We start from the raw sequence: 57,998 nt of genomic DNA, 5'->3' as shown, positions 1-57,998 counted from the left end.
TTTGGGCAGGGCAGGTATAAATCCATAAGTCCAAGGCATTGTAACAGAATGAAAACATTGCCCAATGGAAGGAGATTTTGGAACTCTGACTACTTATTATTTTAAATTTTTTGGCTTGTTCTTAGTTTCTTCCTTTTCTAGTGTTTTCTATTAGCTGTGTAAATTACTGTCACTACCCTGGGCACTGCAACCAGCATTTCTACCAGTAATGTAGGCTCTGATGTCCAGTCCAGTGCATAATGCATATGTAGTCTCCATGCTTCAGCACCCTCCTGGCTAGAGCTAACCCTCCCTCCTGCTGCCAGCCAAGGAGAAGGGTGAAGGCAATAGCCTTAGGGATACCAGGCTTGTTTAAACTAAGCCTTCATTATCTGGCAGAAAGGAGAGGCAGCTTAAATCAAAGTCAAAGCTGTGACTGACTATGCAAAAAAATCATATGACTGCAGCTCCTCATGTGAATTTTGCATTTTTGTTGTTTTTCGATCAACTACATTCCCAGTTGAAATGTCAGGTTTCGAAGCCATTCACAATTATTTTTTAAACCATGTGGGACATTAACTTTAATTGCACTCCTTTGTTTCCAGGTTGTTGATCTTAGAAGTGAAAAGTGACCTTCAAACACTCTGCTTGAGCGCTGGGGGCCTGGATCCAAAGCCTGCTGGGGAGAAAGGAGGTTTGAACTCTCATTCCCAAGAGAGTTTTGAGACCCTCCAGAGGAAAACTGCTGACAACAAATGCCTGTTAATTAAAAACAAAAATTTATCAGCCTAAAAACAATAAAGTTGGTTAGGATGGAGTTTTTTGCCATGTTATTTGATACATGAAATTGTTACATAAATTTTGAGTGACAGTCTCAATAAGGACCAGCTGGTGGAAATTATTAAACATGTGGTAAATAGACTTCAGAGGCACTGAAGATCAAGGCCCATGGTTAGAGGAATCCAACACCACCAGGGCTGGGGTAATAACTAAAAGGTGGCTTTACTGTGACACTCCAGTCCTTCACAGTCTCCCTCCTCAGCCCTTGGGCCTTATAGTACACATTCCCACCAGGCTGACATAGAAAATGTTTGGGTCTGCTTGAGCTGTGGCTGCAGCCAGCAACATTCACAAGAAAAAAGAAGGGCAGAATGACATATAAGTAGGAAAAAAATAGCTAAAAGGAACAGAGGTGTAAAAGAAGTGAAAAGAAGAATAAAAAACCAAGGAAAAGTATGATAAGTGAAGACTGAAGAGACCATCTGAAAACTGAGATGACTTCTCCAAATGTTCCAGCCGTAGCTGACTGTGTCTGAAAATGAGTCTACATGAAACACTGAGGAGTTGCTTGAAACCAGTGGATCATTACCAAATCTTAAATTAACCTTATAGCTTTTACATTATTATTCTTGGTCTCTGAGTAACAGCTCTGCAATTTAAACACCTGAATTGAATTGTGCAGCTATAAAGGAGAAAAAGTTTAAAATACCCTAAACATTCTCCTAGCAAAGAAACACACATTCAGGGAGATTTAGAGCTTCACCTGACAAAGAAGTGCGTGGGCAGCAAGTGCTTGGTACTTCACAGCTTTATCACCTCCGTTATTAAATCTCATTGAGGAGATACATATCTCTGCTACCTGAAGGCCTGTCAGATGACAGGGTGTGAACACAACATGCATGTCTAGACTGACAGAGCTGGCATGCTCACACCGCTATCACACCACCATCTATACAACATGAATACAGGAATTGTTAATCACTGCTCACAGGAACTTCCAAAAAAAATGAAAAGTGAAAAAAAAAAGGTATTTGAAGAATGAACTTGGCTTTTAACCAAGACAGCAAAGGAAAATGAGACAATCTTGTTTTGGCAACCAGGTACATTTAGGTAAATGCTATCTGCCATAACCACTGATCTCCCAAGGGAACTCAGCTTAAGGCTGGACAAATTTCCTTTCTGGGAAAAAAATCATGTGTGTCTCACTTCACATGGGACAGTGACCATTGGCTGACTGAACCAAACATGTAAACAAAGCTGCCTTAGCAGTCTGCAGTTCTTCTTGCACCGAGAAGAAAAAATGCTCCTGAGCAGTTTCTGTTGTCACCCACCTCAGTTTGTCCCTGAAAAATTAATTAAACCTTGCAGGTTTTAGTAATTGCAGTGCCTTTATATTATTTATATTGCAGTGCCTATATAGTAGCTAAAGCTGTGCATTTTACTATTTTTTATGAGAAGGTGTTTCCTTGCGGTGATACATTTATTTGTCTGAATTCCTGTGTTGAGATTGATCATAGAATTGTTTAGGTTGGAAAAAACCTGTAACTTCATCGAGTCCAACCATTAACCCAGCACTGCCAAGTCCACCACTAAACCATGTCCCCAAGTGCTACATCTACATGTCTTTTAAATTTCTCCAGGAATGGTGACTCTACCACTTCCCTAAGCACCCTGTTGCAATGCTTGACAATTCTTTCTTGGAGAAATTTTTCCTAATATCCAATCTAAAATTGTTTGCAATCTAAAGATCTTTTCCAAACTTGGCATTTGACGACAGCATAGGAACCCAGAATGAGGACAGCATGAGGGCTGTCAGAGGGAGCTGGGGTTGTTTAGCCTGCAGAAAAGGAGGCCCAGCAGCGACCTTATCACTCTCTACAACTAGTTGAAAGGAGGTTGTAGTGAAGTTTGGTTTGGTCTCTTGTAGTTAACAACCGTCTGGATAAGAAAAAATGCACCACAGGAGGTTTAGATTTTTTAGTGATGCAAGTAATTTTTGGCCTGATTTTACCCTAAGGGAAGGCTCAAATAAGCATGCTAGCTCTCTCCACTTTTAGGGATCTCTCTCACTGGTCCCTCCCTAGAAATGCTAAACTCCCTACTCAGTCATAGCCATGTGTGTGACAGTGCCCCAAAATGTCTCATGAAAGCAGCTTGTGGGGAAGGTAGAACATAAGAAATTATCTGCAGCACTTTGATGTAAACAAATCCTCACAAGAGCTCAGCCTTAAAAACAGACCCACAGAGTGTCCCAGTCCACTCATCACCCACAAGTGGACTTGTCTTCCCTGCCTATGGAAGTGCTAATTTGTGTAGATGACCATCAGTGGAAGACAAAGCACAATACCATTGTATGGATACTGACCCTCCAGACTGCACCACACATCTCTTTTTAAAGGTGTGTACAGCAAAGCAAGTTTATTAAAATCTCTAGGTAGGTTTGTTAGGGTTTGTTTAACTATGATGACAGTGAAGGAGGAGGTGTAGCTATCCTGAGAGTCCCAGTGCTCTGCTGTGGTAGCCCACAGTCTTCCAAAGCCACTGTAAGGTTCTGGCTTGCTCTGGGTCTCAGCTGACCCACTTTCAGTTTCGCAGCTGCCACAGTTAAATTACAAATTCGCCATTGGTTTTACTGTACTACTTTTCTCATATTGACTTAATGAATTGTTAATGATGTGTTGCAGAGTCAGCATGATTCACCAAGGCACAGACCTCTTCCACTCAGGACAGTGGATAATTGCTGTGAAAGTGCTGGATTATGGTGGTGCGAGACCCATATTTTACATCATATTATAATTAAATCGATTTAGGCCTCCCCGTTGCCCAGAGAGGTGTTAAAGACAGATTTTTTTTCTCATTCAGCTCAAGAGAGCAGTCAAATTTTCACTGAGAAGTTCTGTGTTCTCCAAAGACATTAATGGATATTTTGGCTAGGAAAAGGAAAAAAAAATTCTTCCAGAAAAGTAATCCAGAAACAATCAAACCAGCAAACTCCAAACAAAAAGGTGAGCTATCAAAGAAAATATACTTAAGAAGAAATATCTGAACCTCTGCTATGTAGTCACCTTGGTGAGAGGACACCAATGGAGAAGTAGTCTCACAGGCAAAGCTCCTTTAAAACTTTCCTAAGAAAAAAGGTAAACTGAATGTATTCAATTTTACCTTATTTCCCTGCATATGGTATGTTTCTCTTCTTGTGGGCTAGGGCTATGAGTTCATCACGGAAGCTCAGTTGTTTTATGGTCCTGTGAAACTGCCTTAGCTGCCCAAGAAATAACCTCAGCACTTCCCTGTAATAGGAGTCAGAATAAATGAAAATGCTGGCAGCTGAACTTTAGCATACTTTTTAATGTGTTAACATCAAAAAAGTGGACAAAATGCTGCATTTTTGCACTGTATTTTCACTGACTCATGGCAGTAATTCAGAGAGTAACCTCTTCCATGGACTCAGCAGTGAATATACTAGCAATAGAGACAGAAGAAAAAAGATTACTATATTACATAGCCACCAGCTTTCTATCTAGAAGCCCCATTTAGATAGTAACATTTATGGCTTAAAAGTAAAGGCAGATTCTGGGCTAGTGGTGCTGTTGTACTCCTAGTGATGTGTTGCTGTCACCCTGGATCCACCATCTTTGGCTGACAGCATAGAGGAAGACTCATTTGGAGGCTTGGAGGGAAATAGAAAGGAAAAGGTCATATGGGGTTTGGTTTGGGCTTTTCCAAGTTTGCCTGGTGCCACTTGCACAGAGTGACCATGGCTTTACGGGATCATGGGTTAGCCAGTGAGGCACTGGAGGAACAGTCTGGCTGTGCTGGAACTTGCCCATTCCCACACAGCCATCACCACATCGACTCATCTTCAGCTGCTGCAAAGTAACAGGAGGTAGGATCTGGCTGTGATGTTGCAATACAGCTCTGGCAGGGCAGGGGAGGACACCGAGGCTGGTAATGCCGCTGTGCAGCCCCCTTATCAGCACAGGCTACTGCCCTGGCCCACATCTGGAGAGGCTTCTGCTTGCAGAAAGTGCAACAGGAACTGCTGTTTCACTGGAACAAAAGTATTTTTTTAATGCCCTGTTCCCAGATGCATTACATAATAATCTTTAACAGTTCTCATCACATGTGGGCAGGGAAATATATTAAATACATAAAAGTTAGTCTTCTGAGTTAATCCTAAACACCAATATCTTTTTTTTTTTTGTGATAGGAACCATAAATTTGCACTGATTCTTTTAAATCTGCATTGGAATATGGTTATTTTATTTCAGCTTTCTTTGCCAACACTAGAAAATCTAACATGGTTTTACTGTGGGAGAACCAAAAAATTGATTTAACACAGCAGCCTACTTGCAATCCCGGGGTTAAGTGAAATACTGAGGGTAAAATTTGTCTAGCATGTGTAATGCACTGATCACCAGACCTATCAGCTCAGCATGGGAAATACTATATAAGATGACAAAAATCATTACAGAAAATGTGTGCACATCATATAATACAAATATTTGTTTCTTAGATCTATAATTCAAACTGTCTCCCCTAAGAGAGCAAAACAGTTTAACGAATCTTCCCTTTGCCATGCTGCTTAATTGCAGCTGGTTGCTCAGAGCAGGACTGTACCCAGTAGTCTGGGAGGAAGAGAAAGCTCTTTCATGCCTAAGAAGTTTCACTGCAAATGTGTCAGACTGCAAAAGGTTCTGCTGCACGTGGAAAGAAGTTGAACAGTTATTCAAAAAATTCAGATCCAATGTATGATAGTTGCCATTCTTCTCAGTAAAGGGATATTATATCCAATCTGAACAGTCTGAATTTAATCCTGTACTGTGTCTGACACCAAAGTATAAAAAATGGAATAGTCCTGAAGAAAAAGTAAAGAAATTAGAAGTGTAGGTGAAGAAGAGAAAAATAGATTTTACATTTAGACTTCCATAAATTTATATTGATTTTTCATGCTGCAGTTGTCATGAGTGGTGTTTGAATTAAAGCAAAAAAAAAGTATTTATGAAATGAGAACCAAATTATAAAATGAAAATAGGTATAATTTGATCTTTATTACCAATTGTTTGCTACATTTCAGAGTACCTAATTCTTCTATTATTATACATTAGGAAAGAACTTTTGAATACAAAACTGGTTATCAAATGGTGTGTTGTAGAATGAAAAATAAAACCATAAGAAAAGCCAGTATTTATTAAGACATAGAGGCCAACAAAACTCAAGCTGCAAATAATTCTTCGGTGACCAATTTTCTTAACATGAGAATGTTTGCAGATATTCTGGTAACAAGTAAAAATTACAGATGGGTGCTGAGGGCAGACTAAGTACTAATAAGAGTCCATGTACTTGAACTTTATTCAAATCAAGAAGTTTCATCAAGATGTTGACAAAAGTACAGAAATGTAGTATATAGCCCAAACAGCTATATTTATTTTATTTAGAATATACTGGGAAGTCAGAGCTTATTGACCTTGTCATGCTGTTTGTTATCTAGGATGAAATTCAGAAAACTGGGAGCAAATGATGAAGCTGTTTACCTGTTTTGACAGCTGAATGACTGGATTTCACCCTGATACACATTAAAGTTCCTTCCTTTACTTACTTATACTTTGAATGTAAAAATGTTTACATTTTTAGGCAGAAATCATCTTCTGAGTAGCAAAGCTCAGCTGGAGGTCACTGCTCAGTGAAAATGAGCCTCAGGGTGAAAATGCCAATTGATGCCTTTTGCTGTGGTGGCGTTGCTGTTTGGCAGTGGGGTGAGAAGCAGTCCGGCAGTGCTGGGCTAAAAATTGGGCTTGATGATCTCAAAAGTCTTTTCCAAGCTATTTGATTCCATGGTTCTATGAGCAGAGAGCATTGCTGAGGCACCATGTCACTGATCTGGAACACTATCAGCAGCAGCCACTTTTTGGATCAGTATTTTGCACAGATATGGTTTTCACCAACTCCTCAGAAGAAATTCAGCTCTGGATTCTGGTAGATGTCTTCACCTGATAAGACATCTCAAAATTTTCTCATAAAACCACAGATGAACTATCAGAAAAGTGAGATCAGTTTGTTTGCTTTTATTTTTTGCCTGTCTTAACACTTAGCACAAAAGTGAGTTACAATGCATATCTCCTCATCTAACTGGAGCATGGCAGAAAGCTTCATAGTAAATGCTCAGGGTCAGGTGACTGAGGAGAGCAGGGGGAGAGAATTTTCAGAAAAATGTTAAAAACATCACTACTGTCTGGCTGCTTTGCAGAGAGCCTGTAAGGCAGTGTCTTCATCATCCTCTTCGTGTCAGCTGTGCAAACAGAGAGAGGGGAAAGACAATGAGCTGGAGTGTTCCAAATATCATGTGCAGCTGCAAAAAAGATACAAGAATATGAAGAAGGAGACTTCTTTGCCACTCTACTCTTGGGATAAATAGTTTACTTTGCTTTCTACAACTAAGGGAGGAAAATCAAGACAAGGGAGAGTTTGGAATACTTCAATCAAAATGAGCACTGCAAATATAACAATAAGGAAAACACTGTGCACTTGTATATGCAGTTATCAATAACTACCATCAGCACTCTGCCTACCGTGCTGAGAAATGGCAGCGTATTTCTGACCCCATATATTCCCTTCAATACTCTGTGAAAGACGTGCTTGCAGTGATTGGAAACATTTGAAGGCAACTTTGATTTATTTCTTTAATTCATATGAAATGGGAAGATTCTGAAAGAAGGCGAATGGAGGTGACATTTTGTTTTGGTGGAGCAGCCCACCAAAACATCATAACCCAGTTCCCCTTCCTCCTGGATAACCCAGCATGGTGTTCCCAGGAGCTAATACAGTCTCTTCCTGGGATAGACATGATGCTGACAACTTCTCCTTTGTTTAAGCAGCTAAAATGTTTCTTGCTATTTAAATTCAGTGGAAAAAGAAAACTGTATGAAAATCACAAAGTATTTAATTAAGAAATGTCTGCCAGGTCTTCAAGGCTTTTAGAACCACAGCAACTTTAAATAAAAAAGTAAGGAACAAACTGCATCACAAAATATTTGAAGTCAAAATATAGCAAGGCTTAAGGACGCCATTTGAGTATGCTGAAAGGCACAGGGAGGACATTCACACTGTTCCATGGGGATGTGCTTTGGGCTTTAGCATGCTGTGTTCAGGCAGACAGAAGTTCAAAGCTCTAGAAAATGCAATCTCTTTGAAATCTTCACTCACATTACAGAACCTGACTCTTCATCACAACTCTGTACTGAAAGTAGAGGGACATGCAAACTCTGTCTTTTATCAACATACAACATGTTTTACAGTTTTAGTCCTACCGTATTTGAATACTTTTCATGTGTTTTCAGATTATACAGAACTCTCTCACACAAGGTATTTGTATAGATACTATTTTGAAATTGAAAACAAAAAAAGTTTCAAGTTATTTACAAGAGAAGAAAACTGATTTCCTGTTAGATGGGGACCAACTAAGTCATCCAAAGCTTTGAGATGGCTTCTCCTTGAAACAAGCATCTGTGATACACAGAAAAAGACTTTGGCTCTTAAGACCTGTTTCTGGTTAGAACATAAATGAGAATATTCACTATTTAAATAAGAGCAAATATGGACTAAGGCAAAGCAGGAGATTTAAAAAAGACTCCATCCCTACTCATTGCATTCTCATTGGATGGGTTGTTCAGCTATGCCTCAGTTTAGGGCTGTTTCAGTGGCTTTAACAGCCATAGTAATGTCTGTAAGGGTCTGTTTCCCAGTAGTGACCTTTGGTTTAGTTCCTTTTTGAATCCCAACATCCCTTGGTGTTTGAGTCAGTCTTCTAATGCTTTTGCAGAAGGTCATGTGGAGAAAGAGTTGATGGACACAAGTCTTTTGCTAATATTAATTTACACAGGTAATGCTTAGAGCAGGCAGATATATCTTCAAGATACATCACAATCTTTAAGGAGTGCTTTTAAATTCAGTTAAAAAATTACTAGCCGGGGCGATTATAATGGACAATGTGGGAGACCAGAAGGGTATTTATTTCTTATGTACCCGCAAACCATTGAAAGGAAGCAGTTTTGTACAAGTATATGTAACCTTTCATTTACCTTTAAAGTCTCCAAATAAGAATGTATTTATTTAAATTCTAACAGCCTACAGCAGATTTTCAAATTGGGTAGGGTGAGAAATTTTAAAAGGTCGTAGGAATAAAGACAAGACTTATCTGGTTAGCTAAACAGATTCCTTTGATGTCTATATCTTCCCAAGTTTCACTGCAATTAAGAGTGGCAAAATGGACTTGCTAATAGAACCACTTAGTGTTAGTATCACAGCAGTATTTAGCAGGCATAATCAGCTATCACTGCTTTGTGCTAAGCATTTTGTGACCATATAATGATCAACCAGGCAGCCAAGCACCAGCATTGCAGGAGTGTTTTCATGTGCTCTTGTGGTTCTACAGCATGGCTTTGGCTCAGCCAGTCTTCTACCATGCCAGCTCTGGTGCCCTGGATAAACACAACCCTATTTAGTACTTGCCTATTATCTATTCAGTTCACTAAGCATAAGCAAAGATTGCTCTTGTATTACCTCAAGCTCTTGTGGTAACCATAGCACCAGCAGGTAATCTCTGGTGGTTTCCAATTTGGACAATACAGGTAACAACCCTTAAGAGGCAGGGAGAATGGGGCAACAGAGAAAGAGAATAAGTAGCATAATTACACCTGATTATCCTGTGATTGGGTAACACTTTGATGATCCAGGACACAAACCTCAGAAGAACCTACATACCCACAAAGAGGAGATGTGTAGAGATGCAACCCTCTCTCTGCTGGAGACCCAAGCAAACTTTTAGTGTCATCCTTTTCTCATTATCATTGTAAGGGACTTCTCAACACCTGCTTCCTTTCTTTCACCCTCTCAGGCTGTAATGGGCCACAGATGAAGCAAGTGAGAAACAGGCTCTGTCCCCTGGCAGTGCAGGTGTTCTAGGAATAATGCAACAGGGCTGAGGGCTTAGTCTGGGGTTTTTCTGCTTCTTACTTTCTTTTGTTTTACAGTTGAATGGAGGAAGTCCTGCCTGACTGTTTCAGAAGTTTTATCAAGCCTTGTATGATAACTAAGCAGTCCCCTCTGGAGATGATGGAACATGAGCAGGCAGAAGCTCTGTCAAGTTAGAGAACAAGTGGTTACTGTTCAGTGTTATTTCCTGTGGAAAACCCATCAGAGCCATGCCCTGGGGTCTGCTTGAGCTTCAGTTTACTGGTGAGTCTGAATGTTCTTACATAGACCTGGGTTGCCTTGAATGTTTTGGATCCTTTCTGGGGGGACATGGTTGCCCTGCAAAATAAAGGAGGCTGTGTATACTGATGCACAGACAACTCTCTCCAGTTTGAACAGAGGGAGCCAGTGGCTGTTTAGGCTTCTTCAGTTTGCTGTGTGTGATGGAAAACCATCTCAAATTGTCTGAATTTGCTCAGTCACATTCAGATTCTCCTGTATCTTAAGACTTTTGGAATCAGTTTTGTTAGATTTAAGGTTAGAAGATGAATGAACATACAAATTTCCTCAACTGATATCTATAATTAGCAGTTTCTTCAAAATAGTCAGAATATATGAAATGCCTTGAAAAATTTCATGTATTTTGGTAGAAATGGCATTCTCTGCCAAATGGAAAAGCAAACAAATTAATATAGTGTATTATATGGTAGGACAAAGGATTAGTGATATAGTAATAGGTTAGTGAACAATTATGGCTAGAAATTGATCAGAAGGTAAAGCTAATAGAAATTGTTTTATTTCAGTCAGATTGTCATTTCCAGTTTTAAGTGAAAGATCATTTATAAGTTCTGTTTCATTGTAGAAGCTCTTCTGCAATGACCCTCTTTTCCTCATAAGATATGAAAGGCTACCTGAGAGAGGGGACTTGCAAAGCTCTTGGATAAGAATAATTTCATTGATTTCTATTAAGCATGAAACTGGCAGCAAACTGGCAATTCGGGGTGGAGTTATGAGCCTTGATTCTTTCTTATATTTGAACTCACATAGTATTGCTCCTTGTTCCTGGGTTAATTCCATATTTGAACATGGAAAAATCTTGCTTTGATATTTGAAACAAGTTGGGTTTGACCTATAGAATGTGCATATGAAACTTAGTTTCCTGCAGTTTGGTGCCCTTTGTCCTGTTTTAATACCACCAATGAGGCAAATGTCTGGTAAACTGCTCTAGATACCACATCTGTGTGTGTGCTGATCAGCCAGCTGTTGCTGGCAGTATTCATAGTGGCTGCATTTTGCCTGGTTTTCTATTAATTGAAACACTAATTTTAGTCTAATTCTTCATCCAGCTGCCAATGCTTACTACAGCAATGAGATTATAATCTTTGAGACTCAAGCATCTGAAAACTGGCCATGGGGTTAAAAAAAAGTACTAGTGCATGAAGGTATCACAGGCAGATGATCCGATACTATAATCATAGGTTTTGTTTGTTGGTTTTTCTTTTTGGAAACCTACTAAAATTGAGTGATTTGAATACAAACCAGAAAACATCATGAATTGGACCTCAGGAGTTTTCTCACTCCTGTGCACTATGTCAGAAACTTAAATTGCTTTGATAGAGAAATTTTTAGATGGCTAACAGCCAGCATTACAGCCCTGGGGCATCTTTTCTAGAGATGGGTCCACACTGAGGGTCTGTGAGAGCTGAGCAGGGCACGAATGCACAGTGTGCACTGGGGCTTCGTGCTTTTGAGTCCTCTGGCTGACCTCCAAGGCTGCGTGAATCATCACAGGCCCAGCGTCAGAGGTGGGAATGCTGTGAAATGCAATTTCCCCTTCCTGTAGACCAAGTCCTGCAATATATACAGACTGCAAATTAAATGATTTCAGATGTATAGCTATGAACTACAGCCACATACACTCTAACAGTTTTAAAACAACAAAAAACACTACATATTGTTCTCATGTACTCTTTTTTTACTTTATAGTACTATCTCTGTTCATGACTGTTTGTTATTGTTGGAAGAATAAACCTTCTCAAAGTAGATCATCATAAGGATGGAATCTGTCCAGTGACCACTTAAGTCTAAGTTTGTTGCCATAACCAGTTTATTTCAGCTGTGATCACGAAGAGTCTTGTGTGCATTTATTTAATTATTTATTTATTTAATACTGTCTTTAATATTGAGACATTCTACTAATCTCTTTAATGTTATCCAATGTTTTTCCAAACCATAAGAAAAGGTCAGAGAGAGACCCCTATATTTTTCAGCACAGCCTTATATGTCATCAGGTGTCCAACATAACCTTTGTTACCTCAGTATGGACCTATTATTGGCACGAAGAAATATTTCTTTCTGCAAAAACTAACTTACATTGCTTGTGCTCTTTGCTAGTCATCAAAGCTGTAGCTTCACTATGAAAAGAAGGATGGACTTGTGCTTCAAACATATAAGCCAAAGTTGGGGTGTCCAGCAGTATCATGGATTTCAGCAAATTCTCAAGTATTTTGTGCCCATTTTGCCTCCTCTTTTCCTCATCCTCTGTACAGCAATGCTCAGAAGGGAAAAATAGGAGAAAGTTAATCTGGTTTTTAGCAGACAATTAGACACCTGTTAGCAGACAAACTACAGTCATTATTGTGTGGAGGCCCAGAGGTGTTTCCTCAGATGTACAACCTCCTTCAGGGTTGTACACCTGATGGGTGACAAAATGCTGGTGCTGCTTCTGCCCCCAGCAGCTCAGGACAGAGACCATCCCTGCTGAAGGGATGAGGGACTAGAGGACAACCCAAACAGGAAGGTACATCACTTGCATCAGTGTTCTTTAGGAGAAAAGAAACCTTCTGACATATTTCAGACAAGTGTCTAGAGAACCAGAAGCACTGTCTAGCTGGAGGCAGGAGGAGCTTTAGTACTTCTGAGTTTCTAGGTGTGGTCCTGAGAAGCACAGGCAGAGGCAGCTGTCTGGAAAGAACAGGCAGGAGGAGCTGACCAGTCCTTATAGAAGATGATTAAAGGTTAAGTGGGATTCATTTTGCCAGAAATGTCATGTGATACAGAGTTTGAATATGTGAGCAAAGGACACTGATGGGACAGAACGTTAAAACAGCACCAGCCGGAAAGACAGGTCATGCTGGAGCTGTATCAGTACCAACTTGTGATGTACAGCTCTGTTTGCATGCTCAGGCTGGCTTGGAGGTGTCAAATCATGAGTTCTGTGTCCCAACATCATGTGAATTCCCATGCTGGCTTCAGGTAGAGGCACAGACTTCTAGAGAGGAGGGATTTCTCATGGCTATTTTTATCTGCAATACCTGCACAGGGAGGCCAAAGGAGTCATGACTGCCTATATGCAAAAGCAGGGGAGCAGGGAACTTGTGGGGAGTGGGAAGCACATAGGACAGGGAGTAAAGAAATCAGTCTCCAAGAAGGTAGGATTAGATAGACAGAGGTGTCTGAAGCAGACTCCAAGCAGGAGGGTCTGCAGTAAAATTTGAGGCAGCCTTATCTCCAGGCAGGCAGATCTGCCTGCAGGCTGGGTCTCTGTTTCATGCTCTGCCAGCTCCTAGGGGGAAATTCGAGTAGCGCTTCACTTCGCAATGGGCTGTTTGTCCCCAGCCCCGTGGGAGCTCCTGAGCAAGCACACAGGCTATGGGTCTCTTCTGTCCCAAAGAGTTTATGAATACTGAATACAGAGGGCTCTTCTCCACCTCATCTACTGTTCATTTATCATACAGAAACAGTAAATGAAACCAGGGTTTGGGGGTTTTTTGTTTGGGTTTTTTTTTTTGTTTTTGTTTTTTGTAATGCAATCCATGGTTACAAACTATTTCAGCTTTATCTTATTTTAGTTCTGTTTCATCATTACAGATACTTAAGAGAAGCCCATACTTGCAAAAGTAAATTACAACAACAAAATCTCCTGAGTCCACAAGGAATGCTTTAATACCAGAGCACAATGCGAGCCAGGGCTGTACAGATGTTTGTGAGACTGAGAAAAACGGCAATAGAACCGGGCAGACAGAATAGCAAAGCTATCAGAGATCAAAACTGTACCTCATTACTCTCCTTTTAAAAGTGATGTGACATGGTTTCACATGCACACATGCAAATGTTGCTTGTTTGATTCACACAGAAGGGTGGATATATTTTGTATAATTAGAGCTAATCTAATTACTTTGTAGGGCATATGCAATGGGCATATTTCATGTGATTTGCAAAGATAAGGCTCCATGGAAGACTTGCAGAAGCCTTACTTGATGTTGTTGACTGAAAAGCATTTAGTTTGCTAAGAACCCACTGCTATAACAAAACAGAAATTCAGGTGCAACAGGATGTAAATGCTGCAGGTACTTTAAAACCACCAGATCACTTTTCCGATGACTAAGATGCAATTAGCAACATTAACAGATCTGCTTACTGGAAGAGGAAAGGTATAAAACTTGTTTCTTATGTCTCTCATGTGACACGGTAAGAACAAACTCTACTGGCTGTGGAGGAAAGACAAAGCAAATCGTATACTCAAACAAAAATGTTGATCAGCCTGCTGACATTTAAATCTTGTTGTTCTTGTTCTTCCCTCCATTTTAAGACCTGTTTTTGTTCTTTAGTGGGAGGGTAAGTCCCACCAAGGAGCCTGATGTATGATACCATGCTGTAAGAGAGTGTCTAGCTTTTTTCTGCACACCAAACTGAAAATTTGCAACAGCACTGCAGATTAAACAAGCATATTGCCTAAGGCTGAGCTGCTAAGAACAACTTTCCGGGTTTTTTAATTAGCTATTCTTAACAGAAAAACCAGGCAATTGCAAGTGAGAGTTTCAAGGCAAATGTGAGTTTCAAGGCCAAGAGGCATATTCACTCCCAGTATTAGTGAGCTAATCTGGTTCTTCAAACTCAGTGGAGAGAGGGTCCCTCTTTATGGCCAGCACCTTATGTCATTCCCAGGAAAGGTGGCAGGAACATCAAGCTGCCTGCCCCAAACCCTCAGCATTTCAGTCCTGTCACTCTCTTCAAAAGCATTGGTGTATTTTGGTTCAAAGGGTTCAGATCTACTTTAGCAGACTGCTGCATCTCTGAGGACACATACTGTTAGTTCTGACAGGCTTCTAGTGTTTTGGCTTGGCCAGAGTTTAAGAGGCAGAAAAGGACTTTCCCTGGTGGGAAACTTCCTGTCTAAGGCATCTGTGAAGTAGTGCAATATTCTGGTTACTAGAACACTTTAAAAAATCCTATTTCCTCCTTCCTGAGAGGGTACCCTTTCAATAAGACAGTCATTTCATGTTGCAGCCTCTGCTTTCACCAAGCAATAATTATTCAGCTCTTAAGTTCCCTCCTAAATTCTCATTTCCAGTGGGTTTGCTTGCTTTCTGAATCTCCTTCTACTCATCTTGCAGGTCACTGGGAATTGTGTGCTCAAAGCTAAGTGCAGCATTACTGCAGCTGTAGGAGATTCTTACAGCTCAAACTACATTTTACTGATCTGAACCACCATGGCTTCATATCTCACTGTCAGCACCTTTCAACTCTACAGTTTGCTCTGTCTCTCTGAATACTACTAGTCCAGATTTTTCCTTCATCTGCTGGCTTACTTTAGGTCAAATATAATTAGGTATCTACTTAAATTGCCTAAGTACAAACTGTGGCTTTCTTTCTCTACTATTACTCAAGTAAGTATCAAATTACAGTTTCTCTCCATCCTCGGCATTAGGATACAGGAGGTGGACTAGAAAAAAAAAGTGTTCACTCACTTGTCGATGTTTGTGATTAACTGCTAACCATAAATTAAACACAAACATAACATAAACATCTGACACCTCCGAAATGCTGTATCAAATGCCTTACTAAAAGACAGATCATCTGTCTTTATTATCTCCTTAAATTATTTGTAATCATCAACAAAATAAGAACCTTTGCTGGCTACGTTATTTTCTCAGTCTGCCAGCATATCCCTCGTGTTCTATCACTTGCCTGAGTAAGTGGTATCACTTACCAGAACTGTAGCAAGTCCATTAGCTGATTCCCTTACTGACCAGTACAGCAAATTGCCTGAACTCCCACTGTGCTGCAGTAAGCTCTCATTTCACAAATATTTTCTTACTTGCTTTTATCAGTTACTGCATTACATCCTCATTGATTTTCACCTCTCACTCATTTAAAATATTTTTAAATAGATTTTCACCGTCTGAGTTATCAATCTCCCTTCAGTGCTCCTGTATTAATAGGCTTTTTGTATTCCTTTCTCTCCCAGGCATATTTGTGAAAGCTCTTCTTTCCTTAGCCTTCTGTTAATTTATTGTTGTTGATGCCCTCAGCTTATCCTCTGAGGCTTAAATCTAGTCAGTTGGTTATTTGCAGTCCATCTTCCTTCATTCAGTGTTAAGGCTACCATGCCACTTGCTGCTGCACATTGTGAAACTACAGAGCACATGACTACTGTGATGCTTAATTTTTGAGACATGCTTGTAACGCTTCTCTGAAGTTCACTTTTTTTTTTCTTCTCAGCTGCTAAATCACATTTTGAGATCTGTCAGTGCAGCTAGGATCACTAGCAGAGGAAAAAGGGCAGAGAAAATTGCATTTGTTAGACGCTGGGTTGCTTCCTCAGCTGGGGCACTGGAGGGTTTTTCTCCTGTACACAGCAAGTCTCAAGTGCTACTCTCTGGGGATTAATCCATGAGCTCTTGAAAACTAAAACTTCAAATCATTCTTCAAATTAATTGTTTGTACCACACTCCAGGAATTTCAGTGACTCATAAATCCTGTTATTTAAAAGCAACTGAAGTACTTGAAAATATCACGTGGAGCTTAAATGTTCTAGCCTCTTTCACAGACCAAAGTTTTCCTGCTAATCAGGACCTTACCCATCTGCTTGGACAGTCATTCGTGTTTCCTGTTCTAAATCAAGGTACAGTAAGTGACATCTGTCAGTTTGCCGCCACCCTATATGTGGTTTTTATATGCCAGACCACAGCATTATGACTTTCCCAAGAGCAGCCGTATACCAAACAAAAACATCAGTTGCAAAAAGGAGAAGTTAAGAAAAATGAAAGGATTGTAGCCAAAAGAAAGGTATTATTTAGCCTCCTTTGTACTTGCAACCAACTTTGAAATCAAGTATACCAAAAGCAGAACAAGATAAACAGGGGGGGAAAAGAAAAAAAATACAAAGCAAATATTGGGATATATTGCTTTGGTCTAACAAATTGTTGCTTATTTTCTGCAGTTTGGTGACCCCCTTGGAGCAGTACTATTTCCTTCTATGCTATCCTATCCCTATTGCTGCTTCTGCAGCCAAATATATAGTTTTTGCTAGGTAAATCATATCACACTGATCTCTGCCAGCTTTTCAGAAGCCCATTTGTGGAAACACCAGATCTTAGTATCTTTGTGATTTTTTTTATTTTTCTTTTAAAGGTGAGATGATCTAAGAAATGCACTTGATTAAACCTTTTTAACTTTAATCTTTATAAACTTTAACTTGTCATATGCATTAGGAATACCTCATTCAATCTGTTTCCTAATGTCAAGGTGACCTAACACTTAAAAATTCCCTTCTTCCTTTAGGTCCCTGTAGCTTAGAATGACCTTTGAGAACATCTAGCCAATGTCCTTTGGTTATGTACAGGGGAATATTCAGGCTTCTTTATTGCCTTACTTTTTCTTTTTTTTTTTTGGTTAAAGCAAAAGCACTTACACTTTAAAAAGCCCTTGCACACTTTTAAGCCTGGTAAGCTGCTAGAGCAGCTAAGCAGGAACAGCTGGCTGACATCTGTAACACCTGTGAGTCTCTGAGTACATGGACTGAGGAACCTGGATTCCCATGAAGTCTGCAGACCGTCTACCCATGGTTTATCATCCTGGATGTTGTCCCAGTTGTTCCCACTGTTTTAGCAAGCCAGTATCTGATGGACCTGCAGTCAGATACATGACTTTAATCAAGTTTTATGTAGGACCCTGAAATCCATAGTGAAAATGGAAATGTGATCTTCCAGTGTTACAGAAACCATTGACTTGGTTATGTGTGTCCTGGAGGAAACTTTTGCTTTCCTCTTAAAGGTGAGGTTTGACAATTTTAGACCACTAAGGGGAGGGCCTGGTCAAGAGCAAATGTTCTCTTCCCCTGAGTCTAGGACATCCTCTGGAAGATTCCTGACTCCTGCTTTAGAGCATCTTGGCAGTAAAATGGGTAACTAAATATCATGACTGCAGAAAAGGCACTGCTGACATGTGCACCCATAAAGCTTTGAGAACCTGACAACAAATTTGATCAGTTCACAGAAAGGCAGTTTTGTAATTGCTTGCAAAATTTCATCCAAGAGGTGACAAAATAGCAACCCAAAAGCTCCTTTTCAGGATGAATGTTTTCAGGGCTGTCCTCCCCCAACTGTGTGACATTCATACGGGCAATGGTGACCTCAGGAACAACTACTAACAACATCTGAATCGCATCAACTGGCAGAGGGAACTTGCTCCTGGAGGACAGATTCATCTGGCACAGTACAGACCACACAGAACCCTTCCTCTCTCCAAACACCACTGTCCAAGGGCACAAACCCTCTGAAGAGGTGAAAGACAAGGCTGTCAAACAAGCAATCTTGCAGTGCATCTGGTTCATTCTAGCATGCCATTCACAGTAGGCTGTGAATACCTGACTGAACCATTCCTTTGAGACAGCTTTTTAAATACAGTGTTTGCCCAGAATTTCACAGGACAGCATATAGAAGGGAACATTCCATTTTAGTTCCAACAGTTCATTTCTTGGATGTCCATCCAAAATAACCAAGAAATAACAAAAAACCACAATGTTCAAATGTTTATACCTGTGGGTTTATTCCTGCATAAGAGACTTGAGAGAGGAAACAAAAATTAACAAAATGGAAGCATCTGATTTAATTTCAAAACATGTTACTTCTGAATAAACTTAAAAGGTCGTAAGCATTTAAAAGTTCCAATGGTGGTGGCTTAAGAGGAATCTTTCCAGTCGTGAACTCCTTTGCTTCAAACTGTTGCCACTCTGCAGCTGATAACTCACTCTTGGGTGTGAATAACTTCTCTGAGGCAGTGGTGCTGGTGACTGCAGAAGATGCTGAGGTGACATGTCCGGAGGCACTGGCAGTCTGTCCAGACAAAGCACTGCTTGAAGGTGAGGCAGAAGTGACTGCGGCTGCATTAAAGGCTCCGAAGGCTGGGACCGCAGTGGGGCTTGAAGAGTTTGCAGCAGCAGCAGCAACAGCATTGCCAAAGCCTGAAAACCCAGAAGGTCCAACCCCACCAGTTGTTGCAGCTGTTTTAAATGAGAAGGAGGCTGCAGATGGAGCTGCTGGGCTGCCAAACCCAACAGACTGTGGTGTGCTAGGAGAGGAGGTCACCCCAAATGCAGGAGGGTTACCAGCAGCCAAAGAGCCCCCAGCAGCTGGGCTATTTCCAGATGATGAGGAACTGATGAGGCTGGAACTGGCTTTAAAGGAGAAATTGCTGGCACTGGCACTGCTGCTGCTCACAGGAAAGCCTGCAAGTACAGAATTTATCAAAAATATTAGAATGGGTACCCCAGTGATACTAATCCACTGCTGTATTTCAAAAATGCAGGAGCAGAAAAGCCCCAGAAAATGTTTGTATCTGCTGCTTCTTAGGACAGGGACTTACTTGACAGCCCAAAGCTTGATGTTTGCTGTCCTCCCAGTCCAAAGGCAGGCAGTGGGTGAGTGCCCGTGTTCTTGAAAGCAGAGAGCTGAAAACATTCCAAAGACACAAATGAGAACTAGATTCCACAACAGGACACTATCGTTTGGTGAATACTTGGGAGCAAAAATAGAGTTGCCCAGTTCAATTGATGCAACTCAGACCATGTTAGACAAGGATCACTTTCATCAGGATCACATGCTCTTGCTCTTGCATGAACAAAGTGCTTTAAGTTGATACACACTCTTCTCTGTAAAACACTCCAGAAACACAAATCTGTTACAATTTATAGATTTTTACCTGTCAGTCAATGACCTGATCCCCTCTTGGAGCTCTCATTTTCATCTCTTACTATTTTAGGTTGTGCTTTGTGACCTTATTTAGGGCACTGCTTTCACTCACTCTCTTCTCTATCATCAGCACACCCATTCTCCTGCACTAAAGCCCAAATCCCGCTTCTCCATCTTCAGCACTGAACAGACCAAGCGCTGGGATCACATTACTTAACCTTTAATGCACTTAATGGAAACACCACTTAAATAAAGCCCCTTTCTCTGTCTCCCCAATTACTTCATATTGGCTTTAACTCAAGCAATTTCTTCTGAAAAAAAAAATCTCAGTTCATAAGTGTTTGTCACCTTCCCAGGATCAATGACTTTTTTTATCTTCAAATGTTATCCAAAGGGTTTCTCTCCCACCTGTCTCTCAATTCCTTGATCCAGCATTACCCAAATGCTCAATTTATCCTTAGATATACTGGAGGGCAATTCCAGTCCAGTGTGCTGATTCTGTCTTGGAAGAGTCAACATTAGCACAGAACAGAAACATTTTGCCTTTCCTTAACACTTACCAAAGCTGCTTTTGTTGATGCAGTTAAGGTTTTCAACTGAAGTAGCCGATCTTTCCATTGTGCCGCTAACTGTTGGACGGCATCTATCTAAAAAAGGGGAAAGAAAAGCATGTTTGTATTTCTGAAGACTTAAAAGAAGAGTGATCTCACAACTGAACTGAAAGTAGGTATCTAGAATTGGAATAGGAACTTCATTAAGCCAAGAAGACAGGATTTTTGCTTTCCTGAAACTTCAAGGTGAGGCCTTTTTAACAGAGAATTCCTTTAAACTCTCTGTTCCATAGGAGTAATATTAAAAAAATGTCATGAGGTTTTTTAAATCCAAGTTCTGTCTCTTTCTGAATTAGGTACTTGGGGAAAAAAGAAACAAATGTCACGAGATATTGAGAACAAATACTGAGAACAAATTCTTCGCTTCCTATTTTATTCCTGGCCTGTCCACTTATGTGCTCACTCAGTAAGCCCCAGTCCGAAGATTTCCCTTATCTTCTTCCACATTTTCAGAAAAAACATATCCACTTTCAAAATACTGTAATTCAAACACTTTATTAGTATCATCCTAAGATATTTTGTTCTGACTACATTAATTTCTTTAACTCAAATCAACCTCTTTAACATGATCCATCAGATAACTGCACAGAACAGTGTGGCAGTAAATTGTACCTGTGTCTTAATAACTGTGATTTAGGATTAAACAAGAATCTGAAAAGTCTTCAAATCACCCTTCAGGAACTTTAAACCTGAACTTCTTAGATTTATATTTAAATTTAGCAATACATCTAATTTAATGCCTAGTCTAATTGAATTTTCCTTAAAACCTAGTCAAGTAAAACACTTATTGTCACAAATGCTTGTATGAATGGAATGAGTAATCCTTTAGTGGACAAATTCCTTAATTTTTCAAATGAGTCTTACATCACAAACATCAATAATTCTTTTGTGTATAGTCATGTGTTGGAAGATCATGTTGCTTTGTATCTGCTCTTATACAACCGACTGGAAAATTCAGATTTCGACTCACTTTAAGAATAGAAACATGGAAATACATTTTGTACTTAAACACTTTGTGAGAGAACTGTATCATACAGTTATCATCTATACACTGAAGAGTTTCATGAACTTGCATTTACTGCTTTGGTGAGACCACAATTTTTTTTTAATAGCCAGGCATAGTATATTGTTTAAACATTTTGGTTTGTTATTACAGTTGAAGTTTTTAAAAAATTATGTATCTCTTGTCTTTGAAAATGCAGTTCTGGTAAACATATGAAGCAAGAGAGGTGACAACAGCAACGCCTTCTGGAACACAGAACCAAGAAGAAGAGGAAAGAGTGAAATGCAGCTTAATGCAGCTTAAATCAGTTTATACTCGTCACCAGCCTAATTTCCTTCTTGGCACATTATTAAACTCTGTTAGCTTCATTGATATTGACAGGGCTATGAGAAAGGAACAATATATATACATTGAGAGATGTTTTCTATAAAAACATATGTATTACTTCCAAAGGGGTATATATATTTTCTAGACAAGTATCTGCTATTTTCATCATGCAACAAAGGCATGTAAAAGAACAAGGTCAAATAAACTACCCTAGTCTTCTATTTAAGGCACTAGATAACCAGCTGTAACAAACTGACTAATAGCATATGAGATGTTAAATTTCTGAGACAGTATTCAAGTAACTTCTACAAATAACACACAAGATCAGGGACAAGATTAAGTCAAGGAGTGTCTAGCAACTATTTCTGCATTTTATTTGGTGCACAGCAATCAAACATTTTGGCATTCTCATAATTTCTAGAGCTAGGAGCTAAATGAGTCAAGAGCTGTCATCTAAGAACAGTAATAAGTCCTGTCCCAAAGAGTGTCCACACCAGTATTCTTTGAGTACTTACATAGTTCCCAATCATATTCTTTGCTCTGCTGTCATAATACTCCAGACGCAGCTCTTCTGGTGAGACATCTGAAAAGCCTGCAGGGACAGAAATAGTTAAAAACCTCCCAGAGAACAGATTCATACTTACAACACCCTTCACAGTTATGAAGAAATAAACCTTGGTCTGTCCAAATTAGTCACAGTCGGAGAGACAAAGATTCATTACAGAACTTCAGAGGTGTGAACATCCAAAATGAACTTGCCATAATCTCATACTCCCAAATCATCACCTTGCAAATGGTTCCACAGAGGTCCAACAGCACAAGCAAGTCACACAAGTATCCTAAATAGCAGCAATACACAACATCACCAAAAACATTACCCACCTGAGACATTCAGCTTTTCTTTCATCGGTGAGTAAGATGAAAATATCCATTGTCCTGAAGATTCCCAAACTTCCATGTCTTTCACTACACATTCTCTACAAAACAAAGCAAAACCACAGATGAAGGAGAAGTTACATAGCCAAAACAAAACCACCAGAAACAATTGCCTGGTTTGAATCCAAAGGAAGAGTCAAATACTTGCTACCATGAAAACCAAGTCTTTCCTTAAACACTTAAAATCTTAAAAAAGGTAATGGAAAGTGGTTCCAAAACCCTTTTTCTTTGGGGAGTCACACTGCCTGTTGCTTCTCAGTACCTGCCCTGCAATTGTCTTGAATCTGCTGGTCACTCTTAACTGACTGTAACACTTGTATGAAAACAGGTTTCATACAAGTTTTGCTGTTGGCAGAAAAATTTGTTTTCTTGTCTGGAAAACCAAGTCAAATCATTAATTTTCTCAAAGGGGTCTGACTCCTTATTTTCAAGCACTGAAATCTTTGTTTCATTCCTTATCCTCCTGCCCACAACTTAAGTACCATACCATCTTACGACTATCACAGTTGTCTACCTGCCCAGCTCAGGCCACAAACAAGGATCACTTCCCTACTATGCCAACAGCACTCCAGAGAACCAAATGAAGTCATGTGTTCTGTGGGTCTTCCTACATGATCCTGTCCTCTGCATCACCTCTAGGAAGTCAGCAAGCTTTTAAACTGCTCATTCTAAATGCTTTCAGTAAGAGAGGACTGCAACTTACAGAAGTCTTTCCTCTTCATCTTTAGAGCCATCAGCAACACTTTGACTGTTTGCTAACGCAGAGAACCTGTTCTGTGAAAAGTCTGCATTTCTGCTGCCGCTGCCGGATGATCCGAAATCAGAGGAGCCAAAGAATCCTCTTCCATGATCTCTGCTGCCACCCCATGTATCAGACTTGAAGGTAGATGGCTGGATAACATTACTGTATCTCTGGTTAGAGGTACCCCATCCTCCTCCTCTTCCGCTAGTAACTTCCAAATAAAAAACAAAGAAATCAAACAAGAAATTTTTAATCAAGGCATGAAACAATACAGCATCAACAGAAACCGTAAGTATAACTAGTTTTATGGTGGCAGTAAGAAGTTTGAAATGAAAATGTAGGATTTTCCTAATGAGTTAACCTCATTATTTAGTGAGCTTAACTTAGTGAGTTACCCATGGTAGTTCAGGAGTCAGAAGTAAATGGCAACTCCTCCTCACATGGAATCACTGAATAGTTTGGGTTGGAAAGCACTTTTAAAAGTCACATAGTCTGAACAGCCCCATGCCAAAATGAGCAGACATCTTCAACTAAATCACCGTGCCAACAACTCATGGAATCCCAGAAAGAGACCATTTCACTTTTGCTTAGGTCGTTTCACAAAGAAACTACCCCAGCAGAAAAAAAAATTAACTCACAGTATATTCACATTAGAGGCTCCTGCCTCCATAGCTACAGCAGGAGCTCTGCTGCAGCACAGATTGCTCTCAAATTTTATTTGAGACCTTGGACACATCTGTGCATGTGTGTTACAAACTCTGACCCTCCTTCAGCAAGAATGAGGACAAGTGACTGCAGCCGTGTTCCTGCCATGCCATCGCCGCAGCCCTCGGCTCCCTGCAATGTCACTGGCCTTCCCAAAGCTCCCAAACACCCAGAGCCAATGAGCATGGAAACAGCCTTCACTGGCCACAACATGAGACTGCTGGAAACTTAATCTGCTGCTCCTGGCAGGAAAGTTTCCTGAGCCACTTTCCTATTGCCTCGTGGCACATGCTGCAGTCACAGAATCAGAGAATTAATTAGGTTGGAAAAGAGCTCTGAGATCATCGAGTCCAACCTATGACTGAGCACGACCATGACAACTAGACCACGGCACCAAGTGCCATGGCCAGTCTTTCAGTAAGCACCTCCAGGGACGGTGACTCCACCACCTCCCTGGGCAGCCCCTTCCAATGTCTAATTACCCCTTCTGTTTAGAACTTCTTCCTAATGGCCAACCCACACCGTACACCGTCCCTGGCGCAGCTTAAGATTGTACCCTCTTGTCCCGTCGCTGGCTGCCATGCGGAAGAGGCCGACCCCCACCCGGCTACACCCACCCTCCCTTCCAGGTAGTTGTACAGAGCGATACGCTCATCACTGAGCCACTTTTTTTTTCCAGGCTGAACACCCCCAGCTCCCTCAGCCACTCCTGATAGGACCTGTGCTCCAGACCCTTCGCCAGAGCCCAACCCCGCGAGGGCCGAGCCAGCGGCTGCTGCCGACAGCCCCGCCGAGACCCGACCGGCCCGGCCTGCCCGGCTACGGAGCTCCTGCCGCCCAGGGGCCGCCTCCAGCCCTTCCGTCCCGCCGCGCTGGGGTACCTTGCGAGGGCGGCCCGGGGGTTGCGGGGAGGCCGCGGGGGTGCTCGTTCCAGCAGCGCTCCCCGAAGCGGCAGCGCCCGCGCAGGAAGTACTGGCACAACACCATGGCCGCGCCGGCGCAGTACTATGACGTCTCAGCCGCGCGCCGGCACGAGCGCCGCGGTGGAGCCCCACGCGCGGGTACCCGCGGGAAGGGGGGAGAGCGCGTGATACGGGCACTCCAGTGGGAGAGACACGTGACACGGGCACTCCATTGGGAGAGACACGTGACACCGGCACTCCAGTGGGAGAGACACGTGACACGGGCACTGCATTGGGAGAGACACGTGACACCGGCACTCCATTGGGAGAGACACGTGACACCGGCACTCCAGTGGGAGAGACACGTGACACCGGCACTCCAGTGGGAGAGACACGTGACACAGGCACTCTAGTGGAAGAGGGGAGTGCACGTGGCAGCGTCACTCCAGCAAAGCCAGAGGCTGCTGATACAGCCACCTTAGGGGTTAGTTGAGCCTCGTGGAAGCCTTTGGGCTTTGACAGTACCACACCCTCCCATCGGCTGTAACCGACCCTTGTTCACACAAGCCCTTTCCCCACAGAGCCTGCATGGTAAAATACTCGTGTGTTGTATCTTTACAGGGAGATGAAGGAATGTCTAGTGCATAGCTATGGAATCACAGAATCATCAAGATGGGAAGAGACTTTGGGGATCATCCAGCACTAGAGCTGTAACCCCTTCACTGTTGTTCCATTTTGGAATGGTATATGTTTACCAGTGCAACCAAGCAGTAGGACTGGGGTGGTGTAACTACTGAAGGTCTGGGATTAAGCGTAGACGATTTAGGTAAGTTGAATGTTACTAAATTTAATGATGGGAACATGCCAACCCACAGTTCTTTGCCCTAGCTCTCTAGGACATGTCCTACAAAACTGGAATAAGCTTAGAGGAGATTGAGTGACTAAATATAAAATTAAGAGATACTGTAATCAATGGTGGCCACTTTATAAATGGGAGAATGGGGAAAATATGTCATTGCATTTTTATATTATCTTACCCTCGTTGGTTTTTTACTGACTTTGTAAATGGGATGAGGTTTTATGTGCAAACATTAGTTCCCTCCATTCCACCCCCCTATAAATCAGGGCAGAGATGGATTAAGAGGATACAGATCAAAACAAAGAGTATATGGGAAGTGAAGATTTTAGCCCTCAGAGATATAACCCAGCCAGTGATACAGGCACCTTTAAGATAAACACTGTGGGGAGAGGTTCTGGCTTTTTGTTTTGTACATGTCCCTTTTACTACTTTGGATTTGTTGAACTGGTAATGGTCTATTCCTTGTACTGAGAGTCAGCTTTTGGAAACTATTGCACTGGCTCATAACCCTAACTGGGAAAAATGCAGGCTATACTGAACATCTTTTCATTGTGTGTCTGACATGGCCTCTCCTCTTGACCTGAATCCATGTGACAGTTGTAGACAGGAAGGTTAAACTAGAAGATTATGATCCTGTAGGACTTTGATAACAAGTGAAGGGAACTGGGGGAGAGCTTCAAGGCAGCCGCGCTGATCCCCTCGTTAAGTTGAATAATGAAACAATAAAGGTTTGATACAGAGCAGAGAAACATATTCAGTAATAACAATCTGTAAGGGCCCACTAAGTAAATACCAATTGTTAGGCAACAGGAAAAACAGCTTATACCTTGAACCCTTGGAGTGTAAAACTGGAGATAATACACTGACTGAAGAGAAGGCTATGCATACCCAACTGAAACATTCCTTCTTTTGAGACAGCTTTTTTCATACAGTGTCTGCCCATAATTTCACAGAACAGCATATAGAAGGGAACATTCCATTTTAGTTCCAACAGTTCATTTCTTAGACGTAAATGTCCATCCAAAATAACCTGTGGGTTTATTCCTGCATAAGAGACTTGAGAGAGGAAACAAAAATTAACAAAATGGAAGCATCTGATTTAATTTCAAAACATGTTACTTCTGAATAAACTTAAAAGGTTGTAAGCATTTAAAAGTTCCAATGGTGGTGGCTTAAGAGGAATCTTTCCAGTCGTGAACTCCTTTGCTTCAAACTGTTGCCACTCTGCAGCTGATAACTCACTCTTGGGTGTAAATAACTTCTCTGAGGCAGTGGTGCTGGTGACTGCAGAAGATGCTGAGGTGACATGTCCGGAGGCACTGGCAGTCTGTCCAGACAAAGCACTGCTTGAAGGTGAGGCAGAAGTGACTGCGGCTGCATTAAAGGCTCCGAAGGCTGGGACCGCAGTGGGGCTTGAAGAGTTTGCAGCAGCAGCAGCAACAGCATTGCCAAAGCCTGAAAACCCAGAAGGTCCAACCCCACCAGTTGTTGCAGCTGTTTTAAATGAGAAGGAGGCTGCAGATGGAGCTGCTGGGCTGCCAAACCCAACAGACTGTGGTGTGCTAGGAGAGGAGGTCACCCCAAATGCAGGAGGGTTACCAGCAGCCAAAGAGCCCCCAGCAGCTGGGCTATTTCCAGATGATGAGGAACTGATGAGGCTGGAACTGGCTTTAAAGGAGAAATTGCTGGCACTGGCACTGCTGCTGCTCACAGGAAAGCCTGCAAGTACAGAATTTATCAAAAATATTAGAATGGGTACCCCAGTGATACTAATCCACTGCTGTATTTCAAAAATGCAGGAGCAGAAAAGCCCCAGAAAATGTTTGTATCTGCTGCTTCTTAGGACAGGGACTTACTTGACAGCCCAAAGCTTGATGTTTGCTGTCCTCCCAGTCCAAAGGCAGGCAGTGGGTGAGTGCCCGTGTTCTTGAAAGCAGAGAGCTGAAAACATTCCAAAGACACAAATGAGAACTAGATTCCACAACAGGACACTATCGTTTGGTGAATACTTGGGAGCAAAAATAGAGTTGCCCAGTTCAATTGATGCAACTCAGACCATGTTAGACAAGGATCACTTTCATCAGGATCACATGCTCTTGCTCTTGCATGAACAAAGTGCTTTAAGTTGATACACACTCTTCTCTGTAAAACACTCCAGAAACACAAATCTGTTACAATTTATAGATTTTTACCTGTCAGTCAATGACCTGATCCCCTCTTGGAGCTCTCATTTTCATCTCTTACTATTTTAGGTTGTGCTTTGTGACCTTATTTAGGGCACTGCTTTCACTCACTCTCTTCTCTACCCTCGGCACACCCATTTTCCTTTGCTAAGCTCTGGTTACTTTCATGTGTCTTGCAATGAGAGTATTCCAAAGCTGGGATCCAGCTGCTGCCTTGCTAACATGGAATCATCCCAATTCACTCTTTTCCTCAGTTAACTATAGGAGTTCATAATACCTGTCTGCAGTTCACTGATCTGAAGATTCCAGAGGATATGCCCTGGTGGCACATCACAATTAGCTATGTTTCAGAAATATTTGTAAATTAAATTAACATCAGCGTAAATTAATTCATTTAAAGATAACATCAGAACAGAAATATTTTGCGTTTCCATAAAGCTTACAAAAATTGGTTTTGTAGGTGCATTTAAAGCATTCAAATGAAGCAGCAGATTTTTCCAGTGTACCACTAACAGCATTTATCTAAAAAGGGGGGAAAGAAAAGCATTTTTTTATTATTGAAGACTTAAGAGTGATCTGACAACTGAAGTGAAAAAAGGGATCTAGAATTAAAAACAAACTTCATTAAGCCTAGAAGACAGGATTTTTGCTTTCCTGAAACTTCAAGGTGAGAAATTGAGATTTTTTGTTATTAACAGAGAATCTCTGTAAATTCTCTCAGTATTGCCCTTAAATCAACTTTTTTGACTTTACATAAATAGCAAGACCTGATTGGACAGTTTGAGCCCTGCAGGGATCTCAGGCAGAAAGAGGACATTACAGCAGGGCATACAGACCAGCAGCAGTTTTGGCATTCCATCTGGCATACAGGAATTGAAGGATATTTTGGCATTCTAGTAATTCACTAAAGTTGATAGGTAAGTTAAGAGTTGTGACCTGAAGAACAGTGCCAAGTCCTATCTCACAGACTATCCACACTAATCAGCATTTTTTAAATACTCACATAATTCCCAACAACTTTCTTTGCTCTGCAGTTGTAGCACTCCAGCGCAGCTCTTCTGGCGAGACGTCTGAAGAGCCTGCAAGGACAGGAGCAGTCAAAAAACCCCAAGAAAAACATTCATATTTACAATCGCCATCCATATTTATGAAGAAATAGGCCTTTGTTACACTGTCTGTCGGAGACACACAAAGGATTCATCATAGAACTTCAGAGGTGTGAATGCCCAAAATGAACTGGCAATCCCCGACGTGCCTTCATTGGGAATAGCCACAGGATTGCACCGCGCTGCTGCCCGGGGCTCCCGCATCCAGCGCCGCTGAGAATGGAACACCTTGCACCAGCCACAGCACGCACCTGCGGGAAACTTGCTCGCTGCTCCTGGCAGGAAAGTTTCCCGGGCTGTTCTCCCGTGGCCTCGTAGGACTTTCTGCGGTCTCTTCGCCACACCCCCAGCCCGCGAGTGCCGAACCAGAGGGCGCTGCCGACAGCCCGGCGGGACCCCGCCCGGCCCCGCACTCCCTCCGGCAGCGGCCGCACGGAGCGCCCGGGGCGGGCACGGGGCAGCCTCCAGCCCCCCCGCCCTCGGGATACCCCGGGATGGCAGTGCGGGACCCGGAGCGCGGCGGGCTCGTCCTGCACCGGTAGCAGGTCCGCAGGGACCGAAGGACGAGCGTGGCCGCCCCGCGCAGCCGAGAGCCAAGGGCCACTGAACCCTCAGAAACAATGGAGCTCCTCAAGTTGAAAGCAGATACAAACCAGGCAAAACAACCTGTCAGGCCTAAAAAGGGCACAGTTCCCTCCAGGGTTCCAAGAGTTTAGGCTCAAGGACCAAAGACACCAGGGACACGTTTGTTTCCTGGCTCCGAGAAGGGAAAGGGAACAGGAAAAAGTCGTCGCACAGCCTTCACTTACTGCTGAATAAAGAACGGAGGTTCAGGAACTGCTATTGAGCCTGTAGGCACATCTACTCTGGTCTGTACAGACAGTTGTCAGGGGGAGGGAGAAAACCAGGAGAAAGTCTACAAAGAAGCACTAGCTTTGAAAACCTGGATTTAGATTACATAAGAGAATTTGAAAGACCTTCAGAATTAAAACAGACTAAACATCCACAGCACCAGTGAGGTACAAGGTACGGGTAGGCAAGCACCAACTTCTAAAGTTGACTCAATAGTCTCAGAAACAGACCTGAAAAAATTAGCAAGTTAGAAGAGAGGTGACAAAATTACAATGAAGCTATTAATAAACTTGCATGTGAGCAGGACAGATATACAGACATCATCTGTATAGTTTCCCAGTATTGGGAAGTGGCACAGTGTTGACGACATCAAGAGCTTGACAGGCTGCACTTCTATGCTGGATGAAGAAAATTTCCCATCATGGTGGCTGGAAGCGTTTACAGAACTCTGTGCTTCTAAACCAGAGATGAATAACATGCGCAACTTCTGAAGACTTCTGCAAAGTATCTTTAATGACTCGGATCATGCCATTTTAAAAACAGAATAAGAAAAATCAATATATCTGTTGTATTGACTTTGTTTTTCCCATTCCTGTTCCCATCTTTGCTAATGGTTTGCCATCGCAGTATGTAGTCTGATGCCTGGGAAGATAGATTGAAAATTCATTCCAAGTTTCCAGCTTGTTAATTATAGTGCACAATTCTTGTCAACTTCACCCACCATTCCCTACCTCAGTGTAATTTAAAAAAAAAAAATCAAACTCTTTCTGTGAAAGCTCCCAAAAATGCCAAAGAGACCATCAAAGTGTTTCTCTAATCTCTATATATGGCCTCTCTAAAAAATTGATAAGCAGTCATGCAAATGATGGAAGAAACTCACTGGAAGAGGGCAGCTATCATGATCTAGACAGCTGTAAAAACATTGGGAACCTTTATTAGACAGCAGTCCTTGGTCTTTCCTGAGAAAATATCTTCATTGCATCCTCATAAGATTTCTGCAGGTAGCTATGAATGAGAAAAATTTTTTGCTCATCTTTCTCATGACCCAAGCTGTATCTACTCACCTTTATTAAATGAAGTGTCTCTGCAACTGACCTTGGTAAAGTGTCATTTAACCAGAAATCTTTTCTTCACCAAATGCTTTAGAGGAGTTCTAAATACTTGGATTTGGTCTGTTTGACAAGACCACACCCATAGTCCTTTTAAAGAAAGATGCCATGTGATCTCACCTACGTAAGTGGATTCTCAAAACACATCCCCATCTCTTACAACAGACAAGAAAATGGGCATGACAAAATCCACATTACACAATATGCTGTATATACAAATTGAAAGACTGTATCTAATTTTTTCCTGTTAAGTTTAACAAGATTCAGTAAAATATGGAAGCAAAGCACCAATGGCCATCTTTCCACAAGTCCTTGAAGAATGTCTCAGCATCTCCTACAGGTCTTCAGATCTCTAAGGTTTCTTCATTTGCCCCACAAGTGTCTACAACACAGATTAAACAACTCGTCACGGGGAAAGCACGGACTTTGGAGTTGGCTATCCACTTGTCGGTTTCAGTGTTATATTCAAGAATGTGCCCTAAGCGAGCAACACCCTGAAAACCAGCTAGGACATAGACTATAGATCCCACAGCAGCACACTTCACTGTTACACCTTTCCATGGCATTGGAGACACCATCTTCCATTCATTCATCTTGATATCGTAATATTCTACATTATCAAGGCCACCTACAAAACAATGAAATAGACAGTTGCTTACTACATTATACTGTATGGACTGAACTACATCATGCGAATGTTTCATGAAACTGGAGTCTTTATTTTAAAGGTTTTATAAACCCTACAGCAAAAAAAAAAAAAAAAGAAACCAACCTGAAAAAACACCCCAGGTTTCTAAACTAGCAGTTCATTGTTGCATAAACACAGAAACAGAGAGAAGTAAAAAGGAAGTTGAAAGTAAGATGTGTTGTAACAAATTCACATTAGATGCTTTCTACAGATTCCAGCATGTTATTACTTCATGCTGAATTTTGGATGGATTTGTGGCCTCTGACTAAAACTCGGGAATCTACCTGAAACTTCCCTACAGTGAAGGCATTTTATTCTAGAGGGCTCACGGGTACCTTTACCAAAATGGGCTGTTTACTGATAGAGGATATCTCTCTTCATGATGATAGCCTTTGACATGTGAAAGCCTAAATCCCTTTGAAAAGGGCCAAAGAAACCAAAAGTTATTAAAAAGTAGATTTTGTGACTAAGATTTGCTTCTTCAGGAAATATGTTAGTAATTACACCTTACAATAGCTACAAACACCCTGTTATCCCTATTTAACAACTCTGAGTCAGTTTTCACTTCCAGTCCTGAATTATTAGATCTGAGAGATTAAGAAACCTTTCTATCATGTTAAGATATGAGTCTTTCACCTCAGATATAACTCTTCCTCATTCTATTCCAGTAAGAACAATTATTAATACTTCTTAAAGGGGTGTTCAGTGAATACACTAACATTTTGCAAGATGGCAGTTCTGGAGTGATAAAATGTTTGCACAATAAATACATCTACTATTTTTGCATTAGGAATCAATCACAATGGAATAGTTTTAGTAGGTAATTAAAAAGATGAAGGTATATTCTAAAAGAGCAGTCATCTGAAATTAAGTATTCCATTTACCATAAATAGTGATTTAAAAACCTCATAAATGAGAATTTTCCTTTTTGAAAAGCACTATAGAAAAGCACTTTAGAAACCAATTATTCATGTAAATAAACTATTATTCTTCTAGTTTTGAAGACAAGGAGACATGCAGATCATAAATGACCTGCCCATGACAGTATGCCTTATTTCAAAGCTGGGCAGTTAAAAGAGGTCTCACATTTTCACCACTTTACAACACCTATTTTGAAGTCTTTAGACTGAAGTTCTTAAAGTAGTGGCTACATCTTTACTGGTCTGTCAAACGAATGTTACAAGATCTCAAAACACATCATGACTAAAAACCAAACCACACCAAAACCCCCTCTTTTCCTAAATGCCTGGTGTAGCCATATTAACTACTTCAGAACTGGGCTACAGTAGGAGTGCATATCTGAACTTGACAGTACTGTCATCAGTACAGGAATTTGAAAAATAAGATATAGGGAAGTGGGGAGGTGAAAGGAGGAAGGTAACACTGAAACACTGATGTGACAACAACCAGACATGTTTGATGGTGCTGCTCAGAGTTTTCCAGCTGAACAGAGCAGAATTCATTGCAAAAGAGACCAGAACAGAATTAATTGCTCTGTGAACAGCAAGAGAATTAATAGAATTAAAGTACCTAAACCATTTTGTCCACCCACAGCAAATATTTTGTCCTTTACAAACACCAGCCCATGATTCTTCCTGGCTTCAATCATTGGACACAGCTCAGTCCATCTGGGGAAAAAGAAAGCCAAACAAAAGAGGAAAAGTCAACATCTAGTTTGCAGAAAATAAATACAAAATATGTAAATGAAACCTATAATTAAGAAAATTAAATATGGGAGAAAACTGCTTAAGAAAAACTGCCTTTCAGGTAAAACTACAAATAACAAAATTCTCCCTGCTGACTCAGGAAAATTCCTTACCACATACAGTTTTTCCTGTAGTCATCTCTACTTCAGTCATTCACAGAGCTAGCAAAGACACAAGTGACTAAAAATACCCTGAATTAATACAATACTTACGTTTCAGTGGCTGGATCATAGACTTCACATGAATTTAGGACTCTTCCAGAAACATTGTTTCCCAAGCTCCCTCCACACACATAAATGAGACCATTCGCCTCCACCATTCCGTGGCTGCATCGCTGAGTCAGCATGCTGGGCTTCGTGTGCCAGCTCTCTGTTCTTGTGTCATAGCATTCAAATAAATACAGTGCAGAGTTTCCTTAAAAAAATAGAAACCCACCAAAGTGGCATTAATTTTTATGGTTGCCTTTCAAGGGAAGAGTCTAACAGCAATTATCAAATCGATGCTTTGTTTGTTAGTTGAAAAGGGAAAGCTGCGTTCCCACCTTGAAAAGTAGACCTAACCAACTTGAAATTTGGGACTATTCAAAAGCACATACTTGTAATTTTTTTCACTCTTTTGTTCTAGTAACTAAGTTTATAAAATTGGTATTTTTGTTTAAAAACAAGAAAAACTTTTTTTTTGAGGGGAATAAATGCTGAACAGGGATACATATAAATTACTGATCCCATTTTCATCAGCTCTTGCTACTCTTACTACTTGGAAATACATTGAACTTTCAGATGTAAAGATGTAATCAGCTTTGTAAACTTACTACAAGTTCATGAGTCTTTTTTTCTCTTAGCAATGTGACTTGCCTTATTCCCAGAATACTCACTGCCTTTGGAATTTGATAGCTCAATTATGTCATAATATACTCCTGAATTATTGACAACCACAGAACAGCTACCCCTCCTCACTTTACTTTCCTTCTGAGAAATGGCAGATACTCTTTTTTTCTGGAAGTGTAGGGTCTCTGTAGTCCTCCCTCAGGGGCCAAGAAAACTATTACTGAAATCAAAAGCAATTTTTCTAATGAAGATAGATGGGAGCTCAGAGACTTGTGCTCAGGTAACTGAACCACAGGCAAGGCAGAGAATGCTGCATACAACTTTCTCAGAAAAGACCCGGGATCCTCCTCCTTTTTGTTTCAATAGATACATTCACCAAGAACAGTTATAGGTGCCTTTTCTTGTGCCTCTTTTTCCTTGGATTTCTACTTCCAAAAATTAAGTGTGTCATACTAGCAGCACTCACTACCAACTATGGGTTTGAACCTCAAAACAATGCTATGTTTCCAGACCCAAAATACAGAAAAAGACTCCTATAAACTGTGCATTTGATTACTCCTACTCTGTAATTCTCGGTATCACCAAAAATTGTATAGAGTGTGACGTATTTTTAATTCGATGTAAGTAGGCATTCTTATTGCTTTAAAGTTGTAGAAATTCCCATCCATGGAAAATAAGGCAGACTTGTCTTTAATGCCTTTTTTAAAAAAGGAAAACCAGTTAAAAGCTTCCATCTTCAGTGTAATGTTAACTATTCCTCCTGCACTGAAATAGAGTGGAAGAATCTAGTATATTCAGCTTCAAAACTCTGCTAGTTATTGCAAATAAAACAGGACTGCACCGTAATCCAATGTCTTCAATTGACACAAAAAACATGCAATTTTTTACATTTCTTTGCAACGAAACACACTGAAGCATTTTATCCGATTAATGCTTTCACATAATTGCCTGCTCCAAATCAGAAAATACTTGATTCAGGAGAGACAGACTTTCCCAAACTTTCAGTGTTCACTGCATTCCAAAAAAAAAAAAGTACAGGCAAAATAAACTCCATTATTAATTTTTGGCTTTTATTGTTCTGTCTTGAATAAGATTTATGGAAAGCAAAATTAAACTATGCAGTAATGTTGAGGGTAGTTTTCAAAGAAAACTGCTCAATTAAAATTTCCATTACAATTGTATTAACTATTTAACATGTATTAGAAAATAAACTATACAATCGAAAGTTTCTGTCATTATTCCCCGTGAACTGAAATGTAGGAAACTATGAAGGTTCACAAGATTTTTATACTGGTCCAAGTTCCCCAATGTAGCCTTATTTAAGTATTTCAAGTAAAGGGAAAGGTGCTATTTCAAATTTACCACACAAGGTGGCAGCTGAGAACTGCCTATTCTGCTGTTCATTAGACTTCTTAAAATATTTGGGGTCAGATTATATGACCTACATGTTGCAACCTCATGTTAAGTGACTTATCGATATTAAGCACCGATTCTGACCTTTTTTGCTCTGTTCACTTTCCTCTGCACCAAGGCAGAACCCAAAGGGACCTACTAGAAAATTTCTTCCTTCTAGGATTTTAACATTTTTTCCCCCTAAAATACCGCTCTTTTAAAGCTCTATTTTTAAGAACATAGCATGCCTACAGTACAGCATTTGGATTTTTGGTACCAGGTGTAGACAAAATGTTTCTAGAACACCATTGCACAAGTCAGCCTCTAGGGTTTTTGGAGAGAGAAAAAATCCCAATGGTTTTTTTTCTTTACTATTTTGAGTAATAACATCTAAAGAAAGTATTATTTCTCTATTTGCTGAAGCAAACCAACAGAATAACAAAACAACAGAGGATAATTTCTGTCATTTGATAGGAAAATTGGACAAATTCCTTTACAAGATCAGGTGTGATTTCACCACCAGAAGTAGTAGTTTTTAAAATTTCTATTTTACCTTTTTTTCTTTTTTGCCCTTTAAAAAAACCTCATTAGGCCTAGCCTATGCTGTGTACAAGGAAGCTGTTGTCAAAAATGTAGCTATTCTGGCCACACATTGCAGAAAATTTTGAAACACACAGTTTTGTAGATTTACTGAAGTTAAGAGTGGGACTCCCAAGATATGTGTTACAGAATCACAGAATGGTTTGGTTTGGAAGGGACCTTAAAGATCATCTATTTCCAACCTTCCTGCCATGGGCAGGACACCTTCCACTAGACCAGGGTTCTCAAAGCCCCATCCAACCTGGCCTTGTCCCTAGTTAACTCTTTAAAGCTGTAGTGTACTTTATGCTTTAGTTAATGTAAATATTAATCATTTCAATCAGTGAAACCATTTAAAAAACAGAACAAAAACAGGTTGGATTGGGGGGATAAAATCCTAAATATGGGAAAATAAACTCATTAGGCTAACATGGCAATGTGCAGTTTCTTGTCAAAAGTCATGCAAAAACCAGAAAAATTTCCAGCTATCTTTCTTTGTGCTTTTTGTTTGTTTTAAAGATTTTTAGTGTCTTACCCACTTCTGAACCACCAGATGTATAAATTTTGCCCTCAGCAGCACAGGCTGCAAGGCTATCTCGAGGTGTTGGAGGTCCTAGCTTGGAATACCAGCTATCCTTCACCACATTGTAGCAGTCCATTCGCTTTATAGGGAAGAGCTGGGAACCACCCAAAATATAAACTACGTTGTCCCAGAAGACACAAGCTGCATCCCTGCGCTTTTCAAAGGGACATCGGATGTCTGTCCAGCTGTAATCCTGCATTACAAAGAACAAGTAATGTCTAATAGATTATAACACTTACCTGCACAGTGAGTGTTTTTCAAACAGAGAGCTTTTCATAGAGATTTAGATATGGTCAGTTTTAAGTTCCTTTTCAAAATACACATGAACAGTTTATTGAAGGATACTCCTCAGGCGTACTCTTGAAAAGTTCCCTTAGACACAGACATAGTTAGCTGCAATGAACCATGACATTATGAACTTCTGTTTCCTTATTCCCTGTGTGCACCCAGTACAACTTTCCTGAAAAACAGCTGGGGTGTTTTTTCCAACAGAATTGACCTCCTGCTGGCATTATGTTAGAAACAATGCATGTGATCAATAAAGTAGGACTGGATTTTCTTTTATAGCAACGAAAAAAGACATCTTACATGTAGTAACAGATTATTTCTAAAAAACAATAAAATACAGAATGTACCAAACAAAGACAATGGAAAAAGGAGAATATCCAAATTGACAGGCAACTCAGTAAAAAAGCTCTGATACATACTTTATTACCGTGACAACTAGAAGCTTATTTACAGAATTTACAAAACACAAATGATCTATAGCTATCCACAGTTGATTGCATGAGAAATAGGGTAATGCTCCATCACAAATACTGGCAGTCATATTGCCTAGAAACTGATTTTGCACAGATTGGCAAAATCAGTGTGTATCAAATATAGGCAGTAATGCCCAAAGCCTTAAGAACACCAAACTCAGCAACTGATGGCAGACCAGAATAGCATGCAGCATGAGAAACACTTCTTGAGTAATAGCATCTCACATATTCCATGAGCATAGTTTGTATCCTATACCGAGCAGAAACGTATAGGACCATAACTGTTATCTGTGCCACCTCAAGACAGTCTACCTCAACCTGCTGAATGACCTTCACTGCAATGGTTCACACAAGACGTTACATCATTACATTTTCTTAGCAAGGACATACTTCAAACACCTTCAATGAGGAAGAACAGTGACTCCTACATGGGGGTTCAAAGAAAGAGAGGCAGAGCATGTTATAGTCCAAAACATCTTACAATCTTTTCTTGTAGCATCCCCCATATCAAGAAGAGCTGGCAGGTGCATGTGGCCCTTTATGGTGAGAAACAGGTCCTGGGGCATCCTAGAAAGGAAAGCCATACTACAGCATGGCAAAATAAATAGCTGCATAAATCTTAAGAAAATGTCTCAGTGCATTGTGCAAGATCAACATACTTTCTAGATCAAACTTCTCGCAATTTTACAAAAAATCCTGTTGTTTTCCTTTACTGTTATAAAGGGCTGTGATCTGACCCACTTTTACGGCTTCACTTCATGTATCCATTTCATCCATACCTTTATCAAACGAAAAGCCATAACTTGAGCATACTCAGCTGTATCCTCCTCTTTCAGCAGGAGGCAGTTTAGGTCATCCTCTTGCAATGCTCTTCAGTGTTAGTCTGTACTACATAGAATTAATTCAATTTTTGCATTTAATACATTTAGGAATTATGCAGAAGGGTAGCTTTACACCACAGTCAAGATTCACACAGCCCTGGGCAGTGCAAGCCTCTTTTTTCTGGGGGCCTGAATAGCAAAAGACAGATCAAGACAGGTATACAGTGACACTTTCCATGCTGATCTCTGTTTTCCAACAAATCCGAATGCAGGACACCAGAGGCAAGAGCTATACCTTTTTCTCTTTCATCAATTTATTTATAAAACCATCTGAACTCCACAAGACCCTGTGACAAGAATGGCACATGCAATTATGGGCCACGTGAAAAAGTATATTTTTTGTTTAAGACTTTTCCCTCATTTTCAGCTGATACCTCCTCTTCCATGTTTGTCACAGAACACAGCAGAGATGCCCAATATGGACAACCTCCTAATAGCTTATTGACTACACCTGTGTCTCCTCATAAAAGGTATGTTGGTTGCCTTAATCATCCAGAAATTGCATTGCCAGGCATCTTACTTTTTTACTTGAGATTGTTGAATTTTGCACTGCTAAAAAGTTAAAACTTCCAACTATTTCAGTCACTAGAAATGGCCATTTCAAAAGAACAAGCATATAGCTGACACAAAATTTCATGAAGTCATGTATAAATATTTATCAAGAATTCATTCAACAAAACAAGTATTTTATTCCCAATCTGGTGGAGGGGCAAAGAATATATTTTTGTTAAATATTATGTGGAAAATTCAACAAGAAAATGCTTCTCACAACTGTTAGTAGAACATCTAGGATTTCTAATAATGGCCTGAAAACAAACATCTCTCCTCAAATTAGTGCCAGAATTCTCCCCAAGTGTTATGCCCATCTGCATCTGTCCCATTGCATCATTTTGCTCTCTTGATGAAGTACATGCATCAATAGAAATACCAGTTACAGTGCAACACAGACAACAAATATAAACTTAAAGTAATACTGCTAAGAGTCTCAACAAATAACACACAGTATCCAATCCAGTCTTAATTAAGAACCCTTTTGACAACAAGGAAATGAAGATCAGCATTAGAGACTAATCTTGTGCGCAAAGGGATCAGCGAAATTAAATTTTTTGCACTAGTTTTATCACATTAGCATTATGGGAATTTATATTACTTAGAACCAAGAAAACATTTCAGGAAAAACATAACCTTTGTTTTGAACTGTTTCTGTAGGTGACATATAAGACTTTAATTTAATTAAAATCAAAAGTGAAGGGCTATGTCACTATTCAATCAACAGACAACATACAAAATTTCAATTCTTTCTCAAGGTCCTAACCCTGCAAAAGTGTATACACAAGCCTAATTCCCTGCTCTGTGACCCTTCCATCATCTTTTGATGAGACTGGTTAAAGCGAGTTAAATGCTAATTCAGCAGGGGTTCTGGATCCTTACTTTGTTGTGTCTAAAAAGCTACTATCACAGTTTTGAAGATCAAACTCAGATACTCAGGCAAAACACCCAGAAAATGACCTTTAAATATCTTAGTAAAAGCTGTTCAACAGACAGGATAGGCTAGATAAGAATACCCTAGCTAAGAAAGGATAAGGACTAAGAAAATTTGCTTGTTAGAATAAAGATCTCCAATTCCCCACTGTTTAAATTTTCCTTCCCTGCCCTATTCTCCCCCCCAAGAATCCACATGCAAGGCCATAAGTCTTGATCAGGAGGCAGTTCTGCAATAGTTTATGAAAGAAAAAGCCATTTTATCCTCTGCTTTATGCAGACTTTCATAGGTAGTACTTTTTGTCCACAAAACAGGTTTCCTTGCCAAAACCATTCAACTGTCTGAAAAGTTATGAATGCCCTGATCAAAGGCTTCCCCAACTCAGATCTTGGAGAGGAAAGAATTATCTGCTCTGCATCCCTCACCTCCTCACCTCCAGTTGGAGTACTGCTTATCCTGGGTATGTGCATGAAGGGAAAAGGTGGTCATTAGTTGGGAATTTTGAATTCCCAATGGAAATACATATCACATGTCTCTCAGTTTAAGTCAGCAAAGGTAATGGTTTTTTTTTCCTCTCCTCAGACTTGAGCAGTATGCAAAAAAGGTGGGCTCAATTTTACCTTACATAGAAATGTGACAGAAAAGTTCAAAACAGACCCAAGGCTCATTCCTTTTGAATTACATTTGACAGGGCTCACATTGACTATAAAGTTCACACAGATAACACACAAAACTGTTTGAAATCATAACAAGCATTTAATATGCTGAGTTAGAACCAGAATTTCTGCAACAAAACATTACATGCATGTGAACTCATAACTTAGAGAGCCCTGATGTTTATGTAGCAAGTTTTTTCTGTATTATGGCATGTGCTTGCCTGGTAAAATGGCTTATGGATAATCCTTCTGCATGCATTTGATGTTTCTAGACCATTCAGCTGAAATATACACCATTCCTCTGCCTTGATTTTATTCAGGAAATATAGGAACAAATTGCAGGCAGAAGTTGCTTGCTCAAAACTGGCTACCTCTAAGTTTTTTTTTGCAAAAACTCACTCTTTTCCACTTACATAATACTTCACTCCCCACTCTTCTCCTTATATACTCTAAAGAACAAACAAAATCCTGAACATTTCGTATTTAGAAGTAGTTGTATATTTATAATAAATGCACTAAAAAAAAGGCCTTGCACTATAAAACTGAGTTCTACACTAACATATGAGCCAGTAACTTAACTGTGCTAAAAAGAATTGCTTTGAGTTACTCTCCAAACATCTATGTACATGCACATGCATACAGACTTTCATATATTCCTAACCAACTGCCTAATGTTTTGGTGGCCTTTTATTTGTTTGCAGCTGTGGGATGTACAAACCAATCAAATCATAACTTATGGATTGATCAGATCTCTGTATCTAATATTGCCAAGAAACAATCATTCTATTAAAAATGAAGTATTACATCTTGGTACACAGGCTTAAAAATACTTAATTAACCACATCCTTCCAACTGTATACCCAAGAGGCAGGGAATACATCCTTCTTAATACCACTTCATAGATCATTATATCTTAGTTAATGTTATCAGCAAATAAAATAGGTGGGATTACAAACAGTGAATCTTAATGCATTCTGAGGTAACGATTACCTTGGGATTAAAATATCTGCAGGACTGGGGCTGTGAGCCTCCAAACAAAGCAATGCGATAATCATGTTTTTTTCTTCTTGGCCGTGTGCCTTCCACTAACTCTTCTCGGTCTTCTGGGGAAAGGAGGTGGTATCGCATCCCACCTGGAAGGAAGACAGCAACTGTTGCAGATCCAGTGTAGCTCATACAAGGAAAAGGGATGTTTCAAAGGCAGGGATAGGGGAGAGGGGGAAGGGAGGGAAAAGAGGGAAACCAAGTTTCTACATTACACCTATACAGCTTTAAAAGGGAAGAATGTTGCACAGCAGCACATGAGGATACGGCTATACATCCAGACTTACACCCTGTTTTAAACTGGCTGCTCCATGTCAAAAGGATATGAATACAGACTCTTGTTATGTATCAGCTCATCAATCAACTAATCTATCCAATATTAACAAGCAATTAAGTTTGTCGCATTGAAACAGGCAAAAGGAGGCAAACCCAAGATAAGGAACAGCAGGACTGGGAGCCTACAGAGAACAGTGCTAACATTAAAAGAAGGCACTTGAATACAATTAGGAGTCAACAATGCCACCTCCTCACACCACAGTTTCTGACTGATAAGAAGGCATCTCTAGCAGATTGCACACTCATGAAATCCCCTCACTATTGTTCTTAGTTGACAATGTAAAATATTAGTTTTAACTTGCAGAAGAGAATAAGCATTCTCTGAAGAAACATTCCAGAGAATGCAAAAATATTGGTGACATTACAAGCCACTGACCCCAGACAAAAATTCTCATTTCTTAAGCAATGCACCAAACTTCCTGTCACACAAGAAGTACAACTGAGATGTCAAAGGTCAGCAAGATATAGGTTATTTTGAATCTTGCTCATTGAATCTGAAGGAAATCAGTTGTGTACTGTTTTTTAGATCTACACTAAAATGAAGCCAACTAGTTAACTGCTACTGAAATTGAAAATTTATTTCCAAAATATTTATCAACAACTAAGATTTTTTTCTTACACAATAAAATTTCACAAATGGTATCTAAAAACAAAAGGGAAGCTTGTTCTCTATCTTATCTGCACCTTGAGAATGCAAATGTAGGACCAATCATTGTAGGATCAATGGTCAAGTATATATTAAGAGATAAAAATAGTGCAACAGTACACTTAACATTCTAATTTGCTTAGGGAAGCTTTATAATATTCAAATTTTTGACATACAGTGTTTCTTTTATTAATTCACATATAAGCATGAATGATACTGAAATTACTAGTCTGTCCCAATGGCAGACTAACTTTCAATTACCCTAACGAGTCATTGACAAAATCTCCATTCCATTACTTCTCATGGAGTTCATGTCATTTGCTAGGAGAAAACAAACGAAAGTCACACTGTTACATAAGCTAGGCTTTATTTACATAATAATCTGCTAATCCAACTTCAGCTAAATGCAATGTACTAGAGAGAACACAGTCAGATGGATTTAACATGAAAATGTTGTCAGAGCATTTTAAAGCAAACAATCTTCAAAAATTCCACAGCATTTTTTAGATTATGCAGAACATTATAAAGGTTTCAACTAGAGGTCAACTTACTGATCACCATTTTAAGGCATTCTGGGTTATCCTGAATAAGTGGTTCAGCCTGAACTGTTTTACTTAAGAAGTTCTTTGATATCAGAGGAAATCGGACTTTAGCAAGAATATCAACCATGTACGGCTGGCGATTTGGCTCGTCATACTTCAGCCATCTGACTGCTGCATCATAAACCTTAAACAAGAGAGAAGGAAAGGAAAGGGTAAGGTACATCACAGTCAGTAAGACAAACAACTGAACCTTAATGCACCAAACTGATTCTTAGTCCTGCTGGAGGTTAACCTATACTAACATTTTAGTATGTGAGGTCCATCACCATCTTCCAAAAAAACCCCAACACCTATTCCCCAACAAAACATTAAATGAAACCCAAAAAGAGACAATGCTCAGACAGGAAGTGAAACAAATGTAGAAGCACAGAATAAAACTCATCTACACATTTTAAAACCCATGCTACTTCTGCTATTTAACCTTTTCCCTCCAAACTGAAAGTGTGAATCTGAAATTCCCATTTGTGTGGGTAACTCCTGGACCAGATTAAATCTAGTACTCTTCATGTTCTATGTCACAATATTGGTAATACTTCCCCAGAAATGCTGAAATAGCTTCTACTTGATATAGTCTCCTAAGCTGATAAACTGCTTCTGTTGCCAAATCATATTGAGGATACAAATATATTGCTATTTTGTCCTAGGGGATACTATTTAAATCCAAGTCTTTAGCAGCAGACTAGTGTAAATTTATCTCTTTCTCCTCTGTACTGGAAAAGATAATGGGTTTTCTTAGGGGGCAGTGAAGACAGAACAGGGAAGGTAACCAAGAAATCTGCTCTATTTATGATTGTCTCGTGAGTTAGGAAGAAATGAAACAAAAATTCAGTATTACATATGAACTGTGACACTTCCATGCTGCTGTCAGACCCAGCAAGCTCATCTAAGAGCACTGACTCTGAAGTGGCAGGCTAACTTCATTACAAGCACAGCTGATATCTACGCCTGTAGCTGAAACTGATCACAATAATCAGTGGTGAGTGATAATGGAAAGATACTTAATGGCAGAATTATTTAGAAAGACTACTCAACTACCCCAGTTATAATTCTGCAAAATTATGAGGCAGTGAGGGAGAACAGAGATAGAAATATTTATGGCTCAATTCCATCAACTCAGGAAGTTCAACAGAATGACTGGGATGGGAACACTGCATAGGACAGGCAGTAATTATAGCTACCTTTCTTTTTTTGCTCAATGTATATATGCTTTATACCAATACCAAAGTTACAGTATAATATCAACTTTCTAACAGTACTCCTGAGAAAAAAGATTCCTGTAATAATTTCATACTGCACATGGCTAGTTTCCTAAAGGAATTTTAATGATGACAGAAAACATTTCTACCACGGCTGCCAGGTTAAAGCATCCATCCTACCTTGCCAACAGAAGTTCAAGAATGTAAATTCTGAAGTGTCATTTTAGCTGAAAGCCAAACAATGCTTCCAGCTCTAGGAATGTTAGTTACCCTGTGACCTGATTTTTAGCCAGCACTCAGTAAGAATGTTGAACTGTGACATAACTCATATTTATACTTGTAACCAGACAACTACCTTATTCAGTCACGTGATACTATCCCCCACTCCTTGTAATTCCTGTTTTCATAAAACACATCACCACACTGTAAGACAAGTAACTAAACCTTAATGCTCCAAATTGATTCTTCTGCCTCTTGGAGGTCAGCATCAATGGAAACTTTACAGTTAGCAAGACATCCATTTCTAAGTGGATACACATACCATCTTGGCTACAAAATCTCTCTGTTGCACTTCAAAGGTATGGGTCAGCTCATGATGCAACCCAAAGTTAAATTACCTAGGTCAAGCACCAGAACAGCATAGAAGCTAGAAAGGCAAGATTGCAGTTTGTTTTCAACAGATTTGACTGAGAAGCTTCAACAAGTACCCAGTAACTACAAGTACCACCCAGCTGCTACAACCACCCTACAATCACCCCTTCACACTGCAGTGCAGACACCCATATGCTTCCTGTTTTCTTGCACCAGGAAGAACAAGCTGGCAAACAAGCATTCAGGGCTGTGCTGTAACCTGAACCTAGCATTCCAAGTGGGACACCTGTGAATGTAATTTCTACCAGAGGTTACAACTTTTAATTGAGTGAAACTTCAGGCTCCTTTCAGAAACCTAACCTTTGTGTCCACTGTCTAAGTAAGGGCCTTCCATCAGTCTATCACTGCCAATGCATCTAGCTTTCAGTGTTTTGCTCATCTCACTTTCAAATCCCTCAGTTCCCCAGGCTTAACTTGTGTAGGCGTATGTTTACATCAAAAGCCAACTCCTCTATGGAATGGAACAAGGCCATACTCAGGTAGAATTAAGCCATTAAGCTGCAGTTTGTTCATACTTTGAAGTACGCCACCTTAACCAAAAGCACATAAATCCCAATCTAGAAGCAACTGCTACAATACACTGAACTGAATTTAGCTCACATACTATGGAATCCAAAGTCCTAAAGCTATCTTGATAAAGGAAACTGCTGCTTACTCTGTGGCTTCTTTCTTCCTAGTTCGCTGAAACAACACATATATAAATCACACTTGAACTGTGAATATTTATTAACATTTGATTTTGACCAAGCCAGGATAGATGTTTTATCCCACAATTCAGCAAGCACTATTGTGCATCATATCCTCTAGAAACATCAGAAGTGAGATCCTTGAACACTTGAAACCAGTTCTTGATTAAAAAAAGATAGTGAAGTTCAGTGCTTTGAGCTGGTATGAAACAGGGATCTCACCTGGTCTTCTGCCCTCACTGTCAATGTATCTTGGTTCAGGAGATGTGTCACACGCTTAACATCCAGCTGAAGAAACTCATCTGTCTTGTAAACTTCAGTGAAATGCTGATGGATGAAGTCATCTGCAGTGGCCTTCAGTTCTGGGCAGTCTAGACATTCTGCTAGCACACTTATGCCTATGAAGGAAAATTAAGAAAAAAAAACTTTCCAAACTTGAACTACAATTATCTTTAATATATTAAAATAGAATAAAATTACTGTCATTTCAGTGATACTCACAACCCCAGTTTAATACTTATTACCATGCCTTTTTTTTTTTAAACACATGCTATCGTAACTCATCTGCAAATCTATAAACCAAGCCAAGGACAAGCTGCTGATCCCTATCCCAACCAAACTAATTGGAGAGTCAGACCTGCAACACTTGCTGTATTAACTATCTCTCCCCAGCACTATTTCCTCATGTTTCCCCATTATGAAGCAAACAACAGTACCTTAACCCAGTCTGAGCCACACTACAATAACAAAATCTAACCAGTACAGCTTGAGAAACTGGATCCAGGTTTTACAACCTCCCCTAACCTGCTCATGCCACAGCAGTCACCAACTAAGCCAAATTTCCTTCAAAAGCCATGGTGAACTGGGACTTTTCTACACAGGTAGCACAGTCAGCTGCAGACCAACACAAAAAATTTAAGTCCATGTTGCTGGAAGGGTAGAAGGTTGGCACAAAGGTATAAACAGCAACTGTTACTGAGAAGCACCATCACCAACCTTCCCATTAGAAACCATATAAGCACAGAGCTTTTCAGCAGGAACTTCTGGTCATCATGCTACAGCTTTCTCCTTTTATGCAGGAGATGGAGAGTGGAGCAAGAGCAACTCATTAACCCATGGGCTACAACTAGTCTGAGCTGCTCTAAGTAGTAAAATGCAAACTAAAAAGATAAAATCCACATGAGGTATGACCTCCTGACAAAATTTCAAGAGATTCAAATTAAGCCATGGTTTCTTTCAAATACACTTTTTTAATGAACTGTGGACTTATCTATGAGTCTGCACAGTACATGTTTCAACTTACAAATAATGCCTTAAGAAAAAATTGATTTAATAATTTTTTGCTATAAATTAGAAACAAATTATGCAAGCATTAGCATAATTGATTTTCCAGCTAACAAAAGCCAAAGGGAGGAATTACTTAACAAATGTCAGTAAGAAACTCTTAAAAAAATTAAAAAAATTCTCTTTAATCTCTGATTAAATGAAATGCACCAAATCTTAGGCTGAAAAAGTATTTATTTCTACTTGTTTACCTTTTCTGTAACACTGAGTTCACATTACAGCTACAGAACATGTCATATCAAAAACTGCCCAGATGACATTTATGAATTCAAAATGAAAAGTGAATAAAATCAAAAGTAGCCTAACCTTATTCTGTTCATACTTGCAGAAGATATGCTAGTTTTGTAGAAGTTACAAATCTGTGAAATTCTGTCTGCAAGCACAGTAACAATTGAAAGCTCCACCTTTCCAGCTGTGGTTCCCTAACAAACAAGAAGCCCCAGAGTCCTGCCAAGCTGGATGAGACCTTGCACAGTCAGTGGACCCTGTGGCAAGGGGCAACAGTTCAAATTCAGCACAGAATTATTTTTATATGGCTGGATTTAGCCAAATCTGTCTTTTAGACAATACCACCTATTTTTCAGGAACAGCAAAGTTAAAAAATAAACAGTAAGTCTATTTCTCTTACCAAGACAATTGGAAGCATCAACTTGTTCTTTTAAAAAGTCCACACACATTTTTTTCACAGGTTCAATTTGATACTGGTTCGCTGCATCTAGTAAAGACTGGACATTATTGCTGTTAACTGAGATTCTGAAAAAGAAAAGGTGTAAAATTTGCATCACTGAAATTACCCCCTTTGCTGCAGTAAAAAAACGCCACAACTTACACTAATTCACAGAAATGGCAAAATTATTTCTTTGCTATTTACCCAAGAATCTTTCACACACTGACTGAAGACACAACCTCCCTTTGCAATCTTTTGAAACTGCTTTCATTTGCTGTACTTTACTGAGGCACAGAAAAGAGTAACCAGTCCTGGGATCTGAAGAACAAGCCTTCAATACAGGCCCTCTGCAGTCCTATACTGTTGCTTGGCCTTGTGTGATTCGCCACTTTCACACACAAAAAAACCAAACCCCAAAAAAACCTTTTTTATCAGAGTCTCCTGCTCCCAAATGGACATCAGTATCAGCAAACTCAGTCTAAACTCACTGTCAGGACTGCTCTGGCTGATTTGCCCAGAGAAGAACAGAACCCACAGACTAGGGCTTGGGCACCAGGGCAGGCCATGTGACTGGGGCGGGTGCTGACACTGACTGCCTCTCACCACTGATGGAACATACAAGATTCCTCTCAAAAAAAGAGAAAGCCTCCCTAATGAGAGTTAATCCCAATAGTACAAAATGAAAGGCCTGCCATCCAAAGGCCTGATTAAAGCTGATTAAGTACTGTTTACAAAACTCTCCACCCATAGAAGCCCTGTTTGGGGGAAAAAAAAAAAAACAAAACCAAACCACAAAAAAATGCAAACACATGGACAACCTGAGACAGGAGGGAAATTCTGTTCACGGAACAGTTACCCACCCTGCTTGTTTTGAGATGAGGGTCTAACTCCTGGAAATGGTCCTGTGCCATAGCTACCATGGCCACAAAGAGAGACCCCCACTAACAACAATAAGGACCCGAGTTTCAGAACAGTGGGAAGTATTGTTTGACTCCAATACTGAAGTCAAAAGCCTGAACTAATTTGAATTGCCTTCTGGAGACAAATACCATTCTCTTTGGTCCGTGTGGCTTCCAACTGATTAAATAAAAAGGGAAGAAGGATAGACGGTCTAGTCACATCAGGCTTTAAAGAAAGTAAAGAACTGTAATGGCAACAAAACTGATTTAATCACAAAAGCATTATTTTAAGATTTTATAATTTGCAATTGTAAGGCTTCCTAGAAAAAGTGTGAGCTTTAATAACAAAACTACCTTGCAGTATAAGCAAACTCCACAAGCTGTTCAATAATGTCAGGCTCTGCATCTTTTAGCTCCACTTCAAAGGACTTTGATTCAATCATATTTGCTGCAAATACATTAAAAGACAAACTTTTAATCAATAAAGCCACTCTAGTTATTGTATGTTTTGAAATAGTAGAAAATAAAGTGATTATATGAAGTGGGAACCTGGTAGAAACTGCACAGAGTTGACTGCTGTTTTCCCAGGACTATTAATGCAAGTCAGGAAAGAAAGGAGGGAGTGGAACAAACAAGATCACTGGTGTGTGTACATGCCTGTATGTAAATTATGATAACTGCATTAAATAGAAAAGGTTATAGATGTTGTTGACTGCAGCAGACTGCCAAGTCAGCATTACCAAAGCACATGTTGCACTATCAAAAGGCATTTCCACATTCAGGCTGGTAACAATGGAGACAGCTCCAAGCTCTCCCACTCACACACAGCACTGTCTGCCTACAGAGGGTTACCAGCTGACCACTGGAAGGTACAGTTGCTTTACTTCAACTTGATTTTGATTCCACAGTAATTTTACAATGTGCAAAGCACACAAAAGATAAGATACTGATGCCTTACGTAACAGAATTTTTATAGAGAGCATAAATGCAAGAATTCCAGAATCACAGAATCAACTAAGGTTGGATAAGAACTCTGATATCATTTGAGTCCAACCATTAAACCATGTCCCTAACTCCTGATATATGCAGAAACGTATGAATTCCCTAATGGTGGGAAGCAATGGGGCAGAAAAATTCTGTCATGGAAGCAAAATCTCCCTATTTTGAGGTTAAAGGAAGGGGATCGACTCTAATACAGAGTGTGGGCCCCAAATATTAAAATAGTTTACATATGAAGTAACACTTGACCAAAAAAGTGTTAAAGGGAAAATGAGGGGAGGGGTGAACAGAGATAAATGGAAGGACACAAAATGAGAAATCTTCACTTATATTTATCCCTCAAATTAATCACTTTCATAAAATAAAAACTTGTCAACTACAAATCTAGCAGACTATCATCATGAAAGTTTAAAATCAATCAATTCCATTTTACTTACTAGTAAACATCAAGTTAAAAAAATGACTGGCTGAAGCAAGCACAACACGGTGAGCTGGGATCTTTCTTTCTTGAACCATCAGAATGACATCACAGAGAGTTTTCTAAATCAGAGGGAAAAAACAGACAAAAATCACAAAAATCAGCATTTAAAAAATATTTGAGCAACATTTTTCGCAGAACAGCTTATGGAAATTCACCAGATTTATGTAACCCACACGACTCAAGGGCATAATATGATAAAAAAAAAAATTTCTGAAATTCAAAGTTCGGTAAACCTGGAAAACTAGTAAAGGCCAGTTTACCCAAGAATTTGTACCTTCAGGATGGCTACAAATGACATAAAACTCTGATTATGTTTTTCTGGTGGCATTTATATCAGCTTCCAATAATGTAGTTCCTGCAGCATCTAACAGGGGCTGCATTTATACTACATTATGCATTTATATTTGTGTGGCTCTCCTCTACTCCACTGCTGACTTTCAAAAAAATTCACAGGACCTTCATATCTGAAGGCTGCCATGATATTGCTGAACTGGAGTGAAAGTGATGAACAAGCTAAAAGCGTTCAATGGAACATTTTAAAGAAAAATTTATCTGAAAAATACTATTCTATGGAATAGGCTTTGACTGGCCATACCTGATAAGCAACGAGTTTCCAGCCAAAAAAAATTATTTATTTCTCCTTTTTTTTGCTATCTATACATAGGCAGCTAGTTTCTCCCCTACATGTGAAAGGTCACGCACTAGAAGGAAAAAGGAAAGTGACAGAACTTATAAAAGTTGTTAGGAGACAGGAGAGGAGAGTAAGGGACTGGGGTAAAAAAAACATAATTTGAATAGATTCTGAAGCTGTATCCTTTCTAAGAACATACTGACTGAAATAAATGCATATCATGCTACAGTTAATTACAACATACTCTCTATTAAGGAAGAAAAACTGAGCTGCACTGCTTCCTCAAAAAATAGGAATTTATTTTTGACTACTGCCATAAGTTCATGGATCTACTTTCAGAAACACCTACCTACAGCCATCCCAATGTTAACCTCAAAAGAGAATGTTTCTACTGTGGGAAATATATACTTGCTTAGAACTGTGACAATGTTTTTCACACAGATATAAATATTATCTGAGGCCAAGGGCACAATGTTGATAACCCATATATAGAGTCTCTTCAAATATGCCTGTTTTTATAGTTTTTTTAAGGACATTCAGAAGCACATGTTGGACAAAATATAAATAATACATTTAAAAAACATTATTTAAATGAAAGTTAATGGGGGTGACATAGAGCTTTCTTTGTACATCTGTAGCTTTAAACCATACAGGACTGAAACAACAGAAGACACCATTCTATAAAAGTTTCAGAGTTAATCCTTTACACCTGAAATTCCTAGCAGTTCTGGTTCAAAACAAGCATCAGAAACTAATAGTAGAAGATACTATAAAATCTTTTGGCCAAGCTTTGCCAAGACTTCCAACTGTCGCTTGAGCTCCTCACTGCATTTGTAAGACACATTTAATAGCTCAGCTTTAGAAGCACCTCAGATGTTCTAAGGCCTCTCTGAGTGCATCTGTCAACCAAACCAGACCATTTTCATTTCTTCCCCAGGAATGTTTCTGGGTGTGACTGTTCCATTTCGACGAATGCTGTTGTAAGGATTTCTGCACTTCTTTCCAAAGGACCCACTGCTGTCACTGGGTCCCCTCCATAATGCAACAAGTGACTCACGTCAACCAAAAGACACACCCTAACATGAGCTTAAATAGGCCACCTTCCAAAGAACAGGTTCAGCAACACCTTGCAGCTCTATCCCAGCTTCATTCCCAATGACTTCACTCAGCTGCAAGGTTGCAACAAAGGCTTTATGCACATGCTGTCCAATAGCTCTGAAAACCTGCACAGAGGTGGGTCATCACCTGCTGGGGATCAGCAAGTCCTCCATGCACTAAACGTAGTTGGCCCCAACATCTCCCCTGTACTGAGTGCAGGTATGGCCATAATTTGCCCTAAACACCCACACTCTTGGAGGCTGCCTCTTGACCCCAGCTCACAGGAAAAGCAGCCTCCTTAATATTAGCTCTATTTTCCCATCAGCCCATCTTCCTACAGCATTGAACTACTGCAAATCAGTATCTAGTGCTCCACACACATGCTGACATTTCCATCACAGGAAATTTTTAACTCATATTCAGGATTTGTAACCACAGCACAGTTCTTGACGCAGCAAAATACAAGAAGAAAGAGATGCCTGTAAATCCCCTTAAACTTTAGCACAACCAGTTAGCTGAAACCAGTGTATTTTCTGCTGGCTCCTGCTGACTTCCTAATTGTATCATCTCTCTCTGCACCCTCAGTAATCATTAACCTCCTCTTACAAACAACTCCTAAAAGAAGCAGGAGTGTCATGAAATATGCAAGAATTTCTGGAGCAGTCAGCATTGGATGGCATATGCAAAGCCACCATCTGAGGTCAGATCAGAAGTTTCCAGTCAAAATTCACATATGTACCACACTGGGCATAAGAGATTCTGAAAGTTGAATCAGAGGTACACACAGATGCCACAGAACTTAATCTTGGTGATCTAAGGAAGGGCAGTATTTCTTTTGTCTACTTAAAATCATAGCAGCATCTGACATCCCCTTTTAAAACAGTGACAGGGTATGAGCAAAACACGGATAAACCAAGTTCTGAACTCAGTCACACCTTGGAATACATTTACACAATTAGATCAGAAACAAAGCCTACATCAAAAAAGTAGATCCCAGGTTTCAAGACTTCACTCCACTACCCGAGGTCACTGAAAAAAATTCTGGTTTTCCTAAACAGGAGTTTAGTTGCATGAAATGGTTTATACAGACAACATAATTGACTGTTTTAGTGCGAGAAGAACAGGGCTGAAGTGCTGAAGAAAAGCATAACTAACACTGGTATCACTTGTGATGCCAAGACCCAGATAGCATTAAAGGATGGACTGAACCTCTGGCAAGACTAACACTGGAGGACAAGCACCTAAACCCCAGAAGATACAACACACAATATGAAGTATGAAGGCCCTACATGTTCTGGCTTCAGAGGGAGCTTTCATTCTGGCTCCACATCACTGTTGTTAAATGAACCAAAGGTCCACAATCAAGCCAGCTGTTCCAACGGGAGGGAAAGTTTCTTCATATGCAAGGAATTACATAGATCATCCTTCTGCTTTTGTACTAGAAATGTAAGCTTTTTTTATTAAAACATAATTTAAACCCAAACATTTCTTTCAGTTTGAACAGCTCAACTGAAATGCACTCGTTGATTGCAATTTTGGTCACCACTCTTTCTCTGTTGGTAAACTGAGAAGTCACTTTTAATAATCATTAGACTATTGACCAAGAAAGCCAATCAGCCCAAGAAATCAGAATTTGAGCTCAGATGAGCCCACCAGGCTTCTACACTGCCACTGACTCTCCCAGTATTATGGCCACAGTTCCAGACACCCCTCTCCACCTGCCGCAGTTTCACTATTCACGGGAGACACAGCCAGTTTGTTCAGAGAAGAGTTCCTGGTTAAAATTTCCACATCACCAGCTTTTCCCTCCTCTCACGTTTCTGTTTGAAAAGGGCTCTGTAAATGCTCCAGCTGGAGACCCTGAGCCATCACTCACAGCGTTACTCCTGCCCTACCACAGGCAAGGCGTTACCAGGTAAGGAAAATTCACGGCGTCTTCTGCCTCCAGCATCCACAGTCGGCACACGCAAGGGAAATCGAGCTCACTACTCTGTTTGGCTGCCGGAGACCCTCGGGCCGCCCGCGGTGCCCTGTTCCGTGGGTCATTCACCGCCGTCGCGCTCCAGGGACGGAAAACCCACGCAGGGCCGGGAGCGGCCCCGGGATGTGCCGGCGGGGCAGGAGCACAGCGCGGCCAGGCGGCCCCGGCGAGAGGCCCGTACCTGCTTGCGCATGGTGTTCATGACACCCATGAAGCTGGCGAGCAGCTTCGCCTCCTCGCGGGCCGCGAGCTTCTTCTCCGTCTTCTTCTTGCTGCTCTTCTCCGACCCGGGCGCGGCCATGCTCGCCCGCGCTCACCGCACCGCCCCCGCCCGGGAACATGCGCCCGCCGGCTGCGGGGCGGCCAACAGCAGCTCCCGCCGCTCGGTGCGGGCAGACGGGCGGCGGAGGCAGCGGCGGGGACGGGGACAGGGACAGAGACCGGGACCGGTACAGGGGCACGGGCAGGACCCCAGAGCGCCGCGGGCAGGGGCGGGGCTCCGCGCGATGACGTCATCGGCCGGCGCGCGGCCCCCACGCGGGGTAAACAAAGAGCAGGGAGGGGCTGGGACGCGTCACGTGGCGGGCGTGGAGTGGCGCATGCGCAGTATCGGTCCGGTCCGGCCCAAGGGGGCGGGGCCCCTGCTGGGCAGGGGGCGGGGCCGGGGCCGGGCCTGGCGGGGGTGTCCCCGCGCTTTGGGGGCGGCCGCGGGTCAGTCCTGCTCGTCCGGGGCTCCGAGAATTCGTATCCCGCCAGTGGTGGGAGCGACAGGAGGTTTCTTGGTCGGGCCCTGCTTATCGAGATCCTGCCATGCCAGGCGTGAGGGCAAGGCTGCCCGGCCCTGCCCTGCCGTGCCCAGCCCGGCCCTCCCCTGCTGTGCCCAGTCCGGTCCTGCCCTGCCCTGCCCTGCCCTGCCCCCCCAAGGGGCTGGCGGGTCCGTAGCTGCCCGTGTGTGTGCGCAAGGGGCGAATGGTTTCTGCTGCTCCCGCTGGAGGGACGTCGTCCAGCCTTGGCGACATCTGTTCCAAGTGCACGTGGGCTGGGAAAGGAAACAAGCGTGACCCAGAGGCAAACCACTTTCTCTTGACAGCTGCACCCACCCCTCTTCCAGAAATAACGTCATGGCCAAAATATTTAGTGCTTTGATCCTTGTTTTATGATGAGGGTTGTGACAGCCAAAGCTGTATTTCAGTGTGAGTTTGCTGTTTCTGCTCTTGCTGCTGTGATGTTTCCAATTTTAATTCCACAAATAACATAGTGTTGAACAACTGAATGCCATGACTTGGAGGGAGAGAGATTCATGCAGTTGTAATGTGAGGCTCCTTTATTAATAAAAGGAATGAGCCGTTTTGGTCCCGATACCACATCTCATGTGGTAACCCTTAACAAGATGGACTTTGATACTCTCTGGTTCTGCTATCCAAGAGTTATTACTGCATGAAAGTTGTAAAAACTTCAATGCACTTGGAGACCTCTGTTTTGTTGAAATAAACAGTCTGACACAGCTATCACTTGACTTTCCAGATTTCATGACATAACAGTATGAAAATAAGAAATCTATACCTCTTGCCACAATAATAGCCTGAAAAAAATAGGAATGTACATCTGGCCAATTTCAGATCTCACCGTATAAATAATTTACCTAATGAGTTTTAATTTCATCTCAAAAGTATCATAAGATGCCCTTTTTTTTGCATGGGAGACACAGATACAGCTGTGTTGGGGCCTGAGTGCACTCCCCTGTTCTGTGAGCTTAGGTGGCCGAGTTAAGGAGTTCAGCTTCTACCCAAGGTCGGCTCCTTTGCTGATGAGATGTGTGGTGAGGAAAGCCAAAAGCAAGGCTCCGTCCCTCCTTTCCCTGGGGAGCTGCTTTTAAGCAGAGAATTTACTGCTGGCTCCTGTTATGCTGATAGACACCACATGTGCACTTCCATACCTTGACAGCGCTCGCTGTGGTACCTTCCTTTGTGCTGCTTAGCCTTAATGCATAGCATCAGTCATATGGCATAGCAGCATTAGTTATAGCAGTAGAGGAGATGTCCAGGAAGTTACCTGTCACACAGGCAGGCAGCTGACATGATGTCTGTATCCAGACCAGGCTCAAATGAGGGTTCAGCCATACCCAAATTCTGCAATCAGCTTCAGTGGGATTTGACACCAAGGGTAACCTGTGATGCCGGGAACTTCTGTACTCCCTAATGGGCAACATATCACAACCCCAGTTTCTTTCATGAAGGTTTTACTGCTTCAGACCATGGTACAAGCTGAACAGCTTCTGAGGGATCCGCAAGAGCCAGCTGATCTGAAACAGGAGCAGAGCATGATACCAAGGCGAGTGGGAGCAGCTGCCTTACCAACAAGAAGGTGGTGTGCTGTGTAAGAGCGTTCTAGAAGTACTTTAAATTAAAATGCTTTTATGTTTAAATTTCACTTTATATGAGGTAAAACTCTATATTCCTTTTAGATGAAAACCAGCTATTTTGTGTGTATGTACATATAGAATCACAGAATGGCTTGGGTTGGAGTGGACCTTAAAGATCAGGTAGTCCCAACCCCCCTGCCATCAGCAGGGACACCTTTCACTAGATCAGATTGCTCAGAGCCTCATCCAACCTGGCCTTGAGCACTGCCAGGATTGGAACATCCACAACCTCCCTGGGAAACGTGTTCCAGTGTTTCACCGCCCTCACAATAAAGAATTTCTTCCTAATATCTAAGCTAAATTTCCCCTCTTTCACTTTGAAGCCATTCTCCCTTGTCCTGTCACTACAGTTCTTAATGAAACTTCACTCTAGGTCCCCTTCAAATACTGGAAGGCTGCTATGAGGACTCCACACAACCTTCTCTTCTCCAGGCTGAACAACCCCAACTTTTTCAGCCTGTCTTCATAGGGGAGGTGCTCCAGTCCTCTTATCAAGTAGGTGGCCCACCTCTGGACTCGTTCCAACAGTTCCATGTCTTTCCTATGTTCACATACATGCGCATGCATGCGCTGCCATGTGCAACTAAGCAAAGCCATACAGGAAAAACATGTAAAGATGAAAATAACCCAAAACGCAAGCATATAAAAGTCCTAGGTTTCAAGTTCAAGAAATCAGAGTCTTGGAGGGATGGCAGAAAACACTGTAATCTCAGAGACAGAAATCTCTTATTCAAAATTTCAAGATAAAGATTGGAAAGAAGACTCAGCTCCTTGTGTATCTGAGAAATTAAATTCAAAACATTTAAATTAATAGGAAGTTATACAAATTTAATTCCAATGAAAGCATCATAATGTACCATATCTCTTCTAAGCACATTGTTATTCTCAAAGCACTCTACAAACACTAATGGTTTAATGATATTTTATCCCTCAATTCACAAACTGAGGTTAAAATTAAAAATAGAAAAGGATTATCCTCTAAAGTTCATGACAGGAAAACGACTGGCCTGGTACAAACAATATAATATTATTGTGGTTTTGAAAATGTATCACATTATATTTAAGCCATCAACTAATGCTGCTAATTAGACTGGTGCAAGATTGATAGATATTCTGAAATGTTTAGTGAACATTGTTTGCTTAATCCAATAATCTCTAATGCATACCATGGTAGAGATCTTTCAATCAAGAGGCTGAAGTAATAAGGATATCGTGCTGAAATGTAGAAGATTAGCAAGGCCTAACTTCACAGTGCGGATTTAGAATGACACAGGGTAACTTGTTCAGCTCTTTATGCTAACCTGGCACTGAAAATTAGAATATATTTACAGCATCCTTTTCTCTCAGGGGTGCATGTGCTTCTTTGGACAGAAGGAATGTTTCTCGGTTACTTTGGCATTATTAATTTTTTATATACTGTCTACAAATGGTAACAGTTCACCTGTGCTTTTTTTCCAATTCACAAAATAGGACAAGATGTAGAAATTCTGAATGTGAATGTATGTGATATCTTGTTATGTTGTCCCAAACCAGGTTCTTTAACCCAGTGTGCCAGAGGCCAATCCACACACACAGTAGAGGTGTTGGATGCATTTACAGTTCTGCACAGAAAGGGGTGCTGGGTGGCAAATCCACAGGCGGGAGCAGGCTGTGGAGGAGACCCCAGCCTGGCACCTGAGTGCCCTCTTGTGCAGGGTGCCATCCCCCACATCCAAACACGG

The 57,998-nt window shown here is 40.7% G+C and overlaps 3 protein-coding genes and 1 long non-coding RNA gene across 4 annotated transcripts; 1 reads left to right on the top strand and 3 right to left on the bottom strand.

Annotated features, from left to right (window-relative positions):
- Nucleotides 1–9,512: 9,512 nt before the first annotated feature.
- Nucleotides 9,513–23,630, top strand: LOC139674505 (uncharacterized). The gene is made up of 4 exons (XR_011698309.1): nucleotides 9,513–9,607; nucleotides 9,789–9,993; nucleotides 21,517–22,776; nucleotides 23,309–23,630. It is a non-coding gene; the product is annotated as an uncharacterized lncRNA (long non-coding RNA).
- On the bottom strand, nucleotides 18,537–25,126 carry LOC139674504 (nucleoporin NUP42-like). The gene is made up of 7 exons (XM_071560921.1): nucleotides 24,909–25,126; nucleotides 23,284–23,533; nucleotides 22,527–22,621; nucleotides 22,160–22,236; nucleotides 20,264–20,350; nucleotides 19,378–19,462; nucleotides 18,537–19,240 (listed from the first exon to the last, which is right to left on the bottom strand). The coding sequence occupies exons 1-7, from the start codon at nucleotides 25,012–25,014 to the stop codon at nucleotides 18,627–18,629; spliced, it is 1,314 nt and encodes a 437-aa protein (XP_071417022.1). The 5' UTR covers nucleotides 25,015–25,126; the 3' UTR covers nucleotides 18,537–18,626.
- A 1,543-nt stretch (nucleotides 25,127–26,669) lies between these two features.
- On the bottom strand, nucleotides 26,670–30,407 carry LOC139674643 (nucleoporin NUP42-like). Its single transcript, XM_071561250.1, has 5 exons — nucleotides 30,249–30,407; nucleotides 29,329–29,771; nucleotides 28,975–29,050; nucleotides 27,645–27,729; nucleotides 26,670–27,507 (listed from the first exon to the last, which is right to left on the bottom strand). Exons 1-5 carry the CDS (start codon nucleotides 30,405–30,407, stop codon nucleotides 26,894–26,896), a joined length of 1,377 nt encoding a protein of 458 aa, XP_071417351.1. The 3' UTR covers nucleotides 26,670–26,893.
- A 15-nt stretch (nucleotides 30,408–30,422) lies between these two features.
- KLHL7 (kelch like family member 7) lies at nucleotides 30,423–54,386 on the bottom strand. Its single transcript, XM_071560920.1, has 11 exons — nucleotides 54,037–54,386; nucleotides 50,102–50,204; nucleotides 49,020–49,113; nucleotides 47,728–47,852; nucleotides 45,978–46,153; nucleotides 43,172–43,346; nucleotides 41,585–41,727; nucleotides 36,766–37,006; nucleotides 33,645–33,846; nucleotides 33,257–33,354; nucleotides 30,423–31,666 (listed from the first exon to the last, which is right to left on the bottom strand). The coding sequence occupies exons 1-11, from the start codon at nucleotides 54,154–54,156 to the stop codon at nucleotides 31,383–31,385; spliced, it is 1,761 nt and encodes a 586-aa protein (XP_071417021.1). The 5' UTR covers nucleotides 54,157–54,386; the 3' UTR covers nucleotides 30,423–31,382.
- Between the last annotated feature and the right edge of the window lie 3,612 nt (nucleotides 54,387–57,998).

The sequence above is a fragment of the Pithys albifrons genome, chromosome 7 (assembly GCF_047495875.1).
Source record: "Pithys albifrons albifrons isolate INPA30051 chromosome 7, PitAlb_v1, whole genome shotgun sequence".
In the NCBI taxonomy this organism is placed as follows: Eukaryota; Metazoa; Chordata; class Aves; order Passeriformes; family Thamnophilidae; genus Pithys; species Pithys albifrons.
This window is presented reverse-complemented; position numbering and strand designations above follow the sequence as displayed.

What these genes read in the sequence shown, in the direction of transcription:
- LOC139674504 (XM_071560921.1), bottom strand. Translation starts at nt 25,014, where the DNA reads ATGGTGTTGTGCCAGTACTTCCTGCGCGGGCGCTGCCGCTTCGGGGAG. An exon ending in GATGAAGAGGAAAGACTTCT is followed by an intron (nt 22,622 to 23,283) that starts GTAAGTTGCAGT and finishes TTTGTTTTGTAG; the next exon opens with AGAATGTGTAGTGAAAGACA. An exon ending in AGAATATGATTGGGAACTAT is followed by an intron (nt 20,351 to 22,159) that starts GTAAGTACTCAA and finishes CCCCTTTTTTAG; the next exon opens with ATAGATGCCGTCCAACAGTT.
- LOC139674643 (XM_071561250.1), bottom strand. Translation starts at nt 30,407, where the DNA reads ATGTTATTCATCTCTGGTTTAGAAGCACAGAGTTCTGTAAACGCTTCC. An exon ending in TGGGAAACTATACAGATGAT is followed by an intron (nt 29,772 to 30,248) that starts GTCTGTATATCT and finishes GGAACCCTGGAG; the next exon opens with GGAACTGTGCCCTTTTTAGG. An exon ending in AGAAAGTTGTTGGGAATTAT is followed by an intron (nt 27,730 to 28,974) that starts GTGAGTATTTAA and finishes GAATGTTTTCAG; the next exon opens with CTCTCTGCTTTCAAGAACAC.
- KLHL7 (XM_071560920.1), bottom strand. Translation starts at nt 54,156, where the DNA reads ATGGCCGCGCCCGGGTCGGAGAAGAGCAGCAAGAAGAAGACGGAGAAG. An exon ending in TGATGCTTCCAATTGTCTTG is followed by an intron (nt 46,154 to 47,727) that starts GTAAGAGAAATA and finishes TTTCCTTCATAG; the next exon opens with GCATAAGTGTGCTAGCAGAA. An exon ending in CAGTGAGGGCAGAAGACCAG is followed by an intron (nt 43,347 to 45,977) that starts GTGAGATCCCTG and finishes CTCTTGTTTAAG; the next exon opens with GTTTATGATGCAGCAGTCAG.